A 64057-nucleotide genomic window follows, 5' to 3' on the forward strand; every position below is an offset into this window, starting at 1 on the left:
TTAAATGATTTATTTGTTTTATTTTACAATTATGTGTAAAATAAAACATTATATTTTAAAAATGAAAACATATTTACTATTTAAAAAATAGTTATTATTTAAATAAAATACTAAACTAATAAGTATTCCCAAAAATTAATAAAAATTGAAAATTATAATTATAAAATTGAAAGAATGATAATTATTGTACTATGTTTGAATGTTTTAGAGTAATATTTCTCTAGAACATTCAAACATAGTACAACCTATTGAAGTATGCATTTCTCATATATTTATATCTTATTCATAGATAATTCAGCTTTTGGTTTAATATTATTAATGAATTTATGTATTTTGTATGCATTTTACTAGTCTAGATACCTGGAATCCGGTTACACTTCTGAGCTCCAACTCCGCACAATTCAGTCTTCCTGAATCTAGCCCAGAATCACAGATAATATAAAGTCTTCTTTTTTTTGCGAGTTACTTGCTCAGTCGATTCAACATAAGGCTGGGCTCTGTCTTAGCCCAAGCTCCAGCCCTCATCCCAGGTTCTCAATTCAACTCCAGACTAGACCGAGCTACACTTGCCATTTTACTTATACCTCCAAGAGATTTCGTTGGTTGTGCTTGTGCAATGAGCACCAGTGATATTTTTACTTGCAAGAGTTTTCATCGATTTGCCTTCATAAAAAAAAAAAAAAAGTAACGTCAATAAATTTCTCCCAGTAAAGGAGGACACAAAATGGAACATACAAAGGAGGAAGGAGGATAAGTGGGGGCCCATTAGAACAGAAAATCTTCGCCAGCCTCACTGACGCTACCTAGCTTCAGAGTTGGAAAAGAGAGAAAAACATTAATTGAAACTCGGACGAGGACTCGTAGCTAGCTCACAAGAAGAAAAAAAAAATCAGGAAAAAGAACGATAGGGTAGTCATGGTTGCAGCAATCTCAGCAACGTGGTCTCAACTCCTTTTCTCAAGCTCTCGTTCTTCTATCTCTCGTCTCTCTCCTTTCCATTTATGTGTTTCCGATGCTAAGAAGCTCTTTGCATGTCCCGCCACCAGCAAAAGTCATGGCTGCACCGGAGGATCCACAACCGGAATCCGGTGCTCGACTGTTGGAACTGAACCTGCCACAGAGACAAAGAAGAAAGGCGGATACGAAATTCAAACATTAACCAGCTGGTTATTGAAACAGGAACAAACAGGGAACATAGACGCGGAACTCACGATTGTTATCTCTAGCATCTCCATGGCGTGTAAGCAAATAGCGGCGCTAGTGCAGAGGGCTAGCATTTCGAACTTGACAGGAGTCCAGGGTGCCGTTAACGTGCAAGGCGAAGACCAGAAGAAGCTCGACGTCGTCTCCAACGAGGTTCGTAACTCGTAGCTGTGATTTGTGAATGCGTAATCAGAAACCACAAGAAATTACTACCATAAGTAGAATTAACAAACCGTCCTTTGTATTCCATCTAAATGGCAAAACCAGACAAAGAATAACGCTGGAAGATTGATCGATAGGAGGATACGTACAGTCAGAACCAGTAGAGAAATAATCATCCTTAATTTGCAGTTGATTGGCCATTAATTTCCTGTTTTCCTTCTTTCTAAGATTATTCTGTTGCCAAAGTGTCAACGCGTCTTCTGTTCAATTATGAACATTTGTTTGGTCATTATCGGACAATGGCAAGGAGATTAGGAGTTCACTTTGGCTCCTTTTGAAAAGGGAGAAAATCCTCCGTTTCACGGTGATAGTAAAACCACATCACTGGTGTTACGATGAAATTTCTAAAATTCTTCTAAAACAAGGGAGACGTGGCTCTGTTATCCACCGTAAAAAAGAGGATTTCCTAGCAGAAGTTTTCTTACTAGAGACGATGCTGTATGGGGGACCCATTTACATCATTGACCATTCTCTGTTGTTTTTAATTATTCAGGTGTTCTCTAATTGCTTGAAATCAAGCGGGAGAACGGGGATTATAGCATCAGAGGAAGAGGACGTGCCGGTTGCGGTGGAAGAAAGTTTCTCCGGCAACTACATTGTCGTATTCGATCCTCTCGACGGATCCTCCAACATCGATGCCGCTGTTTCAACTGGTTCCATCTTCGGCATTTACAGCCCCAACGATGAATGCCTCGCCGACGCCGGTGATGACTCCACGGTTCATACATATCTCTCCGATATATCACTTGCTAATTTGTCTATATATATATATATATATATATATAATTTCAAATTAAATTCTCATTTTGACACGTGGCAACAATGCAGCTGGATATATATATAATTTCAAATTAAATTCTCATTTGACACGTGGCAACAATGCAGCTGGACCAAGTGGAGCAGAGGTGTGTGGTGAGTGTATGCCAACCTGGCAGCAACCTATTGGCAGCAGGGTACTGTATGTACTCGAGCTCGGTGATATTCGTGCTGTCGATCGGAAAGGGAGTGTTCGCGTTCACTCTGGACCCCATGTACGGGGAGTTCGTTCTAACCCAAGAGAACATCCAGATACCAAAATCGGGGAAGATCTACGCGTTCAACGAAGGGAACTACCAGCTGTGGGATGATAAACTGAAGAAGTATATCGATGACTTAAAGGATCCGGGTCCCACCGGCAAGCCCTACTCCGCCCGATACATCGGCAGCCTCGTCGGCGATTTCCACCGGACGCTTCTCTACGGTGGAATCTACGGATACCCAAGAGACAAGAAGAGCAAGAATGGGAAGCTAAGACTACTGTACGAGTGCGCACCCATGAGCTTTATAGTGGAACAAGCTGGTGGCAAAGGATCAGATGGTCACCAGAGAATACTCGATATTGAACCAGTCGAGGTAACCAACGAACTTAACTACCTAATTAACTAACATTTTGTTTTTGCATGTGCTTATCATTTTATCAATACAATCTCCTTCAAAGTTCAAGAAGATTGACTTGCAGGTCAAGTCAATTTGGTTATTGACCATATATAGTGTAACTTTGGTGAATTATATAGTTACCAAGATCAAATCATTTTTAATCCCGATGGTTTCTGGTTTGCTTTGGCAGATTCATCAGCGTGTTCCGCTTTACATTGGAAGCCTAGAAGAAGTTGAGAAGTTAGAGAAGTTTTTGGCTTGATTTGATAATGTCCTCAAAGCTTAAGACAGATAATCCTTATTTTGATCATGAAAAGGCTTATCAAGTTTTTAATTGGCTAGATAAGCTTAATAACTTGGAAGAGGCTTATCAAGTTATTATTTATTTATTTATTTTGTATGTATCATATCTCATCATGTAATCTCATATCCAATAAACTTCCTATAAATTTCCTCCAATTTATTATTCGGTCATGAAAAAAGAGTATAGATTTTAATTTTCCAAAATTTATTAACCACTTTCCTTCAATATGAATGATTTCAGATCAGTTACCCACACATAGGTGCCAACAGTCCCAACTAGCCATTGCTTTTCCAGGAGATATCCTCAATGTGTGGCTGCAGTGGCCTTTGTTGGGACTTGGGTGCTTGTTGGTAGCAGATCCCTACCGAATATGGACATGATATAATCCTTTATAATTGCAGAATTATTATAAGAATATCTCGAATAAGATGATTTCAACAGTCAGATGATTCAAAGGGTATGGTTTCTTCTCTCTGCATCGGATTCTCTCAATCAAAATAAATCGGCTAATTAAATCTTAAAAATCATAATATATTAATTGAAAAGCGTAACTAGAAAGCTGAAACATAGCCTTCATATCTGCGAAGAACAAGTTACATGAATCTAAAATCTCTGTTTAAATAATGAAAATTTAAAAGTGGAAGACTAACTCGAGTCTAAAGGAACACTCCATGGTGCTGATAATCTTAAGATTAATGATCAAAATTTTTGTGACAAAAACCAAAAGAAAAGAAAATGACAAGAAATTGAGAACGTGGCTTAACATTTTGCTTGGTTTTTAAAAATGACCCGGAGATTGAACCGGTCAGGGGTTCAGTTATCGGATCGAATGGTCTGAATGGTTGGTCTGTTCAAACAAAAAATATAAAAAATAAAAAACGGTCAAAACCGTTTGAATGATTAGCCATCCAGGCCAGTGGTTTGCTGATCAAAATCAATGGTTTTAGACAAATTTCTAATTTTGGGGAAAATCGAAACTAATCACCTGACTTTTTCCGATCCGACTGTCCAATCTGGTCGATTTTGAAAAGCATGGCATTTTATGTATACGTTCACAAAAGATCCTTGTGAAATTCACATCGAATACAGCCCTAACAAACAAAATCATCGAGTTAGGGTTTTCGAAATTTTTCATCGGAATACAGTTGAGAATACAAAAAGTAGATTAAATACCAAAAATTTCGATATGCAGACCGGAACTCACCCCTTTGCCGTTGTTTTAATGTTGATGAGAATTTTAAACCATCTCCTTTTCCTATGCAAAAAAAAAAAAATGTATCTGATAACAACAAAATGCTACCAATCCTATCCCAACAAACCACTGTAGCCTCACATTGGAAACATTTCTTTTATCATTCATGCCGAGATGTTTCCGATGGCCCGTTGGGACCCTGTTAGAATCTTCTATTGGTAGTTGATCTGAACTCCTACTTGTATTGTTTTAATTTTTACATTTCACTAAAAGCATTTTGGAACCAAAAACAAATAGGAGGTTGATTGTTCCGATTGGTTTGTATTGTTAATTGAGTTGGGATTTTCTGCCAATAAAATACATTATAATTCTCTATTAATTTTATCTAATACCACACATCTTATCATGAGACTGGGACTCGAATCAGGCTGATAGAGGGTTGGAACGTGTTTTGTTGACAAGTGATCGGCCTCTTGTTAATTTGCTTTAAATATGGGTAAATCATGGTTTTTAAAACTGAACTGGTGACCAAAACAGTTAGGGGTCCGGTTACCGGTTCAAACAGTCCAACCATTTGACCCGAATAGTCGGCCCGTTCTCACACAAAAAAATTTAAATTGAAAAACGGTCAAAATCGTTCAAATGGTTCGAATGGTTAATCGGCTGGTTCAGCGGTTTGCTGACCAAAATCAACGATTTTGGGGAAAAAAGCAGTTCTGGGGGAAAACGGAACCGGTCAGGTGACCGGTTCCCAGTTTTTCCGGTTCGGCCATCCAGTCCGGTCCAGTTTTGAAAACCATAGGGTAAATTACAAGGAACTACCCTGTATTTTAGGCAATGTTTTCAATACCGGACTAGACTGGAAGGCCAGATCGGAAAAACAAGAAACTGGTCACCTGATCTGTTCCATTTTACCCCAAAACCATCTTTTAGCCAAAAACTGTTGATTTAGTCAACAAACCGCTGATTCGAGTGTTCAAACGATTTATTCGATTCAAAAGTCGGACCGTTAGACCAAAAACTGGAACTTGAACGAATCATTGTCCGGTTCGATTTTAAAAAGCTTGATTTTGGGAGTGATGACACTTATGTCCTGAACTCTCACTTCCGACTCTCGACAACCTACCCAATACTTTTAGATTCCAACGCTCCGCTCCCTCTCTCTTAGCAGGTCTCATGGTAAGGTTAAATTTATCAAAATGCTCATTCAAAATATAGGGTACTCTGTATTTTACCTTTTTCCGTTTTTTTATCTAATAAAAACAAAAATAAGAAAAACACTCTGCAACCATTCCTATAAACCCCGAGGCCAAGACCAACCTGGTTTCTCCAAGGTTACAGTATTAGAAATTGAAAAGTCAGTTACAAGAGACCTCTGCCGCTGCACTAGTTATTGGCCCATTTGCTGATGTTTGCAAAAACTTTGTAGCTGATGTTGATTTAGGGGACCTGGGCCTCAATAGTTTTTGGAGAAAGGATGAGAATAAAGATGAGATATTGAGTAGATTACCCTTCTACGGCCATAGTACTAAAATATGTTTCTTTCCTAAGCTTTTGAAAAGGGAACTCTAAGTCCAAATTAGTTTTTTATTTCAATGAGTATTATTGGTACAGTGCTACCAGTATTGAGGAACTTCAGAGTCTATTGAAAACTGAAGATGGAAACCCGGTAAAACTTGCTGTTGGTAGGGAGCAAAGGAAAGGGGTAGGTTACTATAATAAGGAATTAAGGCTCAATTTGAAAAAAAATACAAATACAAATATATATGATGTAAATATATATAAAATATATGATTTTGCACTCTACATATTTGTATTTATACCCCTTCCAAACTGAGCATAAACCAATACCAAAGGTACATTGGGATAGGCCCTAAAAGTTGCTAATTAGGTCGCTGAAGTGAGCACTAGAGATGTGCACGTCACCTGTTTGAATAAAGACATTCTCTTAATGTTGTCTTCCCGTTCACCGGGTGAATATAAAAGACAAAAATGATTTAAAATTCTCATTTTGAATTATTCGAATTCCCCTTTCCCTATTTTTTCAATAGACTCTTAGCCCTAGCCCTAGAGCAAGAGGCCACCGGCGATTCCGAATACAACTGAACTCCGGCGTGGCAAGAATCAACTGGTGGTAATAAATAACCGGTGATGAGCATCTGTTCGTTTCAGAGGACGAAGAAATGGTGGTTAGTATTTGAATCTTCAAACTTTAAAGATTTTGCTTGCAAGTATCTTCTAAGAATAGTCTCCACCTCCACCATGGAATAACAGAATTAATTCTTTCTACACAAGGGGTAGAAACAAACTAATGATCCATTTTTCAGTAGGGGAAATGATGTATCTGATTCCATTAACAAGAAACAAAGAAACAACTTCTTGAAAATTGTACACAGAGACAAGTTGATTTTATTCTGCTGAAAGTTTTTAATTACATCATCAAATGATAAGGGCCATTATAAACAAACTGATAAACGCCAGTGGTTTCGGTTATTAATTTCTCAACTGCACGAAATCAAAATAATAAGAAAACCAATACATATTATTATTATTATTATTATTATTATTATGTAAGGAGCTGACAGCACATTGGGCAGATGATTAATACATTTTGTTGCATTATAATCAGTGGTTGGACCATCCATCATCAGTCCCTTCATCGGGAAGCACAGCACGAATCCCTGTGCAACCGTCACGTGGGCTACCAGAGTAATCGGCCAGGATTCCTTGCAAGAGCGGCTAAAGCTTCCCTTGCTCGTGCAAGCTCACCACATCTTACGCTCCTCCGATGTATTTCCCCCTTTCAAGAGCAGTCGGGTTGCAAGAGCGGTAAACAACGAACAGATGATTACCGCTGTTGATGCTTGGATTGGTCGAGTACAATATAATAAATTTGTTTTACTTCTTGAACGAGCTGGCTAGCCAAAGGACCCGAGGGGCACTGAGTCCGAGGGCCTAGAAGGATTCATGGATTATTGAGGCAGAGGGCTTGAGGAGCGCAGGATGTATTGCATACAAGGGTTGGTGAAGTCTGCCCGAAGTTGGCTGAGGTCGGAAGGGGCCGAGTACTTGCGAGGAAGGGAATATTAGAGGCCCCGGATGATAATCTGAGGCGGGAACTCTAACAGTTAAGTTAGTGAGGGTATAGCAAAGAGGACAAACAAGGCCCAAGGAGCTTGGACGAGATTGCCAAAAAGCTAGGGAGCAAGAGGGTTTGGAGAAAATGAAAAGTCTGGCCCCTTACCTTGGGAAAATCATGCCCTATTTATACTTAAGGTCAACTAAAGGTGGATGGATGCAAACAGTAAGAATGCGATCCGGCCCGGGGTGGGTGGTCATCCCAACCCACCATGCATAATCACACGATTGGTCCCGCGCTGGATGCTGACCTTTGCCCTAACAAATGCGCTGATTGGCTTTGCCCTTGACCACATGTCAATGTGTCAAAGACCTACTTAAAGCGCCTACATCAACCGCCAGTTATTTTTTGTCGCTGTCAGAGTTCAATTGTGCTCAGAACTTGCCGATGGTCTTTTGCTCTAGAGTTAGGGTTTGGTTGAAAAAAATGGGGTAAAGAGATTTTCAATGATTCAAAATAAGAGATTTTGTCTTTTTTTGACAGGGTGAACCGTATTCACCCGCTTAAGAGGAAAAGTAAACAACATTAACATTAACAGAAGTGGCTTCATTCAAATAGGTCACGTGCACGCCTACTGTTGGTGGGTATACGCTCACCCTAAAGCGATGGGTTCACTGGATTTGTTCTATCAATTTGGTGGTTGATGTTTAACCTTAACTTATTCGATAAGTTTGCTGGGAAGAACTTAAAAAAAAAACTTGAACAATCACTATACCAGAAATTGAAAATAGGGTGAAAAAGAGTTCAAATGGCGCGTGGGTCGGAGAAAGTAAGGCAAAATGGTGTGAATGGCTGTTGTACTTAGAAGATTGCAGAAATTTAGCAATGGACAAAAACGCAAAGGAATAGATGCGAAAGATAGATGGGACGTGAGAGGCATGAAATAGTTGAAGAGATAATCCAAATTACACTAGTGTAGAACAATAAAAAAAAAAAAAAGAAAGAAAGAAAGAAAGCAAACCAACTTGGAATCTTTAGGGAAGGATTTAATAGAATAATATTCAACAGAGAGCTCAACTAATCGCAGTAAACACAGATGGGTCCTAATGGAATCAACACCATTACTGATGAAGGAAGATTTGGCCCGACCTCTTAAATCATGGCACGTAGCAAAAAAGGCAAGCAATTCGGTATTCAAGACAACATACCAAGGGTACAAACGCCAAAGGGAAGGGACCAGCAGGCCAGAGCTCTCTACTTAGAGCTCGAACTCCCTAGCAAGAAGCCCGAGCTCCCTACTTAGTGCCCGAGCTCCCTACTTAGAGCTCGGACTCCCTAGCAAGAGGCCCGAGCTCCCTACTTAGTGCCCGAGCTCCCTACCTAGAGTTCGAACTCCCTAGCAAGAGGCCCGAACTCCCTACTTAGTGATCGGACTCCCTGTGAGGAGCCCAAACCCTCCCTTTTGACCCCGTCACACAAAGCAGAGACCCGAACGGGCCCGTCTTATGACAGTTCGGGGCCTCCCCTTCTCCGAACTCGAGACTTTGCCTTACGCACCACTCCAGGCACTTCGCTTCCGGAGCATTGAACTGGACGAACCACGCCGTACCTGACACCGAAGGAGTCCGTATCCAAGGGCAGCGCGCTTGACTGACTTGGGATCTGACGCTTGACGGCCGCATTTCCAACGGCCACCTGTCACCACTGCCTCCAGTTACAGAGACGGCTTCGACAAAAGGAGTAGTGACGGTTCTGCCCCAGTAGAGGCGATGACGCCCGGACTGGTAGAAGCACAGAAATACTCATTCCCGACCTGACAGGAGTCTAGGAGTGAGTGCGCGAGGTGGTTATAAAAGGCGCTCCACCCCCAAAGAGGAGGTATGCAAACTTTGCGCTATCTGGTTTATCTTGCCTTTGAAAGATTCTAACTTAAGCTTCGGAGCCTTTACACCGGGTTCTCCCCGGAGCTTCTTCATCTCCTCCGTTTCAGGTCCCCGCTACTCGATTCAGAGGCAAGGTCATTGACAGCTAAGACCAGCCGGATTGCGCATCATCAATTGGCGCCGTTTGTGGGAACGCTTCAAAAAGCCTCCCTCCAAACTCTCATACCCCCTTTGTGGGTTTCTTCTTCAAAAAACCCAACACTCATGGCCTCTTCTAGCAACGCTGGACGTGGCAGAGAGACAAACACCACCGGGGAACAGCTTCAAGTTCCCGTGGTGTGCGTTGGACAGTTCACCATCCCCCTTTCGGTGGATGGAATCCCCAGTTTGAATGCGCCACAAGCGGTGGCGCCTGTAAACCTTCCTGCCTCAAGCATCCCCTTCCCTGCCCCTATTGAGACAACCTTTACTGAACCGACTGTCATCCCTCTGGCAGCCAGCCAAAACCGGTTGGACGACCTAATGCAGTGCATGCGGGCAATGCAAGCCCAAATGCAACAGTTCCAGCAACACCAGCTTCACCAGCACCAAGTGCTGCACAACATCTCCCAGTATCATTATCAACAGCAGTTCCCCCAACTGCCACTGAACCAATCACTACTTCCACCTCACCACCCTGCTCCGAGGCCGGTCAAGGCCTCCCCGCAGGATGGGCGCCCCCACCAAGGAAAGGCCTCCGTGCCCCAGAACCCCCCTAACAGCCAGGCCTCGTCCAGAGGCCGAAGAGAGAAAAAAGTCATCCCCGCCTCGCAGCTTGCAGGCGGGTCGGGAACCTCACCCGCGAGGTCGGCACCTCGGCACTCCAAGCCCGAGTTCCCCCTTACGGAAAACCGATTCGGCGCACTGGCAGCAGCAGACTACCAGCATTCCGGGCCCATCGAGCTCGGCAACACGGAGGCCAGCAACGCCAGTACAAGGCCCACTCAACAGCGGAGGCGCCGGCAAAGTCGCCAAACCGCCACCCGTGTCCTATCAGAGCTCAGAGGCAAAGAAGAGACGAGCTCGGACGAGATAGGAGTTGCCCCGATTCTCTCAATTCCTTCCCCCCTCGCATCAGAACTCTTAGCGGTCCCCTTGCCTAGAGATTTCAAGCTCCCACCTCTGGACAAGTATGACGGGTCCTTCGACCCCAACGACCACGTTGACGCCTTCCAGTCCCAAATGCACCTCGCCAAAGCTAGCGAATCATGCATGTGCGTGGCCTTCACCACCACCCTCCGGGGGGTAGCCTGCACTTGGTACAGGAACCTAGCCCCCGGGTCGATAAAGTGTTGGGCTCAGTTCGTGCAGGTCTTCACCGCACACTTTGTCACCAGCAAACGGTGCCCCAGAGCAAAGGAAAGCATCTTCGGAGTAGTCCAAAGGGAAGGAGAATTCATACGGGGCTACATCAAGCGATTCAACGAAGCATGCTTGTAGATACCGCGGTTAGACCCCGCGGTGCAGCTCGCGGCGGCAAAAAGAGGGGTAACGCACAAAGAATTCAAATGGCACATGGTAGCTAACCAGCCCACAATCATGGCCGAATTCCTTAAGCTCGCGGACAAGTTCATGAGGACAGAGGAAGAAATCAACCAACGAACCGAGGGCGGAGACGAGAAAAGAAAGAGGGAAGGCGAGCCCTCTAACCCAGTCGACCGGAAAAACCCGGCCTGAGTGCCGAAGTCGAGCCAGTCGTTTCGAGCTCTCCTAGTAGTTCGGACGGATTACACGCCACTGAACACAAGGCAGACCGAGATCTTAATGACGATCAAGGACGTCCCATACGTGAAGTGGCCACCTCGCCTAAAGGGAAATCCGAACGAAAGAAATAAGAATTTGTATTGTAGTTTCCATAGAGACCACGGTCACAGTACCGAGCAGTGTAATAATCTCCGAGACGAGATAGAGGGGCTCATCCGTCGCGGATACTTGAGAAACTTTGTACAGCATAACAATAACAATAAGGCAGATCGGCCAGGGGAGCACAAAAAGGATGCCCCCGAATCTAGCAGCAGGCCTGCCGAACCATTGCAGCGACAGCCTTTGGTGGAGAGGCCAGTTCGGGGAACCATCCATGTAATTGTGGGGGGTTCGGTGGTAGCAGGGTGTACCTCGGCAGCAGCCCGGACTTCAGTTCGCGAAGCGGCCCTCGAGGAGCGGAACCCCCCAAAGAGACCAAAGACCGAAGAACCAATCTTCTTCACGGAGGACGACGCGTGAGGAGTCTGCTACCCCCACGATGACACGCTTGTCATTAAACTAAGGATCAGCGACTTCGAGGTCAGACACGTACTCGTAGATTCGGGCAGCTCGGCGGACATCCTCTTTAAATCAGCATTTGACCAGCTACAGCTATGGAGGAGCGAACTGAAGCCCGTGAACACTCCCCTGGTGGGTATCAGCGGAGAGGAAATCAGGCCCCTCGAAAAAATAACAGTACCTGTGGAAGTCGGCACATGGCCATGTGCGGTCAGACTCAACCATGACTTCCTGGTGGTCGCGACCCCCTCCCCATACAATGCCATAATAGGGCAGCCGATCACGCATATCCTACGGGTGGTGGTCACCACCTACTATTTGGCCATGAAGTTCCCTACGGACTTCGGCGTGGGGGTAGCGCGGGGCGACCAGCTCGAGTCCCGCAAGTGTTATGTTGTCGCCCAGAAGGGAAAAACCAAGGCAGCCGGCGACCTCGATCTGGAGCGGCCTGCGGAGCAAGGCGAGGAACGAGCTTCACCCACAGAAGAAACAGTCGCAATCCCGACTTCGCCTACGGACCCAGCTCGCACACTCCAGATCGGTGCTTCCGTCAAAGAACCCCTACGGACCGAACTGTCAGACCCGTTAGACAGAAGAAACGCAACTTAGCCCCAGAACGCTAGAGGGCGATCGATGAGGAGGTCGAGAAGCTCCTCGCAGCAGACTTCATAAGGGAAGTCCATTACTCGAGCTGGGTGGCCAACCCTGTGCTGGTAAAAAAGGCGAACGGCAAGTAGCGCATGTGCGTCAACTACACCGACCTGAACCGAGCTTGCCCGAAAGATTGCTTCCCCCTCCCCAGAATTGACCGCCTAGTAAACGCGACCTCGGGACATGAGTTGCTAAGCTTCCTGGACGCCTACTCAGGCTACAACCAAATCTGGATGGACCAGTCCGATGAGGAAAAAACTAGCTTCATAACTGTGTTCGGTCTGTACTGTTACAAGGTCATGCCCTTCGGATTAAAAAATGCCGGGGTGACCTTCCAAAGACTTGTAAATAGGCTGTTTCGGCCCCTGATTGGCACGAAGATAGAGTGTTATGTAGACGACATGGTCGTCAAGACACAATTTTCACAAGACTTAGATTCTGTCTTCCAAATCCTGCATCAGTTCAGCACGAAATTGAACCCCAACAAATGTGTTTTTGGCGTCACCTCGGGCAAATTCCTAGGCTACATTGTCAATCGGCGCGGTATTGAGGCCAACCCGGACAAGATAAAAGCCATCCTAGACATGAGACCACCTCGGAAAGTAAAAGAAGTTCAGAGGCTAAACGGCCGCATAGCCGCCCTAAGCCGCTTCATGTCCAAGTCAGCAGACCGCTGCCTACCTTTCTTCAAAGCAATCAAAGGCAAAGGGTTCGAGTGGACCCAAAACTGCCAGCTCGCATTTGACGAGCTAAAAGGTTACCTCGCCAGTGTGCCAACCTTAGCTCGGCTCGAGGAGGGCGAGGTCTTAGAACTGTACCTCTCGACAAGCGACGAGGTGGTCAGTTCGGTACTAATAAAGGAAACAGACCGGGTCCAGCGACCCATATATTATGTTAGTAAAATTTTGTAGGGAGCAGAGACAAGGTACCCGCAGATAGAAAAGCTAGCCTATGCACTGGTGATAGCAGCTCGGAAACTCCGCCCGTACTTCCAGGCTCACACCGTCATTGTCCTGACCGACAAACCTCTGAGACAAGTTTTACTCAAACCCGAGGTTTCCGGTCGACTGACAAAATGGGCCATCGAACTCAGCGAGTACGATCTCCAGTACAATCCAAGAACTGCCATTAAGGCCCAAGCCTTGGCTGATTTTATCGCATAATACACGTTTAGCCTCGAAGCCCCCGAGCCGGTCGAGCCCGAGATCCCCAGGTCGGGCGAGGTCGGAGCTCCCAAGCTAATCGAGTCAGAACCCCGTGAAGTAGCAACCAGTGTAGCATTCCTCCTGGTTAGACCAAGCGCGAACTAGGATGAGGAGCCCTGGTTCCTTCACGTAGATGGCTCCTCGAACCAGCAAGGCAGCGGGGCTGGAATAATGCTACGCGGCCCGAGCGGAACAAAGTTGGAATACGCACTACCAAGTGTTCTATGGGCTCACCGAACCACAGAAAAAACCGCCACAGGAGAGACCCCCTTTAACCTCACCTACGGCATCGAGGCGGTAATCCCGACGGAATCGAAGTACCTACGCTGCGACTAGAAGCATACGACGAACAGACAAACGAAGGCGAGTTACGCACCAACCTCGACCTACTGGACGAGGTGAGAGACTTCGCGCACATCCGAGCTGCGGCCTACCAGCAAACGTAGCTCGGTATTATAACGCGCGAGTAAAGAAGAGAAACTTCCGCGTCGGCAACCTGGTTCTCCGTAAGGTCATGGTGCCCGAACCCGGCGTAGGAAAACTTGGACCAAATTGGGAAGGACCCTACAGAATAAAGAAAGCACTCGGGGGGGCATACGAGCTCGAAACCCTAGAGGGAAAACAAGTACCCCGAGCATGGAACATTGTCAACCTAAGGCGATACTACCTATAGACCGCCAAGCGAAATGGGTAAAATCACCACCAAAGCCTACGAGCTAGGATGCCGAGCTAACGAAGGAATCTCGGCACAAGCAAAGAAAACAGTGCGCGCGAGTGCGGTAACCCGGGCAGAAAACAGACCGGACGTATAGTCAGTTCGGAAAATACATTTAGTTCGGCAAATATGCTCAGCTCGGGAAAGAACAACAAGCACTTAAACAAATCATTCCATTCCAAAAGTAGGGAAACACAAAAAAAAAATTTACAAGCCAGGAGCTATTTCATCATCGTCTGAAGGCACTTCGACAAAACCCGAAGGCCCCGCCTCGCCCTCGGAGTCTGGCTCGGCGTCAGCGGCATTAGCCATCTCCTGAGTTATGCGCGAGGTGGATATGGCGCTAACATCGAGCTCAGGGTACGTATTCAGGATCATCCACCAGCTTAGCTTAAAACCCCTCTTGAATGAATCCACCATCAGATCGTCAAAACCCGGCGAAGCGATGTACTCTTCGACGACCTTCTTCATGGCATCTTCGATACCTTGAGAGAAGATCTGCGTCCTCTCCCTGATGTCCTCCTGAAGATACTCGACCTGATGCTGCAAATCCAGCCTCAAGTCCGCCATGTGCTTCACCACCACTCCCATGGCCTCGGCATCTCTTTGAGACCTCGCCTGCCTAATCCGGGAAAAATGAGCAGTCTCTTCGGCAGCACGTGCAGTCTCTTTAGCAGCACGAGCAGTCTCTTCAGCAGCACGAGCGGCTTCCTTGGCCGCACGACGAGCCTCTTCGGCAACTCGCGCCTGCCTCGAGCTCCTCTCCACCTGAGCCACCAAGGCGTGAATGGAAGAATTTGCCTGTCGAAAAAGAGACCGAATGATCAAAAGAACCAACAAAACAAAAGCCAAAGAGCTAAAAAAGGAGAACACTTACCACCATAGCGTGGGTAACGGCACGGCAGGCCACTTGATGCAGAGGGAGATCAGTCCATGCCGCGAACTCCTCGGGGAAGATGGCCTCTTTACTCTTTTGAAGAGCGTAGGTCGGCGTCAACACGCTCCTGAAATCCCCCGGGGCCCCCAAGCCCGAGGGACCAGCTCGCGTATGAGCAGACCCGGAGTAAGCAGGAGCACCGGAGTATGTAGGAGCCCCTGTGTATGTAGTCTCAGCATAAGGGCCCCCCGCTGGCTCCTGCATCGGAGGGACCATCTCGGGCCCCCTGTGCGGATCTTCTGGATGGTACCCCAGCACCTCGGGCTCCGCATTCTGAGGCACTTCGGCGCGAGTTCGCTTGGCAACCCGCTTTCTCCTCTTCATACCTTGAAACAAGTGTCCACCTCGGGTCCCTTGCGAATCCATCACACCTGCGAAAAGTTCGCCATCAGTAAAAAGCAAGAAAGACAGCAAGATAAGAGTCTCTAAGTGAAGGACCTACCCGAGCTCAGGCTGGCCGCAATGAGCTTGGCCTCCGTCAGATACTGTTCACACTTCAGCCCAAGCCGCACCCATTGCCAGAGGCCCTTCGCCGTCTCCTTGTCAAGCGTAACCCCGGAGTCGGGAGCGGCCATTCCCTACCCGGTCTGAAAAGGCCACCCTAGCACACTTCGCACCCCAAAATAGTCCCGCTTCCATGCTGGGACCTTGTTGGGGAGCTCGTGTAAAAGCTTAAAACCCGGGCGAGGAGACAGGTAGTAAGCCCGCCTGCGCCCGGGGAGAGGACCCGCTTGCTTCTTGAGCATCAAGATTGAAGAAAAAATCTCCAAGTCCAACGGAAAGCTCTCGTCACAGAAAAGGGAGATTGTCCACACCAAGTTCCGAATAGAGTTCGGGTGAAGCTGGCCGACTGTCACGCCGAAGTGGTTCAAGACTTCGACGAAGAGGGTGTGGAAAGGCAATCGCAGCCCCGCGACGAGCTGCTCCCGGAATATTATGATCTCATCAGGACCATGTTCCCAAGGAAAGCTACCCGAAGGTATGAAATAAGCATACTCCTCGGGAAAGTTATAGTAAGTAATGAGGGATTGGAGCCCCTCGGGCGTCATGGTCGAAGGGCCGAACTTGTCTAACATCCGACCCCGGCGAGAGGTGGACGCCAAACTACCCGAAGCGCCACGGCCTACAGGCTCGAACTCTTCGTCGAGCTCTACCTCTGGCTCGCTAAGGCTATCGGGGGATGCAACTTGGTTCGTAGAACCTGCATCAGACCCGCTGAAATGACTATCTGAGCCATCCGAGCTAGACATTGGGAGTAGACCCAGGAAAGTACTCACCCGGACGAAAGCTGTAGACCACAGGTGCTCGGACGAATGGAAGACCTTGGACGCGAACTGGATGCGAGCTGAAACTCAGACGCGAGCTCGAGAGGAATACAAAAGCGACAACAAACCGAGGTCCCCCCCCCCGCTATTTATGCACATAGTGACCAAAAGGCAACGGCTCAGATCAAAGCCAATCCGACAGCCTACGACCGCCCTGACCGCACGTCGCCCGAAACTGAGACGTGATTGGCACACGTCTTTCTGAAACTGACAGTGACGGCGCGCATCTTTTCGAAACTGACGGAACGTCAGCGCACGTCTTAGAAAAAACGGCAGTGGCACGTCTTTTTCAAATTTGAAAAAGCGCCCGCTTTCACGCCCCCAAGTGGCGCGCCCCCCCTTTTTTGAAATTTCGAAGCAAAGCGCGTGCACCGCCACATCTAGCAACATTTAGACAGGCCAACACGCTTCCCGCATAAATGGACGCTCGAAGAAACCCAAGAAACACTGGCAAACGCACCTCGCGCCAGCAGAACCAAGGTTCAAAGTGCAAGACAAATCTACCTGACACCTTGGGAACTCCCCGCGCCAGGGCAAGACCTTAGCACGAGGAGTGGGGGGCAATTGATGAAGGAAGATTTGGCCCGACCTCGCAAATCATGGCATGTGGCAAAAAAGGCAAGCAGCTCGGCACTCAAGACAGCATACCGAGGGTACAAACGCCAAAGGGAAGGGACCAGCAGGCCCGAGCTCCCTACTTAGAGCTCGAACTCCCTAGCAAGAGGCCCAAGCTCCCTACTTAGTGCCCGAGCTCCCTACTTAGAACTCGAACTCCCTAGCAAGAGGCTCAAGCTCCGTACTTAGTGCCCGAGCTCCCTACTTAGAGCTCGGACTCCCTAGCAAGAAGCCCGAGCTCCCTACTTAGTGCCCGAGCTCCCTACCTAGAGTTCGAACTCCCTAGCAAGAGGCCCGAACTCCCTACTTAGTGATCGGACTCCCTGCGAGGAGCTCGAACCCTCCCTTTTGACCCCGTCACACAAAGCAGAGACCCGAACGGGCTCGTCTTATGACAGTTCGGGGCCTCCCCTTCTCCGAACTCGAGACTTTGCCTTACGCACCACTCCAGGCACTTCGCTTCCGAAGCATTGAACTGGATGAACCACGCCGTACCTGACACCGAAAGAGTCCGTATCCAGGGGCGGCGCACCTGATTGACTTGGGATCTGATGCTTGACGGCCGCATTTCCAACGGCCAACGGCCACCTGCCACCGTCACCTGTCACCACTGCCTCCAGTTACAGAGACGGCTCCGACAAAAGGAGCAGTGACAGTTCTGCCCCAGCAGAGGCGATGACGCCCGAACTGGCAGAAGCACGGAAATACTCATTCCCGACCTGACAGGAGTCTAGGAGTGAGTGCGCGAGGTGGTTATAAAAGGCGCTCCACCCCCAAAGAGGAGGTATGCAAACTTTGAGCTATCTGGTTTATCTTGCCTTTGAAAGATTCTAACTTAAGCTTCAGAGCCTTTACACCGGGTTCTCCCCGGAGTTTCTTCATCTCCTCCGTTTCAGGTCCCCGCTACTCGATTCAGAGGCAAGATCATTAACAGATAAGACCGACCGGATTGCGCATCATCAATTAGGTTCCTCTAAGAGTTGTCACTTATTATAGATGGAGTTAGCACCTTCATAAGTTGAAGTCACAAACTTTATTCAATTCATTCATCGTCTCAAAATAGTCTTAATTTACGAAAGTATACATTGATGAGTATTCAATTCTCTTTGTGATTTAAAATATAATTACCTTCATAAAAGGATGTAACTAAACCAGAAAAAAAAATTATAAGGTAAATTGCTGAAACTTCCCCTTAAGTTTCTGACTATTGCTGAAATCTCCCTTAAATTTTTTATTATAATTGTAAGTAGACCCTTTCTATTAGAATTTGAAAAAAAAAGCATGAAAATATCTAAAATACCTATGTGATTACTATTAAGGCTGGTTTCTATATAAAAAAACAATACATGAATAATAAACATTTTTGTTAAAAGTAACTGCATGGGTATTTTAGACATTTTTATGCCTCTTTTTAGAAGATGCTATCGGAAGGAATTTACTTACAACTATGTCAAAAAATTCAAGAGAAATGATTGCAATTATCAAACTTCAGGGAAGTTTCAACAATTTACCCTAATTTAATATATCTTTTCAATTTTTTACGGATATGATGATGTCAAATTAAATATTTAATTGATAGAATTCGCATGAACCTCAAATCTTTGATTGAGATCGAGAATTTATAGGGGCCCGATTTTAGTTGACCATAAGCCCATAACTGTTGAAATGGACCCAATGCACGGGCTTCGGCCCATAGTCTTGGGATTAGATCTTTTTCTTAGTCCGTTCCTTTTCTCCATCACATGTCCCCAGATTGAAAGAATTCCACTCTAGCGAGGCATTGCTCTTACAACTCTGGATTTTAATGTGTTGGAAATCCATGGAAATAACCTAAAGTTAAAAGTATCAATATAATATTCCCCATCATATTGGATGTATCATATCGTATTGTCAGGCTTCCGGTATTTGAAATAAGAGTTGTTTTCGGATTTCGGGGTGTTTCAGGAAGTAGACATGCATAAAACCAACTCCTGAAACAATTTTGAGGAAAAACTAAAAAAGTTCTTAATTGTTGAAACACCCATGAATATTTTAAACCTTAAATCCAAAGTACAATTAGAAATAAACTTGCCCCTTCCACTTAACAAGAAACTTCCGATAATTGCCATTCCGGCCTGCGGGTGGACACCAACCAATTGATAAAGAGAGCCAAAGCATAAACAAATGCTACAATTTAAAAGTTAAGGCAAATGCTACAAATGTAAAAACTGATTATGAAGCAAAAGCATAAACAAATGAAAACGTGAGACATCGCATGTGACATCTTTAATGTGATTGATGAATAAACCACATAAAATGTGAATAACTGAAATTATTAACTTTGAGCCCGATACTAAAAAGAGCCATAGCACTGTAGCTTAGCTGCATGGAGCGAGGCCGTGGCCCAAAATAGTTGAACGTGTTCACTCTTATCGTTTGGCATACCGCATAAGTTATCACGTGACAGGAGTATAATGACCGGTTTACAGTTCATGAGATGAGATTGACGTAAATATGCACGTAACACATTAGCATTAGACAAGCCGGCCCCATCCCAACGAAGCAAGAGAGAGAGAGAGAGACGTGGCTTCATTACCCACCGTCAAAAGGAGATAAAGTTTTCCAATAATGCATGTATCCCCAATTCCATTCCCCACGGAGCAAGAGAGAGAGAGACGATGGTTGCAGCAATCCCAACGACGGCGTCACGGCTTCTCTTCTCCGGTTCTCGCTCTTCTCTAAGCCGTTTTTCTCCTTCCCAACTGTGCGCCCTTCGTGCTAAGACTCTCATCTCATATTCATCAAACAACAACAAGATTCATGACGGCCCTGGTGCTGGTGGTGTCTCCGTTGAAGTCCGATGTTCGGCAAGGGCAACAACGACGAGGACTGCGTACGAGATTGAAACCCTAACTACCTGGCTATTGAAGGAAGAAATGGCTGGGAACATCGATTCTGAGCTAGCGATCGTTCTCTCTAGCATCTCATTGGCGTGCAAGCAGATAGCTTCGCTCCTGCAGAGATCCAGCATTACTAACCTCACAGGACTTCAGGGCACCGTCAATGTGCAAGGTGAAGACCAGAAGAAGCTCGACGTCGTCTCCAACGAGGTCCGTCATCCTTAACTCGCTGCAGCTAACCCAACTATGTCTGTTAGGTTGGTTGTTCCCGCGACCGAGTAGCAAATTACACACACATTCATCTGAGTCATTCGTTTGAACAATACGATTCCCCGGACTCAAAAACCAAACCGTTGATGGTCTGGATTCGGTTCAATTCGATCTGGCTTTAAATTAGGCCATGGCGAGCTCACATCTGCTGCAACTGCAAGCACACATTTGCTTTAAACTAAAATGTTATGGGCCCGAGCGTAGGATCGCGTTACGGGTCGTTCCACGGCAGGAATCCCTGATCTTCTCTTGCCTTTGGCCTTGCGCACAGACCCTATTTTGCCTATCTAGTGGGTGATTTGTCCAAGAGACCACCCGAACTCTCCTAAGAGGGTGTTTGTACAAAAGACCACCCAAACTCTCCTCACTCTTTTCTTGACCGGAAAACTGAATGCTCTATTTCAATTCGTAGCTCCTTAAATAGGAGATTACAGAAGGGAATTCCTAATTAAACTCAAACTCCAATTTGAACTCAAACTCCTAATTACCTATTCCTAATGATAACTCACTCTTACTTAAGACAAAGATAAAGATAAGGGATAAGATAAGGATAAGGTAAGCTGGTGGCGAGTTGGCATATTCAGATAAGGATGGGCCCACCCCTATGAGCTGTCGCATGGGCCCCGCCCTGCTGCTGCTACCGGGTGTATGTGCGCGGCTCATAGTGCCCTGCCGCGTGTGCGGGCGCGCAATGCTGCTGCAGCGTAGTGCGTGCGCGCGGCTCATGGTGTCGCTGCCTTGCGGCGCCGGCGTGTGTGCGGTGCGTGCTGCCGTGTAGTGCGCGCTGCTGCCTGGCGGTGCGTCGCGCGCCATTGTGTCGCTGCCGTGTGGTGTCGGGCGTGTGCGTGCAGCGCCCTATCGGGCGGTATGTGCCGCGTGCTGCCGGGCGGTGCGTGCCGCTAGGCGGCCCGCTGTGTGTGCTGCTGCCTATGGCTGTGCCGCCGTGCGTTGCCGGGTGGTGTGTCCATAACATAAAAAATTATAATACTGAGTAATCTGCTTCTCTGGTTTGATTGCTAGCGCGTCCATGCTGTCCTCTGTCCTCTGTCCTCACTCTAATGAAAGAAACAGTTAATTGGCAAATACGCAGGTGTTCTGTAACTGTCTAAGATCCAGTGGGCGGACAGGGATTATAGCTTCGGAGGAAGAGGATGTACCAGTTGCAGTGGAAGAAACTTATTCTGGGAACTACATTGTCGTCTTCGACCCAATTGATGGATCAGCCAACATAGACACTGCCTTAACCACCGGATCAATTTTTGGTATATACAGGCCTGACGACCAGTGCCTCGTTGACATTGACGATAATGAGTCAGTGGTAACTCTCTCCCTCTTTATAATCTTCATTGAGCTTTAGAGCTAGGGGTTCTCTTCAAAATTCAAATTTCTTTGAGTTGGTCTTATCCATTAAAGATCTCAATAAGATTCCACATAGCAATTGTGAATCTAAATTGACTCTGCAACTGTGAGCATTGCCCACTTTGTCGCGAGGTCAGCAGCAGTGCACCAGCGCTGAGCCACTGACTAAACTACCCTGCCGCCCAATGACATACAAAACAACTCTCCTCAATTTCATAGAGAAATGTATGTCCCTAAGCTGAGGGATTAAGAAAACTAATTCAGATGGATATAGATCGACAAATTTAATCATTCAACATTGGGCATGATGTGATGCAGCTTAACCAAGTGGAACAGAAGTGCATTGTTAATGTCTGTCAACCAGGAAGCAACCTATTGGGTGCCGGCTACTGCATGTACTCAAGCTCAGTGATCTTCGTTCTCTCCATAGGGAAAGGGGTATTTGCATTCACCTTGGATCCCTTATACGGGGAGTTTGTTTTGACACGAGAACATCAAGGTACCCAAGTCAGGTAAGATCTACTCCTTCAATGAAGGGAATTATGAGCTCTGGGACAGTAAGTTGAAGAAGTACATCGATGATCTTAGGGACCCAAACTCCAACAGAAAGCCCTACTCTGCCCGGTATATTGGTTGCCTTGTAGGTGAAATCCATCGCATGTTGTTTTATGGTGGGATCTATGGGAACCCAAAGAATAAGAACAGCAAGAATGGTAATCTCAGGCTCTTGTATGAATGTGCACCAATGAGTTATATAGTGGAACAAGCTGGCGGGAAAGCATCTGATGGGCATCAAAGAATCCTAGATATCCATCTTCCCATCCGGAAGAGGTAATCACACCATTTCCAGTTCAGCTGGATAATCTCTCCTTTTCTAAATGCATTTCAAAGTCTTAAGTTGATTTTTCATAGGTACTAACCAATTTGGCAACTACTAGGCACTTGAATTAAGAATAGAGTTTGATTGAGTTGCAGAGCCTTGTGCTTCTTGAAAACAAAAAATGAAAAATATCCATGTTTTAATATGTCTTTGCAGATACACCAGCGCACTCCACTTTTCATTGGAAGCCCAGAAGAAGTGGACAAGTTGGAGAAGTATTTGGCTTGATAAATCACAAGACTAAAGATCTCAGTTTTACAAAGATTGTAATGGCATTCCTGAAGATATATGAAAAATTTAAGTTCAAAGGTCTGAACCTGTAAGGGCCTAACATTTGGTCACTATTCCATTCTTGATCTTGATTGTTTTGCTTTCTACTTACTACATATGTGCTCATAAGCAATGAACAAGACGATATGGCATAACAGGATTTGTGTAATCAACCCCAACACCAAAAGCACAAGGTCCAATGAGTTTATACAATGTATACATGTGAATACATCCCTCCCAAGATTGGGTAATGGCCTTTTTATATTTGTAAATCGGTAATCCAATGGCACATCAAATCATTGGTTTGCAAACAACCACAAAATTCTATGATAGTTTAGACTAAATAAAAGTAACAAATAATTGTATTCTACAAATAAAATTTTCCATATTATAAGGCTTACAGAGCATTATGTATACACAGACCTTATTATAAGCATTGCTAAAATGTAAACAGGGGATGGCAGGAAACAGAAGCAGTGAGAAAGGGAAGAGGGTAGCGGGAGGGAAGCTGAAGTGGCTGACTTGAATGACTTATTGCTCTTGTTAAAACAGCGACAGAAAGGCAATACCTTCATTTGTTGAGATATGTATGGTATATGCCAGATCTAAGAGTTGGCTTAGTTGTTAAACGAGTCTACTTCACGTTGACAGATTCTGTTGCTTGAATTAAGAGCTGCTTCAACTTTTAGCTCCAGCTACAAAAATGAATAACCAATAGCAGCAATTCTAGATCCACCCATTAAGCACAGGGAGCAAGTGGTTTAAAGGAAAATGAAATAGAACCATTACTAGGATTTTAAGATTCTAACGCATTCAATTATTCGTATTGATGTTAAAGAATCTCGGCCTATTCATGGATTACCAGAAAATGAAATTTGCTTGATGGCATAACCAATTGAAAGAAGTCCTCCAGATCTGTTATGTCAAAAACAAAAAGGGGATATTATCTAAAACTTATCATGACTTTTTCACATTTCTCTTAAATTCACCATGACTGTTTATGGATTAACAGTAATTCACATTTCTGTTGGATTTCCATTATGTCATTGTTAGTGATTATTAACAGAAGTCAACAGAAGCATTTAAATATTTTATATGACCAAAATACCCCTGAATGGTCAATCAAGCTTATTAAAATATATATTTTAAATATGTGCCGGTTGGGCCTGGTGTGGCCCAGGCCTGGGTTAGGGGTAAGTTTGCCATAAAAATATTTAATAAGGACGAATGACCATTCAGGGGAAGTTTGGTCATGTAAAATACTTAAATGCTTATGTGGACAACTTTTATTAATGATCACTAGCTGGAATCTAGCAGAATGTAAGTTTTGGACAATCACTCTCAATGACAGGGTCTCTCTAGAGGTTTTGAAAAGCCATGGTGAGTTTAAGATAAATATGAAAAGTCCTGATGAGTTCTGGATAATATCTCCCAAAAAAAATCCATATGCCATAAAGAAGAAAAAAAAAAACTTGACACATAAGATGAAAGTTTAGAGTTCAGACAAAACTTTGTTCTTGTTGTGACTATGTATTTATGGAAAGAAACTTGAAAAAGAATTACAATTTATATTAGAAAAAGTGTTCACATATGCTCTTCCTTTCAACCCCCGATCAACTCAGACATGCCAGTAAAGGAAACAAAATTCAGAACATCTTGCAATCCTTTTTATTAATTTCCTTTACTAGCTTGCCCTGTTTAACTGGAGAAGTGAACTGCCATTTGGAGACAAATTAAAAAGGAGAACCATGGGACAAGAAAATAGTATCCTCAAACCAAGTCAGTAGATTGATCCAAGGCAGGCTGACAATGAAAGCCATTTCCCTCACAGTCGAGATCAATATCAACAATCCCAAAAAGGAGAAATCTGCACCAGCAATAGTAGTAGGTCTGCATTTGGAGACAAGTTAAAAAGGAGCACCATGAGACAAGAAAATAGTATCCTCAAACCAAGTCAGTAGATTGATCCAAGGCAGGCTGACAATGAAAGCCATTTCCCTCACAGTCGAGATCAATATCAACAATCCCAAAAAGGAGAAATCTGCACCAGCAATAGCAGTAGGTCTGCATTTGGAGACAAGTTAAAAAGGAGAACCATGAGACAAGAAAATAGTATCCTCAAACCAAGTCAGTATATTGATCCAAGGCAGGCTGACAATGAAAGCCATTTCCCTCACAGTCGAGATCAATATCAACAGTCCCAAAAAGTATAAACCTGTGCACCAGAAATACCAAAATTAAAGTTATCCATGTCAAAGATACTCTCCCTATTGGGTCCAAAGGTAGAAATTTTATCCGCCGTTGGTTTTAACTTTGAAGCAGATTGGCACATCAGAACCATCAAAATCTGTTCTTCCTTTTACATGATTCCTCTTGCCTGGCCTCTTCGGATTTGTTCTCATAGCAAGGAACCAAGGATTATGAAATGTAAAGGTTCCTATCCATTGAGTAGGCTATATTTTTGGAAGGGCTAACTTTAACTGTTCCAGACGAAACCATAAAGCATGTTGTCAGTGGAATTAGGAAGGTTAAAACTTTCCAATGGAATAACAGTTTTATGACTTTTATCACTGTGAGAGGACAGAGGTTGAGGAGGTGTGTTAAGACAATCCGATCGACTTGATTCTGCTCGAACAAGCTTTTTGCAACAGGGGGAAACAATGAACCATATCTGTTGGCCATTAGAAAACAAAAAAAAATGCAAAATAACATCATGAACAGAAAGCAACCATCCGTTTGGCTGCTTCACTGTGAATTCTATTTATCCGCATTTACCCATTAAATCAAAAGTTTCGAGCACCCATGTCCTTGCTGAATACATACGACATGATATATTCAAGCTATATTTTCTGGGAAGGGAAAAAGGGCCAGAAATCCAACTGAAATATTTCAGCTGTTACTTGTGAGGTAAAACTTTTTAGACTCAAATACTCCAATAATTATTTGGATAAAATACTTAAACATAATACCCTGAAAATTGACTTAGGTATACCTTGGGTTTTTTCAAGAGTACTTAAACATATCTTATGACTCTTTTGCCCTTTATTTCCTTTCAAATTTTCAAAAAGAACAAAACAAAAATCAAACCCATATGTACAATACTCTATTTTGCTTGCTAAACCAAAAGAGCAAAAAGAATCTCACAAAGGATACTTAAACATGACAATATAGGGTTTGGTCAAAATACAACTGTTAATTGGCAAATCAAAGTGAAACAGCTGTAGCCTCTTCTTGGTTAGGTACGGCTGAGTTTGGAAGGAGTAATGTATTTACGCTGCACATATTTGCATTTGTACTCTTTCCAAACTGAGCCTAGGAACGTCTTTGATCTACCCAAGGTTCAATCTTCCCATCCCAAATCAATTGAACATAAAAAGCTGAGCCTTTACCTCCAATATTCTTTTCTTCTTTGGCCAATAACAATGAGCGAAGGTTTTTGTGATCTTCAATTCTTGTATATTGTTTGCTCTTGAGTGTAGATTAAAATCATGAATTATACAACTCACCCACTCAGGCAATCAAACAAGGTACTAAAGTATTCCAATTCATACTTATTTTTTCTTATTTATTGTGATTTTTTGTTATATTATTTTTTATTATTGATGTAGAGATATTACTTTTCTAATAATTTTTAGCTTGAAGTCTGTGATTCAAGAAAGAGGCTTTCACCCAAAAACTATTTGAGTTATGAGTAGTACTACGATACTTTATTCATGTCATGTCTAATCTAAAACTACAATTTCAGAATTTCAAAGCAAGTCTTGTCTATTAAGGAGTATAGGAGGGTAAAATAGGATTTTAAAATTTTTTATGAGCACATGTGACGTCGCGGCAAATTTAAGTCCAGTGGGATCAGTTCATAATGTATATTTAATTCTTAGAGAATGTTTAAGTCTGTTGAAGTCTTTTATTCTAATTATTTCTGTCCCCATAAAAAACTTTTTCCACACCTGTTAAGGTCCATTTGGTTCACTGGAATAGGGTTTGGAATTAGAATTGGAATGATCCATTTTGATCCTAGCTGTTTGGTTGGAGTCGGGTAAAAAGGGATGCAATCAAGTTGAGCCAAGCCAAACTTTGGCATGTCTTGACTTGATTTGACTAAAATATTACTAGGTTCAAGTCCAAGCTGGAGTTCAATTCAAACTATATTTTTTGGCTCAAGCTTAGTTTGATTAAATATTCAATAAGCTCAAGTTTGACTTGAAAGCTCAAAAATAAATATTTTTGTATATTATATATAATTTTTTTATAATATATAGTATATTCTTATATCATATAGAATATAAAAATATATTTTATAATATATGTATGCATGTATTTATGTATGTATGTGTTAATCGAGTCAAGCTTGCAAGCTTTCAAGTAAAACTTTTTTATTAGTTGAGCTCGAGTTCAAATAATTAATCAATCTTACCCCAAGGTTCAAACTCGAATTGAGCCTAATCAAATTCGAACCTCAACTATTCGATTAGAGTTCAACTTGATTGCAACCATAGGTTGACTTGGATTTCAATTCCCACTCATGATGGACATTCTCCCATTTGAGGGAATTGCCATTCCAACCTCCCCCCGTTGGTAATGTGAATTTCATTCCAACCAACCAGCAAAAAAATGACAAATGACTTAAAACCACCAGAAATCCTATTTCTCTTTACCCAATGCCAACCCTCGCTGGGAGTCGTGCATATTTTATGAAATTTGATTCTGCTTCCTATTCAAACCAAATAAGAGAGAACAGGCGATTCTGATTTAATGAAATTTTGAGTCCAATTCCAACACAAACCAAACAAACCGTTGTTTTGATGTAAATAACAACGAAAAACATGGTTAAGGTAGAGAACAAATGCATAGTTATCTTTTTAAAAAAAATGGCAAAGATATATAGTCTGAAAATTTTCCTTCCACTTTATGCTGAAAAAAATGGGGTCCAAATAATCAAACAAAATTTTCCTATCCTTCCCAATGGGGCAGGTTTCTTTGTTTGAAGAATAAGTTTTAGGGTAGGGACGGGTTTTGGGATTCTATAGCTTGTAAAGGCTACAGATAAGTTATGGTATTAGACTAAATTAGACCCTCCATGACCCACATGTAGTTGGAAAGCATATAAACTTTATGTATTAGGTTTTGAATTTAATAATACTTTGAATTTTATATAAAGAATAATTAATAATTTATATATTTTTTATATACCTTAATCAAATAATTAAAAATTTTATTATTTATTTATATTATTTTACTTATTTATTACTTATATATAACAAAAAATAATAAAAAAAATAAATGCAAATACATTTTCATATAGCGAGAGGATTTGAACTTACAAAACCCGCCCCGTTGCCATTTCCTACCGATATCCTCATTTCATAATATTTAGTTTTTCAGAATGTGACACAGTATAAAAACCCTTCAGTGGTTGTGATGAAGGTAAAACATTAGTAAATAGTAAAAGCTGAGCAGATAGAGTAACAGGTCAACAAAAGGTAAGCAAAATAAACTTATAGACCTACTTGTGATTATTTTCCTGGTTCTTGTAAATTGTAATGCATTTCAAAAATTGTTTTTTTTTTTCTTTCTCCCGGTCCCGGCACTTCAAAATTCTGAACTTTGGCCATTATCCGAAAAGTCGGGTCCAATTATGTCCATCAGTTGTTCGTTTTAATCTGACTGCAACCAATTCATCTGCTCTTCTTTTAAGTTTTCGTGGTACTCTTGAGTCTTGACAGCTGAAGATGAAGCAAGGGCTTCTGCTATGGAGTCCTTGCCATCCCTTTCGCTCTTTGTGTTCCTTCCCCTCCCTGTCGTTTTCTCCTCCCTCCGTTCGCATTCAGATAAGAAAATGTTGTGCTGTGGTATCCGCAAATCTCGAGTCCGGTAACGGTGGACAGTTGACGGCGAGAGAGAGGAGGCAATTGAGGAACGAGCGGAGACAGAGCAAATCCACCAATTGGAGAGAAGAGGTTGAGGAGAGGCTGTTGAAGAAGCCCAAGAAGAGGTACGCTTCTTGGACCGAAGAGCTCAACCTCGACAACCTCGCTCTCTTGGGTCCTCAATGGTGGGTTGTTCGGGTTTCCAGGGTTACTGGTCAGGAGACTGCGGAAAGACTAGCTCGCTCCCTCGCCAGAAATTTTCCGGACATTGATTTCAAGGTAATTTAGCTTTTAATCTCTTCTCAGTTCTCATGGTCTTGGAGATCTTAAATTTTAGATCCTTTTTTTATTGGTTTTGACGCGAATTCTTTTGACAATGGTATGCGTGTGTGTATGTTGGTATTCATTATCAATTTTCAGCTAGGATTTGTTAAACTTGTGCTTATAAGCCTCTTGGTTGATGCGGATTGCATCATGGTTTTGCTTGTCGGAACTAGCTTTCTAATATCAACCTCAAATCAAGCGATTTATGTTGTCAGATTTAGCTGCAATTGCAATTACATAGATAGCTTCGCCATCTTCTCTTCCTAATCAGTAATTCTATTCATGGTTGTTTAGTTGGACCTTTCTTCTTAAAGCTTTCCTATCTGTTCATTTCCTCATCTTGGTTTTGTTCTTGGGAATTGCTTCTATATATTACTTGGTAGAAAACTATGATATTTAAACCTAAGTGACTATACTATAAGCATTTTTATGATTGATAGTATGCTTGTTTATGCTCAATGCACTTCAGAAGGTGAAGGATTGATTATTGGGAAATTTCTTGTATGCGTAGCAAAAGGTTCTTACCAAATCCTTTGCTGTCTCTTTTTAGGTATATGCTCCTTCAGTTAAGGTGAAAAGGAAGTTAAAGAATGGCTCCTACTCGGTCAAGCCAAAGCCCCTCTTTCCCGGTTGTGTCTTCTTAAGATGTGTACTGAACAAGGAGATACATGATTTCATCAGAGAGTGTGATGGAGTTGGTGGCTTTGTTGGATCAAAAGTTGGTAATACGTAAGGAACCACTGATTTTGCAACCTGAAAAATAGTGTTTGCTTTAAATTATCTCATAGTCTAACCATTAAGTTTTCGTTCTTATTGATCAAAAAAAAAAAAGTTTTCGTTCTAATAGATGTACTGCACTTACTTGACATTGAACTCTTACATTTAAAACAAAAAGAAAGAGTTTCTGCGCTTTGTGAGGCATTAAAAGTTAAAACCCTGAAACTCATCTTAAAAGTTATTGGAAATGAGAAAAGACATTAACTTTTCCCTTCTTCTGAACTGAAGATTAATGGCATAACCAAATCTCTTGGGAAAGGAGCAAATCAACAATAGGAATCTATTCAATTTGAAATGTATCTCGATGAGTTAGCATGGTGAAGATTTTATTTCATCATTTTACCATTTCTTGAAGTCCCTGCTAATCTCATTTTCATGTGCATTTTATATAATGGATATTTATTGCTCTAATGCGAGACCTTTTTTTATTGATAATGTGAAACCATTCTTCAAAACACAGAAAACGGCAGATCAATAGGCCCAAGCCAGTGTCAATGGATGACATGGAAGCAATCTTCCAACAAGCAAAAGAAGAGCAGGAAAAGACTGATCAAGCATTTGAAGAAGAACAACAAGGAGGAGTCTTCAATGAGGGAGATCTAAATATTCTCTCTCATTCAAATGGCAAAGATGCTATAGGATCCATGGAAGGTGTGAAGCCTAAAAGGCGGACAAAGAAAAGTTCAGAGCCTATTGCAAGTAGCTCATTGACAGTAGATAATGATAAGTTGATTACACCAGGTTCTCGTGTTCAAGTAGTGTCTGGGCCTTTTGCAGAGTTTACTGGAAGCCTTAAAATTTTGGACAGCGAAACAGGAAAGGTATGCCTTATTACATACTAAGGTCTTGTAATGAAGGGCTACTTTGAGAAAATGTTATTGCAAATTATATCTAAAATGATCTGCAGGTGCTTTAATAAACTTAACAACTTATGGTGTTATAATATTATCTTTTCAAGAGCCTGAGATTAAGAATGATGCATCATTGTATACTTGCAGGCAACTGTTGGGTTCATGCTGTTTGGAAAAGAAAGCTTGGTAGAATTAGATGTCAATCAGATTGTTGTAGCACAGACAACATAATGACAGAGTTTTTATGCCCCAAATATAATAATAAAATGGTGAGTTGCTCATTCCAGAAAATCCAATTCTTTCTTTTTCACAATACGTTCCAAAACATATGAGCCATTGAATGTATAGTGAATTATTATAAATCAATCAAAAATAAATGCATGCAAACCAAGTTACTATTGTTAGCAAAAAGACATCACTATGAATGTAGGACTCCATGCTCCATTTGGAATGTGGGAAATTTCACAATGAACAATTGAACACTTGTTTGTGAAAGACTCAAGCATACAATACAGAAAAGGAAAGTGGTAATGTTCTTTTCTCTTTTTTCTTCCTTTCATTTTTTGATAGGTTAGCCAGGAGGTTTCAGAAGCGGTTAGGCATTTATAGACTGATATTATCATCTGACAAATTCAAACTAGCATTTACTAACTTTTAAAACCTAATTAACAAGCTTAAACTCTTTCAAGAGTTATGAAATTTGAACCTTCAACCTGAATTTGATGTGACAAACTAGGTAAATATTGTTTAGATGCAAGAAGCTTCATCTGTTTATTTTGTTGAAATTGGTTATTACAGTTGGTGCAGACATTAGCCACTCAGTTGATATTAGAGAGCTAATAGTGAGACCTAAAATAGCAAATGGTATGGCCAGCTTGCCACATTTACCTATTCGACTTTGACTTCATGGAATTCAAGGAGGTCCAGGTCTGAGGGCCTTCTGTAGTACTTGAGCAAGAGTGAAGAACAGACAACACTTACTGAAGAAGCACCCATGGCAGCACCAGCAATCCATGGTGGCACACGGAATCCAGTAAAAGGGAAGAATGCCCCAGCAGCTAGGGGTATTGCCATGACATTGTAAGCCAGAGCCCACACATAGTTCAATTTGATCCTGTTGAATGTTTTTCTAGAAAGGTCAATAGCAGTAATCACACCTTCAAGGCTGCTTCTCATCAAAACAACATTAGCAGCCTCAATAGCAATGTCGGAACCTGCTCCAATAGCCACTCCTACATCTGCAACAGCCAATGCTGGCGAGTCATTGATCCCATCCCCCACCATTGCCACTATGAACCCTTCCTTCTACAAGAAAAGTAATTGGGAAACAAGTAAGGAGCAAAGTTGAAATGAAAACATCATATGTACTAACTATAGAGCGTTGCCATATAGATTGAGTTGGATGAATCATAAAATGGATGAGAGGTTTGTGCCACCATGCTGTAGGGACTATTTAGATGATCGTTTTTATTCCAAAGTAGTTTCATAATAAGATGGTTCATCAACATTTTTTTATTATAGATTGATTATATTTCTTGACTGATCAAATCAAACTATACTTGGCTTCCTATTGGTTCCTTATTCATGCATGTTGATCCCCTAGGTGGACCCGAAGAATGATCAGTCGTTCCACTTAGGGGGCATTTTTTTTTGAGATTTTGAGAGGGGGGAAAGTTGGTCAATAGGATTTTGGTTCCCATTGACCAAGATCCCCATGTTCTTTTTTCAGATTTATGTGGAGACCAGGGAAAGTTTACCCCACCCCCTAGGTGGGTAAATAACTTTCCCACCTAGAGGGAAAATTGCCAACACTTAAATGGGACAAAAATGCCCCTTTTAATATTTTAATAATGGATTACCATTGGGAAGCTAATCACGTTGTTGGAAAAACAACTCAAGACCCTTTTCCCAAAAAGGATTTACGTCCTTCCCTAGGCCCAAGCTGTTTTCAGTTTTCTTGGTGCTTTTCTATTATTTTTGTAGGTACAGAGATTATTAATAATCCCTTGAGATCTCATTAAGTCTTAAATCTAACCATAAATAAGGATTGATTGGTTTCAGCTCACCCTTAATTAGTGGGCATTCAGAGGATCAAGACCTAACATATATCAGAGATCAATTGACTCAAAATCAGTACATATAGCTGATCTCTAGTTTTTGGGTTTTGAAGAAAATAAAAGAGCTCATATCCAATGGTTTTGACTCAATATCATCTGATCATGCTGGTTTTTTGTCTTAAAAATCCTTGGCAACATAAATTCATATGCCAGTTCTGACCCATTGTGCATGAGACATGAATTCAAGTCTGTGTTTTCTTCCCATTAATCCGGGTTTTGTGCTTAATGATGGGTCTTCTATATAGTTTAAGTACTCAGCCTTGCCTAACATGCCAAGTATAAAATATTAGTATCTTCAAGACCAAGTTCAGTTTCTTCTCTGAGAAATCAAATATATTGTTTAATCAACCCAAGACTAGCTTAGATGATCTCCCCCATCTGTACAAAGAATCTAATGTCGACATGTCTTGCATGGAAGATTGAATATGAACGATCAGAGTAGTAAGAGGAGAAGAATGAAGGAAAGATTAGTTAAACACTCGGGTAAATGCACTTACCCGAGTAAATGTTTCCCAGCAAAAATTACCCAGGTAATTGCATTTACCTGGGTAAATAACTTAGTGAAAAGTTTTAACTTAGTTAAAACATCCACTGAAATTAGCCTTACCTGCAATTCTCCAACTTTCCTAGCTTTATCTTCGGGTTTTGCTTCAGCTACAACAAAATCAGTCTTCACCTCTTTAGCTACTGCATTTGCTGTCACCATGCTGTCTCCAGTGACCATCAGACTTTTCAAACCCATCCTCCTTAAGATGGAAATGATTCCAGACGCCTCCGGCTTCACTGGATCTGAGACTGCAATAACTCCCACAACATCTTTGTCGACAGATACGAGGACTGCAGTCTGGCCCAGTTTTTGAGATTCATCCATGTAATTGGAAGCTTCTCTTGGAATTTCGATGTTGCACTGTTGCATGAGACTATTGTTTCCAATGACAATACTTTTTTTGCAGACCATGGCCTTTACTCCATGACCCGTAATAGCCTCAAAGTCATGAGCCTCAGGCCAAAACTGGGTTTCTACAAGGGTCTTTGCATGCTCTACCATAGCCTTCCCTAGTGGGTGCTCACTGTTAACCTGTACCAGTAAAGTTTGAAAGGAATCATGTGCCTTAGATGCATACTGTCGTGGGTTTAGAATACAAGAATCTAATATTTACCTCTGTTGCAGCCACCAACTTATAAAAATCAGGAAGAGATATATCCATAAGCAGCTTTGTACCCACGACTGTTGGCTTTCCCATGGTTAATGTTCCTGTCTTGTCAAACACCACGCAATTGACCTGATAACAAACAATCTTTCTTTAAACAAATAAGAATGACTGTTTTCATTGAGAAATGCAGCTTTTGCCTTCCTAAGCATCAATTGGATGGGGGTTTGCTGCTGCTTGAATAAATTACTTCTCCACTAAGTTGCATTATCATTAAGACCTCACCACTAATCCCTACTTTTCTTTTGGGTAACCATAGGGAATAAAATACTCAAAGCTGAATGCCACCATTATTAGGTCTCTCTCTTCTCATCTCATTTAATGTATGAGATGTCACATTAACATACAGTTTGAATAGTCAGTTCAAGACCAAAAATGGTTAATAGAGATATGGAGGTGAATGGGTGTGCAGAGCACATGAAATTGCTGTCTTTATGAGGACGCACAGAAATTTTATGAGAGAGAATAGAGGAGGGGTGGAGTTGAGTACCTTGTGTGCGCTCTCCAGCGCTTGTCCACTCTTGAGAAGCACGCCATGAGAGGCACCAACGCCAGTTCCTACCATAACTGCCGTGGGCGTAGCCAACCCCAAGGCACACGGACAGGCTACCACCACAACTGAAATTCCAAACTGTAGGGCCATTTCAAACCTGTCCATGTAACCTGGCACCCAATTTCTTGGATACATTTCCAATATCCCAGCCACATACCAGCCCAACCAAGTTGCTATACCGCTACATATCACCTGCACAACATTAACCAATAACATGCATTTCCATCATCACCCCACAGGCCAGCCTTCTAGAAAAATATGTTGGTTCCACAGAAGCAGAGAAATTGGATACAAGATTTGGTGAACCTAACTGAGCTGGAACCTTAGGCACACAAAGACGCAAGGAAAGAATTCACTTTTGATACAACATGGTATTGGTGCAAGGCCAAAACTGTGAATCATAAGCCTTCGATGGATCATAGCAATACATCGAATGCTTTGATTTCAATTTCATGGATAAAAATGGGCCTATTAATAATGAGTTCAGACCTCATTGAAAACACCTTTCGTGTTTACATGTTCCCAATATATAGCTGTAGTGTCCTGTGGGTAGGTGTGTGTAGTAGGATTCTCGTGGGTAGGAGATCGAGATTCCTTAGTAAGTTATTAGCATTCCATATGTTTCTGTTCAAATGATTTATGATTGTGAAATGATAAGAAATAGGAATAAAATGTGAATCATGGGATCAACTATGATCGCACTTTCTACAAAGTGGATCCGACCATGAACCCCACATTCCACAATTGAGAGAGGCGATGATGATTAAAGGTAGCAAAAGCTGTTCATTCCTTGGCAGTAATTCTATCCCATTAAAAAGAGCATGCTGGTCTTTTCTCCTTTTTAAATAGAATAAGATCCCACAATACCCAGATTTAGAATTCCAACCCAACACATTGAGCTAACTCTAGCCTGAACTTCACTCACCTAAACGAGTTTGGATTACCTGCCAATAAAATACGTTTTAACACCCTCCCAATATCATCTGATACTACACATTTTATACATGGTGGGTCTCAGTGTCATCATAAGCTGTGTGATGTCAGATCATGTTGGAAGAGTGTTGGAATATGTTTTGCTGGCAGGAGATCCCCAACTCCTCGACACCACTGCTCCCTAAAGCTACCTAATTATTTTAGGATAAATAACTTAAATCACCCATGTAGTTTCTAGCAATTGTTTTAACCTACCCTGAAATTTGAATAGAAACCACCCTCCACATTTAGGATAAATTATACAAATTGACATCTTCCATAATTCCATTAGTTTGAGTAAACAAATGAGTGTTAAATTATAAAGTTACCATCATATCTCCATTGAATAATTTTATTATTATTATTATTATTATTTGTTGTTGTTGTTAACACCCTACGTCAACCATCCACATGAAGTGAGAGATTCAGTGAATGTGGGAACTGAACCGAATCAACCTATTGACCGGTTTTGTATCTTTGTTTTTTTTTATATATTTATAAATAAATATATAAACATATGATATATTATATATTATTTATATAATTGGTTTTTCCAATTCAGTTTGAATTTTGATTTTTCTGGTTTTTATGAGCATCCCTAGGACATATACACTTTGCAAAACCAGTTTTGCTATAAACGTGATTTTAACTCACCACAAAATCAAATCCGATGACATGTTGTGTCCGCACCTTGAATTAGATGAAGTGACATTATGGTGGGATTACAATTTAGTCCTCTGCTAAAATCATGTTGTAGCAGAGTGCTAGAGTCCCAGTCACCTGCCAATAAAATGCATTTTATTACCCTAGCAATAACATCTAACATTGCACATCTTATACATGGCAGGTTCCACTCTTATGGTGGACCCCAATTTTATAGCGAGATGTACCATATCAGATCAAGTTAGTAGGGGTGTTGGAACTTGTTTTGTTGGAAGGTGATGTTGGCAGCTATAAAGTAATTTTTACACTTTTTGGCTAATGTGGGGCATTGTTACAGGTAAAGCAATAAATGCATGAGACTAATCCATAATTTTCTCAATGTTTCAATATTCTTAACCCTAAGCTAAATTCAATTTTTTTTTTTTCACTCAAAAGTATGACATCATATTTTTCCCTTGACATCCAAACATCAAACTAACAACAGAAGAGATGAGGTTCGAAATGTGGAGGGAGAATGAAGGTTTTTGAAGAGGATAAAGTTCAAGAGAGATTAAATCACTTATTAGAAACCGTAGGGGAGGTTTTGCCCATTATTTTATCATGCCAATAGAAGATTCTTTTATTTTTTTTTCCTTTCCCCACACAATATTGAATATCGAATACTCAATCGTTCATTTCACGAAAAATTGACCACAACCAGTGTGCAAGCAAACACTATCTAGTCATCGATCTGAAGTCACTGATTTTGACTCGCACTATGTTATTTTTTTGTTGTTTTGCATTAGCCCGTTTGGGAGGAGGACTTTTGCGTTGATTGAGCCGCTTCTGAAAAAGCTACTTAAAATAACATAGCTTTACAGAGGAGTTGATTTTATGGCTCATGTAGTTCAATTTTAGGCTTTTCGATTCTTTTTATGAAAATATGGTTTCGCTGCTTTTGAATTGCTCAGCTCATGTAACGCCAAAAGCCGTTGCGTGAAAGCCCTTTCAAACGAGACCGGAACTGTTCCTCACCGAAAACGCCTCACACACGCCTTACAAGTACATCCTACCATGCATTGAGAGCATCTTCCGTACTTTTAAGTTATTAATTACGGGAGATGTTCCCAATGCACGGTGGATGTGCACGTGAGGCGCCCTAGTGTGAAGAGCAGATCCCGTCTCCTCTCAAACGGACACTATATATTACTGTACTACGTTTGTAACTCACCACTGGTACGAAATACTTCGAGATACGATCGGCCAGTTTTTGCACCGGCGCCTTTCCAATCTGAGCCCCTTCAACGAGCTGGATGATACGTGCCAACACAGTCTCCGACCCAATGCAAGTCACTCGCACATGCAGCACTCCGGAACCGTTCATCGTACCCCCGATTACCTCATCGCCGACCCTCTTCCGGACCCTCCTCGATTCTCCGGTGACCATACTTTCATCGACGTGGCTCTCTCCCATCACTACTGTCCCATCCACGCTAACCTTCTCACCGGGCAAGACCTTCACCACGTCTCCCTTCTCCACTAATCGCCGATCAATCGTCTCCTCCCCAATTACTCTCCCGCTGTCGTCGAAAACCGCCAACCTCGCCATCTCCGGCGTGAGCTTCACGAGCTTCGAAATTGCATCACTCGTCTTTCCCTTTGCCAGTGCCACCAAATACTTGCCGAGGAGGATTAACGAGATTAACATCGTCGCTGTTTCGAAGAAATCCTCGTTATCGAAACGCTTTGAGGTAGAGGATCGTACAATTACGTAGATGGAGTAGAAATACGAAGTGTTGGTACCCACTGCAACCAAACAGTCCATGTTGGTAGAACGTAGCTTCACAGCCTTGTATGCTCCGACGTAAAATCGCCAGCCGATGATAAATTGCACTGGGGTGGACAATGCACACCTCAAGACCTCTCCAACCGAGAGCATGTTAACTACCTTTTTGTCGAGGAATCCAGCTTTAAAGGATGGAATGTACATGAACACCATGGACAACAACAGCATTGGGATGGCGAAAACCAGACTCCAGAGGAAGCTACGGTAGTAGCTCCTCACATCGCTGTTCTTCAGTCGAGCTTCTTTCTCTCTCTCGTCGACGAGCGATGCTTTGAGTCCGCTGGATTCCACTGCCGAGATTATCTTTCTGGGACCTATGACATCAGGTGAGTAAGAAATAACCAAGGTGGTTTTGTCAGATTGGTCTATTTCTATGTCTTGGATTCCTTGTAACTTTCCAAGAATGGTTTGGAGAAGCTCTTTTTCAACCGGGCTTTCCAGTTTGAGGTGGAAGTTGGTGGTGTTTTCGCCGGTGGAGATAATTGAGGCTTCAAAACCCATGTCGTCGATGGCTTGGATTAGTTGGTTGAGGGCAACCATGTTGGCGTCGTACTCGATTTCGGCCACTTGGGTTGCTAAGCCAACGGCAGCGAATCGGACTCCGTTGATGTTCCGGAGGGAGGATTCGATGGTGGTGGAGCACGCAGTGCATGTCATTCCCTGAATGTGGACACGGCAGGATCGGACGTCGGAGGACTTATCCATGGCTTGCCTAGCTAGAGCTTTGATTCTTAATAATCAGCCGGAATTCGACCCCTCTAGCTTTAGTCTTTCCCTTCCCTCGAGGCACCAGTCAGTATCTGAATTAGCGATGCAACTGCGCTAAACTTGGATACTACTAACACACTTTAGTGAAAGCAACAGCGAACAAATAAAAAAGGCGCACTCCAATAACCTCCATGGTTGGCATTTGGCAAGCTAGCACCCAGTTAAGTTCTGTTATTTATGGGCATCTCCACATCACGAAGATCTTCTATTTATTCCATTCCTAGAGTCGGTTAATTATATATAATAGTTAAAAAGAAAACCAGAATGGAGATGATGACATGCGCCCAGTAACTGAGCTTTATCGGCGGATCTATATGCCATCAGAATTCAGAAAAAGATGAGAAAGTAATGCAGAGATTGGAAAGGATCGAGGAGCAAAGATGGACGGATTAAGGACTAGTTTCACCCAACCCATGCCCCCCCTCCCCCAAGGTTCGGTCGTATTTCATAGTGGCCATTTATTTTGGCTCTTTCTGTTCTCCCCATTTTAGTTCCTTAGTGCTTAGTCCCATAGAGACTATAGACCACACTTTTTTTCTGGTATTGATTTCTTAACACTTTAATTTAATTATTTAAGGGTGCTGCTGCTAATGGGTTGGAGTTGGACCATACCCATTGGCAGAAAATAGCGAGTAATAATAATGTAGGGACAGAGACGATTTGGTTGATGACATGGCAATTGATAGCAATACAATGGTGGAATTGCATTGGCGCAGTACGGTTGGGCCCTAATAGTCCTAGCCACTTCGAAGGGTTATTGGCTTTGTCCTGTGTATCGACGACCGCAGACTAATCTATGCTGCTGAGAAACTAGAGAACCAAATCTCTCTTCTCTGTTGATCACGAGACAGAAAAATCCCCTCGACCATCGACTAAAATAACAGATTCATTAGCTTTATGGTAGTCTTTGGTTTACCCTTAACAAGAAGCAAAATTTTGATTGATCCACTAAGCAGATTAAATGATTCTTAAAATAACTCCTCCACTTCAATTTGCTTTAGTGAATATAATATATTATTTTCCACCGAAATTGCCATATAGAAAATCCTGTGGAATAGGCTTAGAGGGATAAAAGTTCCTCCCTGCCTGGGTCTTTTGTGTCATTAAAGGCTTTCTTATCAACATCACGGGAGTGGTCGATCCTGTAGACCATAGATTAAAGTGGGCATACGTCTTCTGAGTTATCCTTAAAAAAGTGGGCATACGTCTTAAGGTTGAGTCTCAAGTATTTATCAGAAAGTCAATTTTATGAGGAATATTGGGATGCACTTTTTTTTGGTACACAAGGAGAAAAGCACCAATACAATCTTGGGGTAGTGTGACACTCTGAACCCCTTCTAAATCATCTAATCTAATCCTTTCACATGCACCTCTGAATGAATTCCTGGTAAGATCAGATAAATGATTGGCCTCTCTATACACATGTCTTGTGTATATTCTCCTTCCCTTGTCTTCAAGCACCTTCTTAATATCTAGGATGATAGTGTTTTGTGTGTCACGAGGAGTCAATGTTGCCGAAGATGCTTTCCACTCTCATCTTGGAGTCTTCCTCTAGATCAATATCAATTTACAATAAAATACAATCACAACATACAAGGAGCATTTTCCCTTTGCCGTAAGGCATGATTTTCCTCTACCCTAAGTTTAAGGTTTAAAGTATTAGAAACGCAAAGAGTATCAGAAAGTCAATGTTAAGAGGCATACAGTGATATATTAAGGATAATATATCAAGAAGATAAAATATGCATGGATAATATAGGCAAACATATCAAGGCACTCTGATTTACTCTTAGGAAAGTGGGCAGACATCTTAGTATACTCAGTGAACAATAAAATTCAATCACAAGTTACAAGGAGTATTTCCCCTATGTCGTAAGGCATGTTACTCCTCTCTCGTAACGTTATGTTAAATGGGCATTTTCAAATTCTTTTGACACTTGTCTCTTGAAATACTCTCAAGTTATCCTTAAAAAACATTAAACACAATTTTTAACAATTGTCAAAATATTTATAAACTGCTCACTGGATGTACTTCCTTAAGTTGTGCCTACTGAATGAATCCAGTCCCAATAAAACTAAATAACCGAGAGAATGGTCATTGAATTAGATCCACAGCAGGTGATTAATATTTTGAAGGGGTCCAGAGTGATGTTCCTTGGTCTTTCTCTCATGATCTTGGATGAAATCCATTTATGTAAAAAGTATTTTAAGCAATTAATATTTTGTTTTGTAAATAGGCAAGGTAGCTAATGGAGCAGCACGCTTGGTTGCTCATAAGTTAAAAAACATATATAGGAAGCAGACTAGTCTGGATCACCTGCCAATAGAATACATTTCAATAGCCTATCAACATCATCTCACACCGCATACTTCATACATGGCAGGTCCCACTTTTATGGTAGGTCCCAGTTTCATGGTGAGATGTATAGTGTTAGATCAAATTGATAGGGGGTTGGAACATGTTTTATTGACAAAAAATCCCAACTCAATGCAGACTCGGTTGTCTTTACTTAAACCTCGAGACTGGTTAAATAAGACTCAATGTTTAAAAATATGGTATACAAGATTTTGCATTGAATATATTTATATTTTCACTTTTTCCAAACTGAATCAATCATAATAATTTATTGAATTACCAAAAAAAAGCAATTATATAATTACATAAAACATGGCGTTTCATGGTGTGGTGGTGGGTTTAGAGAATTTAGTGAGAGTAAATGATACATGAAACTCCATTCCACCCGGGATACTTTAATTCCTGGTGCAGTTTTTGTCAAGATGCACAATGGATTAAGTCTGGGACACATTCCCACATAAATACAGCAACTAGTCTGTACTTAAGGCACCTTCCTTCGATAGGTAACCAATCCAGAGTGGCTTAATCAATCACCTGGCCAGCCCAGAAATTTGTGGGCCTGATGCAGTCCCAGGTCCAGGCTATGCATGAACACAAACCTGGCCCAAGTCTGGAACTTCCAGGATATGTATAATATTAGTACAAATTTATATATGCCTTTTTAGTTTATATTGTATGTTTTATATATATCAGCATCTGCGAATTTATATTTTATATTATATAATGTATAAAATAAATTTCAAATGCATATTATATATATTTAATGTATTTATAGATAAAAATTATAGGCCTAGAATCAGGCATGGGCCCAGAGTATAGCCCTTACGACAGGTGTAAAGCCTAGTCCATGATCACCCCTAATTGCTACCATAACTCCCCGTATTCTCTATATTCTACAAGGATTTAATTATGATACCAGAAAAACTTGCATTCAATCAACCGGTATCATAAAAGAGGTGATCAATCAGATGGTTTCCATCAAAACTCACAAGGTGCTTCGATTGGTCAAAGCTCTTCTAATACCATGTCTTTCCAGTACTATAGATTTTTCCATTCTAAAATCATGCATCACACTCCAACTTTCCCAATCACCTCTTGGAATAACCCAGTTCAAGTTAGGTAGTTGAAACACTCCATAAAGCATAATCAACTTCTCTAAATTATTCCCACAAACTCTGTATTTATATTCATAACAAATTTTGTTACTGAGAGAGCAAAGAAGAAATACATTAAATCATCTGCACCAAATCAATTGAGTATTGACAATGGATCATGGAAATGAAAAAAGAGAGACATCACAGGAGAAAGTGATACAAATATCACTGCATCAGAATAAAATTATAGCAAATGGTAATGCAAGATCACTTTGCCATGAGTCGTAGCCAAATTGAAATATGAGGGAACTAAAGAAGTGGAGTACTTGTCAGTTTCCATTCCAGGAATTAACATAAGTTTCTTTCCAGTCTCTAGTGAATTAAGAAATCTCCCCAGTGCGCTATGATTCGACAATGATCCACATCTTCTTTTACTAAAAAGAAAGTATTGCTTGCTCGTTTAGGAACAATCAATCTCATGGTTATCGGCATGTAATGGCACTTTATTATTATTTGTGCAATCGGCCAATCAGAGAGAAATCCTTCCCAGATGGAATCCTTTTATCCTGCCCATGGTCGTCAGTACTTGTAGTAGTGGAAGGGGATTTATGGGATGATGATTCAGAATCGATTGATTATATATATATATATATATATATATATATCTTCGTACATCATCTTGTGGCTGTGTGGATTTGTTATTTTGAATTAATGTTGTTTTCCAATCCTTTTCATCTAATCTAGCTAGAGAAGATTTCAAACATGGAACCCCCACACAACATGAGAAACAAAGATAAGAAGGTTTCTCCTAATAGAATGTTAAATGTACATGCTTTTATGCTTCAATGGAAAGCATTCAAAGGGTATATATAATTCATACACGAGATGTCAATATTAACGTCCAAACTTTTCAAAGGGGAATTTTGTTAATTATGATTTTTTTTCTTTTTGTTTTTAAAAATTAAAGTGCCACAGAAAACCATATTCTTTCTTGATGATGCACGAACTCGCTGAGTCCCCTGCTGGTTTTGACAGCTCGGGTGAAGATTGATGAGGTCGGCAAGCTGGTTCTACAAAGTAAGAATACATTAGAGGGTCCGGCAAGGGAGCTCCGGCAGTCCAGTTAGCACCACTCTAGTAAGCAGAGATTCAGAGTAGAGAGTGAGAGCAAGAGTGTGAGCATACCATTAGAGGGCGAGGAATCGCCCTTACATAGAATGTGGAGTCCGGTCAAAGCGCATCTGGCGTATTCTCGGAGGTGACAGATTTTATCCGTCTCATACTTGTGGGATACTCTTGCACAGTGTCATTAGAGGAGGCAATTGGGCGAGTTGGGTTCGGTTCGGTTTGGGTTGAGTTTCAACCCAATTCATCTAATTCGCCAACCTATTAATGACCCAAGTAGATAGAATTAAATGGGTTGGGTTCAACTCAAACCTACCTGAACCCAATCCAACCCATTTAGATAAAATAATGAAAATTACACAAAAATAATAAAAATTGCAGGAAATAAAATAGAAATTAAACAAAAACACAAAAATGCATAAAATTAATAGAAAATACATAAAATTTTGAAAAACAGAAAATTACAAAAAAAAAACTGAAATTACATAATTATATAATAAAAATTATAGAAAAACATAGAAAATGAAGAAAATAACAGAAATTACAAAAAACAAAGAAAAAACTAGAAATTGCAGAAAAAAAAAACAGAAATTCGAGAATGATATAAAAAATCATAGAAGAACATAAAGAGTGAAGAAATATAATGGAAATTGCAGACAATATAAATAGCTACTAGAAAAATTACAAAAATTTGTAGAAAAACCACCATTGAGCAAAATGCCTCTCATTGTATAAAAGGATACTTGTGGTTTAGATATCTAGCAAATAATAACAGTAGCCCCATTGCACACACACCTTAATACTATTGATTCTACATTCCAATGAACCTCTTCCCTCAAAAAAAAAAAAAAAAATAGTTGAATGGAGGCAATCCAAGAAAAAACCCTTACTCAAATAATAATGGTTTCTCTTCCTCCAACAGTCGATCTTCTTCCAAACTGATACTACTATCATTAGAGGTGTAAAACGGGTTGTGCTGCCTGTGGCTTGGCATGACGGTCTGTGGGCCGTGCTAGGCTTGGGGTTTTAGGTCCACGGGTCGGGCTGGCACGACCCGTATATATTATTTATATATATTTATATACTTATATAATATTATATAAATTAAAATTATATAATAATATATAGTATATAATATATTAATAAAATTAATATTTTTTTTAATTTTATTATACTAATTTATTTAATTATTATATATATAACCAATTTTATACACCAAAATTCATATGAAATTAAAATTTATAAGTTTTTTGTCAATTTTTTTAAATAAATAGCTTTGGCCCGATGCACGGCCCGACCTGGCCCAAGGCTCGGCCCACGGACCCGCATGGGCCTGGGCCGTGGGCCATGCCTAGCCGACCCCCCAAGTTACCCTTGCAGGGGTGGCACAGCCCGGGACGGCTCACGGGCCAGCACAGCACGGCCCGTTTTACACCTCTAACTACCATTAGATTAGGGTTCTAGTCTAGAGAGAGAGAGAGAAAGATTAGTAGAGGAGGAGACTTGTCGCCCTCAGATCTCAAATATGTAGAGGTGGAGACTTATCGCCCTCAGATCTGAAAGTTGTAGAGAAGGAAGAGACTTGTCACCCTCAGATTTCAAAGTTATAGAGGAGGCTTGCCTCTCGTAGAGGAAGAGAAATTTGTCAATCTCCAAGATATAAACAAATGATGAAAAACTAGAATCCTTAATTGATGGATATCCGTTGGACACCCATGACCCAACCCGCCCAACCCATTTAAAATTTTGTTATTGGGTTGACCCACCCACTAAGAACCCAGTATTAAAAGTTACAACCCAACCCGCTAATAAATGGGTGGGTTGGGCAGGTTGAGCAGGTTGGGTTACAAATTGCCGCCCCTAAGTGTCACATTGTCCCTTATTCAGTTCCCTAAGAAGCGGGAGGAACCGAACTCACTGTTACTAAATATATTATCAAATCAGTAAAGGAAATATAAAAACACAGCACAAACAAGAACTAGAAAGTGATCGTTGCTTTTTTGAAAATAGTGATGGGTGGAAGAGTATAAAGTTTTGCATCAATAAAATCGATGTAGTTTTTACATCGATAACTTTAGAGAGCTGATGAGGTTTCACATCGGCTATCAACGTAAAATTATACTCCATCCAAATATATGTAAAACTAAACCAAAATATAATTTTATGTCAATAATAATTACACCATCTTCCAAATGCATACAAAATCGAACCAATATAAATTTTACATCAATTCTTGATTTACATCGCATCAAATACAGCCTAATATATAATAATTTTCAGATCAGTATTTACAAAAACTCAACTTTTGGATCCTTAAATACAAAATGAAGCGATTCATGTTCAAGAGGACCCGCTCCCAAGTAGACCTGTTCATGGGCCGGGTAGCCCGACGGCCCGGCCCGGCCCGCACCCCGGCCGGGCTTGGTCATATAATTAGGCTCGCGGGCCTGACCTCGGGCTTAACACAGTAAGCCCGATTGTGTTTCGGGCCGGGCTCGGGATTTGTCAAAAAAGCCCGGCCCGGCCCGACTCAGTATTATATATTTTATAAAATATATAATATGTATTTTATATATTATATAAAATATATAAATAATATAATATTTATTAAAATATATATTTATAATTTAATATATATATATATATATTTTTTTATTCTTTTCTTTATAATTTCAATCTATCTCTCTCTTTATTCAGCTGCTTCAACATTAATAATAATAATAATAATATAGGCTAAATTTCGGGCCCGGGCCCAGGCTCGAGCTTCGGGCTTTTTATGAGGGCCGGGCTCGGGCCCAAATTGTAGGCCCGATGGTCGGGCCAGGCTCGGGCTCGAGCCTTAAAAAAATTTGTTAATATACAGTAAAAGCCCAGCCCAGCCCATGAACAGGTCTACTCCCAAGTGATCGGTGTCTACACCCATTTGGTGATAGGCATCACATTAATTACCCCATTCCCCAAAGTCGGTGGTTGTGCCAATCGAATCTGCATGTATGCTAGAACGAACCCCTTGGTTGGCGAAAATTGCCTTAATTATGCTGCAAGTCATAAATTTAGCTTTACAGTATCAACTTTATATCTTTTCTCTTTACTTGTATAACATATACCCTTAAACTATTGCATTCTAATTTGGCAATTACCAGCTAATGTCACCCCGAGAGCTACCAAAGGAATTAAGCTAAAAGCATATTCAGTTTTAAATTCCAAACTGCAGTGTGGATACAAAATTCCTGAAGAATTTTACCTCATCTTTTTTTATTTCTCTGTTATTTTATGTCAAACTAAACACGACCTAAGGTAATTGAAAGTTGAGTTCAAGATTCAAAATTTCGATATGTCTATTTACAGGTATTTCAAGAACCGGCCTCTATTTAATGAAAAATAAGATTAAAAATAGGCCCAAAATCAAATTTTGAAAAAAATAAAAATAAAAAAAAAAACATAAAAATGTATCATTTTGATTTTAAGTACCGATATACCACTGTCAATACACAAGAGTGTATTGACATTTTGAACCATGGTTGACTTGCATAATAAAGAAGCCAGGTCATCCATAGAGATAGTAAGGGCAATGTTTTTGAATCGTTGTTGATTTGGATGGTTGGATCGTTTGGCCCGGGAACTATTCAGACAACCGATTTCATTTTATCCCAAATAGTTGATTCGGGTGGTTAAACCGTCAATCCGTCAACGGTTTTTGACTATTTTTTATTCTTTTTTTAATTTTACTGTTAGAATGAACAGTCCATTTAAATCGAATTGTTAGACTATTGACCCAGAAATCAGAAATCAGTGATCGAAACGATTCCATTTTTAAATCGATTTTTAAAACGTTGAACAAGAGTTACTTAAAAGACAATAGTGACACCAAATGGGACAAATAAACCACAACAACAAGACGCTTATGGAGTTATGGTAGGTAGGTAAGGTAGGAGATAAATGTAAAAATGCTTTGAATAAAATAAAGGGAATCAAGTATTGTATGCCAATAACATGTATAGTGGAGCAATTATGCCTGAACTGGACCCCAGGACTGTCCTGGGATTTGTTTTCAACAACACCAGTGATCATATCATGAGGACCGAGGTACCACTCCTTTGAAATAATAATAATAATAATTATTATTATAATTATAATAAGAATAATTATTATTATTATTATTGTTTGACCACATTTACACATTATAAAGTGAAGCGAGCAAATAGTGTAGATGGAGGAGCTGCTGGCCTTCAACATGGTTTTAAAAAAGCAAAAACAAAGTTGTTTTCTGATATGAAAAAGCAAAATCATATACATCCGCAAACACCTCTTTACTTAATAACTGATAATATTTATTTATTTAACAGGATCTGTTATCCATACAACTTTGAACATGATATACAGCTGCAATGTCCGACTATATAGATAATGTTGGAAACTGTATGGACAGTACTTCGTAAGTAGCAGATTCGGAATCCAATAATCCATCTATAACTCAAAGTGGGCCCACTTCTCCGCAGAGAGACATGTTATGACTCGTCACTTTGGCAACAATTAACAAACTTACAAAACACACCTAGCTGCGCTACAGTGCTGTCCCAATGGAGATGGATGATTCAGATTCTATTTCTAGGTAAAAACACCATACCAGTCACCAGATAGTAGAACAAACTGAAAATAAATGTATAAAAAAAAATTAGGAACACATTATGATTTCTCTTTTCTAATCTTCTCAAGTCACAACACTTAACTTTTCTCCGTCCACGTCAGCTCTGCATTTCCTGAAGTAATGGAGCTTTTAATGGGTACTATTGTACAGTTCAAATTTTAGTGTAATACTGATTGTCGGAGGTTCCAATTTTTAATCGATAACATGGAAACATAAGATTTAATTTGATCACGTCATCAGAGTTTTGGAGTTAAAAGGCGAATATGTCCCTTTTGGGGTCAATCCTATCGCCAAGTGGAAGATTCCTGCATCACTAGACTTGTCCCAGTAACATAGGTTGTGTTTGGATAAATTTCAGCATTTATCTATACATTTAAAGCCCAAAAAAGTCACAATTTTGGGTTTTGTGCGTCGGGGCTTAAAATTACGGAGAGGTACGGACAGGTCTAATGCATATTTATGATTTCCACTGCATATTCAAAATGTCAAAAACCCTCATTCTATACACCTATACTTGCTCGTGAATTGGCATCAATTTCGAGCTGATACCTATTCCAAATGTACTTTGAACCTATAAATTCTGACCCTGGGCTGAATCGTCATTCTCCCTTAAAATTATTATGATTATATATAAAATAATAGTGGGGACCCCTGCACGGGCTTTGTTAAGTGAAAGTTAAACAATAGAACTATAAAGGAATATATAATTGTTTTATATTTTAACTTTTTAATAACCAATCAGATCAAACTCGATCAGAGTTGGCCAGTTTTCTAGTATTTCCAATCCACTTTGGTTTAGCAATTTTTCAACTCGACCGAGTTGGGTCAATTTCGATTTGGCCATTTGTAAACCGACCAAAACTAAACTAACCTGACCATAAATATATATTAATATATTTATATTTTAAATATAATTTTTTAATATGGGAAGTGATAAAATTCTCATATTTCATAGTCTAAAATATTTTATATCATAACTTTCATTTTTTTTTAATTTAATTTTTAATAATACCACTATAATTTATTAAATTTAAATTTAATTTTTAAGATTAAATCTTTTGAACAAACAAACCAAACTAAAAATAAACCCAAACTGGTACAAACCAAGTTGGCGGGGTTTCACTAATGGTCAATCGGTTTCGAGTGACAAACTCTCAACCTAATAAGGTCAATTTGGTTGGGGAAATAGCTTGCAACCGAACTGAACCAATCCTTGAACACTCTTAACTTCAACTAAATTAATAGTCCTAATCTCTAATAAATAACAATAGTTTAATCTCCAATAGTTATGGAAAATTTATAGCAAAAATACACAACTATTGAAAATAAATTTGTAATAAAAATACAATAAATGCTAAAAATATATTAAATTATTCAATAAATAGTGTAATCTCAAATAATAGTTTAATCTCTAATATATATTAATCAATAAATTATAAAAATACATAATTACTAAAAATAAGTTTATAACAAAAATACAATAAATACGATAAATTAAATTTCAAAAGTTAAATAATAGTTGTTTAATATCCAATAATTATTGATAATTTTCTGTTAAATAACAAAACAAAAATAGATTCATAAATAATTATTGAAAACATATTTATCAAAATATACAATAAATAATTACTAAAAATAAAATAAAAATTAATTTTAGTATATATAAATAAATCTATAATGAATATACATTATTATTGTAAAATTATTACTAATAAATAGTTTTTTGAAAGTTATTTTCTATAATTATTAATTGATATAAGTTATTTAGTTATGTTAAATATTTCGTTATTTAAATAATATGTAAAATATTTAAATTTTTTTATTATTTTAATTTTATTACATAATATTAAATATTTTGTTATATAATTATTTAGTTGTTTTTAATGTTTTGTTATTTAAGATATTTAGTTATTGAAATATTTAAATAATGTTTTATTTTTTAATGTTAATTTTTTATTGTTTTAATAATATTTAAATTGAATAGTTTGTAAAATTGTAATTTATATTGTTACTACATAATTTCCTGATGAATTTTGTAAAAATATAGAATTATTAATAATATGAATATTATTAAATCTATTATAATTAATTTTTGTGTTTTGAATAAATATTTCAAAATTAGTATATAATTTTGTTGTAATATTTAAATAATTCTGAAAAATTTTAATTGAAACTTTCTTTAGATAAATGTAGATAAAAAGTGGTTGAGAGGATAAATAGGAATTAGGGGGCGTTCTTTTTCTGGATTTTGAGAGGTGGGAAAGTTGGTCAATGGGATTTTGATTCCCATTGACCAAAAATCCCATGTTCTTTTTTCAGATTTATGTGGGGACCAGGGAAGGTTTATTTTCTTGGGTATCATTTACTCAGGTAAGTGATACCTATCTCCTAGGTGGGTAAATAACTTTCCCACCTTGGGGAAAAGTTGCCAACACTTGAGAGGGATAAAAAGAACATAGGTAAATGCACTTATCTAGGTAAATCTTTCATGGGAAACAATTACCTAGGTAAGTGTATTTACCTGGGTAAGTAACTTACCGAAATGTGAACGGGCCTTAGAGATAGTTTAGGTGGAAATCTCTTAAAATAAATAGGAGCTAGAGATAATTTAGGAGATAAATAGGAATTAGAGACAATTTAAGAGAAAGTGAGGAAAAGTGATGCCACTTGGCTAAACTTTAGAAAAGCATATCGCTATTTCTTTATGGTTATTAGAAATAGTTAATCCTATGTTATTTCTTTATTGGTTTAATGGGTAATTATGTGAAACTAAAAAATTAAAAAATTAGGAAGGAATTATATATTCATGCAAAGAAAGCCATTAAGCCATATCTAATAAAAAAATATGGGAAGCCAAAAAAAGCTTTAGTTTTTGTTTAATTTAAAGGAAAAAGTAGGAAAAGATAGGAAACCTTTAAACCAAACTATATTAATTAATTTCTCTGAATCGACCCAATCAGTGATTCAGTGCAGCTCAATCAATACAAAAGCCTTCAGAAATAGGGCCTTAATTCAAAAGCTTAATTATTCAATTGGAGCCTTAGCTAGATTTACGCTGACAGTCTTACCAAGAGAGTAGCATTAATGGGTGGCCCTTTTTCTATTGAAAATGGGCGGCATCTTGGGTCAGGCCCCTTTATGTTTTTAGTCCTTGTCTTTTTTTTTTTAATTTTCTTACAAAAAAAATTAAAAATAAAAAGTAAGAAAAAGTGAGTTGTTCATTACTCCCGGTCCCAGATGAGCTGATTGCAAAATTATATTTCTGACTATTTCTTCTGTGGTTGAGACTTGAGAGTTGGAATCACTTAAAACTCTCATCTGTCCTCCAAAATATTGGTTGACCTGGGCATTCCTATTTTCATAAAGCAATGATTATTTTAGAAGACAAAAATGCCCTTATGTATTGATTGCTAGATATGATAGTGTTGGCTACTTTTACATTTTTACTATGGTGTGCATGTGCCCCATTTTATCAATTATCAGTCCCACAAAAACAAATCCACTCTGGCCATATCTCTCGTCACTCAGTCGTCGTCAACAAACAAATTCGGGATCACACCACTTTTCTAAGTTTGTGTCATTGTGTGTGTATCTATCCTTTTCCTGCTCGTCATTAACCATGCAGGTCGTATGGGTTGGGCCTTGGATAATTGCACCAGGTCTCAACCCAATGTCATATGACGCATCTTTTGGTTCGCAGGAAAAGGGATGTAGAATTGAAATCAGAATGGGTTATTTCGATTCTAACTGTTTGGTTGGGTAGAATCAAAATTCTATTTTTATTTTTGTTAGAATGACATTCTCCCATTTAAGATTATGTTTGGCTTGAAGGAAAATGTAGGAAAAAAAAAAACTTTACAAATTTTGTATTAGTTTTTCTGTCTTTCCCTTCCTTTTCCTATCTTTTCCTTCAAACCAAACATAACCCAAGGGAATGGACATTCATTGCCTCTCTTTTAAGAAGGAAATCTCATTCTTACTGACTTTATTTTTCATTCTCATTTTTATCTGAATCAAACAGACTATAAGAATAGACAATTCTAATTCTGATTCCGATTTCAATTACAAACCAAATGGACCCTAAATTTGTTTACATACCCATGTTAAAAGTAACAAGCGTACGTGTGAGATGGCCAGTAACAAACTTACGTGTGAAATTTGGCCATTTGGTCATGAATAACGACAATTTCACAAAGAACTTGATTCCGAACCTGCCAAGTGCCAAATATAGCAACAAGCGACAACTTTTGATCAAGGTCCACCCGGGGTTTGGGTCTCTGACACTTTTTTCTCTCTTTCATTTGTGAGTTGTGACTAGTGTGAGGTAACCCAATGGACCGGCCCATTTTAAGACAGACTTGGACATGACTTTCGATTCACGGGCTTAGAATCGAGTCCAAAATATGAGGTCCAATCATTTTTCGAGTTGGATTCGAGTTTTCTTAAAACCGTTTAGCCCGATTCCAAATCCGACTTATAATATATATAATGTGTTTCTTTTTGTTCTTTTTCTTTTTTTTTAAGTAATAGTGAGATCTTTTATTATGTTTAGATTTTGAGGCATTTTAATATAAATAAAATAGTTTTTTTTATTGAATAAAAAAATCAAATTTCTAACCAGACTCGGGCTTGAGCCTGAGTTTCAGTCTTTATACAAGGGTTAAGCTAGGACTTAAGACCTAGGCCCCATAGCCAGGCTGTCCCAGGCTGAGACCTAAAAATGCATTCTATTAATACAGAGATAAAACCCAACCCATGAATAGGTCTAGGAGAGAACGGACTGCCATCTCCATGGATGACAAATATGATGTTGAGACAGTATTGGAAGCGTTTTATTGATAGTAATAGATTAGCCCGATACCCACTGATCAAGCCAAATACATGTCCATAAATAACAAATTTGGATCAGTTACCAATATATTATACCAATAATATCCCAACAGACCATACATTGAGAACATCTTCCAATGACAAGATTAATAGCAAATCCCTACCCATGTCCATTTGCTTAATTGTTAAGATTTCAAAGATGAGTCTGGATCTATTCCTTACAGAGCTTGCTTTACACTGACCTCACAGCATGTGGCCGTGAGGCGAGCAGATCCCAATTCCTCAACGATAGGTTGATTGTGTCCTTAAACAAAATTGTTGTCCCAAGTCCCAAACCGAGAGGGAGAGCACAAAAGCACGCGCATCTTTTTAGTGAAAAAGGCTTTTGTGCATATAAAGCAAGTAAACAAACGCCCGCCCCAAATGATAGTAATAAAAAGGACTGAATAATATCCGTTAGTTTAAGCCTTCCAAAGATTCTTTCACCCAATAAAAAATTAATATATCCATCTTCTAAAGATTCTCTGTATATTTTCTATTTCTCTACTTCTACGAGCGCGCCTACCACACAAGTAAATACACATATACACACAACTCGAGTCATGTCGGGAGGGGGAGTGGGGGACACAACACAAAAACAACCACGGGGTGCGCATCTAGATCGAGGGGCGCATCTACGCATGGTGCGTGAGTTAGATAACATTAGGGCCTCCCTCTGAATTTAATAATAGTAAACTACACCCGTTTTTTAGGTAAGAGCTTCCCCTTCTTTGGTCCATTCTCTTTTGTCAGCACTCAGCACTTCCCAGTTCCCACCCACTGGAGGCCACTACCATCTATCTCCCTCTCTCAGAAATCAGAATCAATATTCTCAGCCCAGCCAAGCAGCGAAACTGAGATTTTGCAGAAACCAGTAAATGTATTTAATTTTTCACGTCCTTCGAGCTAATACCACCCCCAGCTTCAACCTTCTTTTTCTTTTCTTTTTCCCTCTTCTCCCACCTCACAACCTAAAAGAATAAAAGAAATATCCCTCTGTTCCATCTCTCAAGAACCCTAGCTACAAGACATTAGCCCCCACCAGAACAGACAAGCAGGCCGAGCTCTCGCACTAGCTGTTAATGGAGAAAATTTCCATCCTCAGGTACCCTCTCTCCCTCGCTTTCTTTATCTTCTGTTTCGTGACAACTGCTGCCGAACAGATCTCATCTTTTTCGCTCAAGAAATTCGAGACAAACCCCATCTTCGGCTCACAAGTCGCTCTCTTCGGCGATGCCGAGGTTGTTAATGGTGGTTATTCCGTTAACGTTACTCGTTCGTCGATTCTGAGCGCTGGGCGCCTCATGTACAAGCAACCCATTAAGCTTGTTGAAGGGAACCCTAGAAAAGGAGTGTCCTTCTCTACATATTTCTCTTTCTCTATCTCCCCTGACAATGGCGATGGCATCGCTTTCGTGCTTCTTCCAAGTGGGTTTCCTTCCCAATTCTTAGACGGAACCTCCTTTGGGCTCTCCCCGGGATTGGGGAAGTTGGGCTCTCGAGTTCTGGCTGTTGAATTCGACACCTCCATGGACGCCAAGTTTGCTGATCCGAACGGAAACCATGTGGGGATCGACATAGATACCCTCGTCTCTGTCGCTGTGAGCAATGTGACCTCCCTGGGTTTGGTGCTCAACGGTGGTGACAAACTGCATACGTGGATTGATTACGACGCCAGCTCCAAATACTTGCAAGTTAGGTTGGGCAAATTAGGCAACGTGAGGCCATCTGATCCATTGATTTCTTATCCAATCGATCTGTCAGAAATGTGGAAGGAAGAAGAGGTGTTCGTGGGCTTGAGTTCATCTACCGGGAATTCTTCCCAGACCACAACCGTTCATTCATGGAGCTTTACGTTGAGACGGATTCCTAACTGGATGCATTCACAACCATTAGACCCTCGAGCTCATTCCGAGCCCAGTAAGCCTCTGACAGTAACAGTAGTCCACAAGAAGAAGGATTGTGTGATCAGAACACTTACTGGAGTTATTTTTGGGACTGCCTGCGGAGCATTGGTAACATTAATTGTGATGGCGTTGTGGAATTTCTTCACAAGCAGGCCTCCGGTGGCTCCGGTGGAGTATCCCGAGCACCCGGTGGAGTTGGGTTACGAAAAGATCAGAATAATTAGAGAAAAAGCTACCACAGATGATAAGAAATAGCTGTGTTCGTTTAGGAGGCACAGGGGATTGAATGTTCCATCTGTTGTAAATTCCTCTTCCTTTATTTTTCTTTTTCTTTTTTATTTGTAATTTTCAAGTGTCTTTTGTATGGTGCTTGATGGAAATTTAGTTGTTTTTCTGCTGAGTTTCATCTCAAATGATGACAAACATTTTATATGCAACTATTGATTGGGAAAATTGGAATTATTTTTGCATGTTAGAAGCTCTTATTTCTAACCAAGCTCCAAAATTCTTGCAGTAACCACTTTTAACACACAAAAACAGAGCTATTTCACTGACTTGATTACTGCAACCTAGTTGCCTGAGTACAAGAACTAAGAAGGACAATTCTAAGGAAAGTGCTTCAATTAGGATTCAGATTACCTCAAAACCCATCTGGGATGAATAATCCTAGGCTTGTGTACATGAACAGAAACTCCACTCAAACCCTTAATTAATTAATTTGTAGCTAACTGAACAACTGTACAAGGATTTCTAGTTGGAAATCAAGCAGGGGCTTTCAGAGGATTTCTAGTTGAAGCATTTTTTATTTTCTTAATGTAAGGCAGAAGAAGGTATGAGGAGCTTATATATCATTGTGTGTGAAACAAGAAACTTTCCCAAATTAATCAACATGTGAACTGTTTCTGTATGCATGTGTTGGCTTTGTTTACAATATCTGTGAAGTTCAGTAATAAAATCTCTGCGCCAATGCAAATTCTCAGTGTTCCGACTAAGAAGTTGGTTGCATTGGAATTTGGATGATGATGCTATCAAAAGATTGATCAGAGCATTTTCCTCATGAACCACTCACAATAAATCACTGCACAGAAAGCTTGAGACTTGAAATGCAAAGCATATTCATGCCCATGTAATGGTGAGAGTGGGGCTACTACCATGGCTGAGACTGACCTTGCTGTTTTACTTATTTTGATCCAAGCATTTGCCTCCCATGTTAGAAGTTAGCACATTAGAAGTGCCCTCACATGCTCCTAATGGTGCCAGTCTGCCAGATGAAACTTATACAAGATGTGGTGTGGATGCAAGAATGTTAGATGTATACTCCAATCTGACAATCGAGAATGGAAAAGCAGTAAAGCACTTAAGCACCCCTTGAGAGAGTGACAGAGGAATAAAGCCAGAGATAAATTAGAGAATAGAACAAAATTGGGCCATCTTCTTCTCCTTTGAAAAAATATTAAAATGGAAAAAGAAATCGGGTCCTCCCTTCTGCTAAGTGCTAACCTTCTGTTTGTCCTTTGTTTCAAGAATAGAGAGCCTACCGGTTGAACGATGGAAGTTTCTTCCTTCACCTTTCGGAGTTATCTCACCGCTATGGTGTGGTCTGGACCTCTGCGATTTGACCAGCTCTTAAATTTTCTCAGCATTAGAGTTGACCATTGACCGAATGTTAAATATTAACCATTGGATGTGCATTTTCCAAAAGTAGGATTAAAACTTCTGTCCTAAATGTGGTAATTGTTAACGTACGACAAAAAGTATTAAAGATACAACGACTCTTCAAGCGGATTTCTGGAGCAGTTCAATCTCCATGGATGGTAGACGTTAATGTGGGCTTGGATCCTCTAAATCGATCTGTCATGGCGTGAGGCAACTGTATGCATCTATCTCGTCAGTCGTCATTAAAGGAAGCACTGTGCTTGGACGCGGAATGCCTGAGCCCTGAAACAATTACAAAACAAGACGCTGTGCGTGGACGCGGAATGTTTGAAACAATCCAAAGAATCCGATTGTAAGTTTTCTTGTGTAAATGCTAGATTATCCCAACCAAGATTTTTTTTTTTTTTTTTTTGGGGGGGGGGGGGGGGGTAAGAACCGGAGAACTGCATGGCTTTCACTGAGAAAAAATAATGACAAGAGTATAAAGTTTCGTGGTTTTGATGGGAGAGAATGACAGCAGCAGTCGGCAGAGCAAAGAATATCCAACAGTAAATCCCTTTTAACGGGAAGAGGGGAAAATGGGTCAGTGATAACTGATAAGAAAGAGTCGATGGGCAACTCCAGAAAAACGACGACTGTGTGCAACTCGTAATAATTTTCATCTTTGCAGAGGAGAAGTAAGGTGAAAGTGGAAGCGGAAGTGGAACCCAATGCCAAATTGCCAAGGGGGCCAAGGCATTATCCACTCCCACTCTTTGCCCAGTATCGTGTCTTTTCTTGAGTCCCACAAAACAATGTCTGGGAAAAGAACACAAAGAGTTGCATATATTCTTCATGTTTTACTATAACATTCCTTCACACAAAAATCAAGAGAGAGAGACTGGCAGCTAGCTTATGGAAATCTCTGTTACTTTGCCCCCCCCCAAAGACAAAAACAAAAATTCAGGCGCCAAGAACGGGAAATTCCAATCTCTGATCATATCCTGCAGTCCATATTCTCCTTTCCACTTCCCACTGGTGACGAGAAGTGAAAAGTCCACTAAAACCCAGTTCAGAAAATGAGATTCCTACATCGCTACACGCTCATTTTGAACAAACAACTACGGCTGAAATACACTATATAATTGTCCAAGAAAAGGGTCATGTGGGATTTCAGAAAAAAAAATTTCCGATCCAACGGTTAATGGTTATGCTCCTACGGTGGATCCTAGGAACAACTTCAAAAATTGTTGGGCCCTTGGAGGCAATTCCTATTGGTTAGTGCAAATACATACAAAATAATACAAATTAGATGGTTTTACACTCATATTTGTATTTATACTTCTTCCAAACTGAACCTAAAAAAAATTAGGCTTTATTTTTTATTCTTTTTTTCCTTAATGTAGCTAATCCATCATAAAATCATTTTACACTTATAATAAAGGCTCTATTTGTTTGCAGAGTTCTGTTTAGATTTGAATCATTTGTTTGTAACTATAATTTGCATTTCTATCAGTTGATGCAAATTTTGTACTTTTTTGCCTAATTTGCACTCACTGATCCTACAAATTTTGCATCCCAAAAGTATGGTTTTTAAAAATGAATCAGTCAGGGGTTCGGTTATCGGTTTGAACAGTCCGATCGTTCAACCCGAACAGCAGGCCCGTTCTGACAAAAAAATAAAAATTTTAAAAATTTGAAAACGGTCAAAACCATTCAAACGGTTAACCAGTCGGTTCAGCGATTTATTAACCAAAATCAATGGTTTTGAAAGAAAAAACAGTTTTGAAGGAAAACGGAACCGGTCCAACCGATTCCTGGTTTTTCTAGTCCAACCGTCCAGTCCGGTCCAGTTTTGTGCCCAAAAGTGTGAAAACTACCTTCCAGATTTTTGTTAACCATTCAAAAGACTTGGTGCCTGATCTTTCACCACATGATCAGTTTGTTGGCCACATTGATTGATGGGTGACATTAACCCACCAACAAGACGCTCTGATTTTTCTTTTGAATTGAAAAGAAGGTAGATCCCTTAGTGGACATGAGTTTTGGTATTAACCTCACATATATTCAATAAAGCTTCAATTTCACATGATGTGGTTTTTAGCCACAAAGCATATTAGTATTGGGGTTCTCAAATTGGATTCAACCCAGCTTCACTTACAACCCAACCAGTTCACATCATAATATCAGAATGGTACAAAACAATGCAAAAACAGTTTGGTAAAGAACAAGCCTCGTCATGCCTAACCAAATTTAACATGATCAGCTACTTTATTTAGAAAGAACGTAACAAGTTTCTCTTTGAAAGTACCACCACCGATCCACTTCTGGTAGTGTTAAAGGCTCTCCAATACTGTCCTCAGGATGCACCACCCATCATCAGATCTCAATTTCACTTTTTATTCTCATTCTGTAAATCCAAGGAACTTACTTACTCCCACTATGTATATTGATGACTCTTTTAATTCAGCTACAGGAAGTACAGGACGAGGATTCATCATCAAGAATTCCACTGAAGGTCTACAAATTGCAGAAAGAAGTTCATGCTGGGTCATCAACAGTTACGGTGCCAAATACGGGCGCTTCTAATGGGCCTCAAAGCTGCAATTTCCAACAACATCAGGCATCTTCTAATATTTTCTGATAGTACAGAACTAATAGACCTTGTCAATACAAATCGGCCAGCTAAACATTGGGTGGAACAACTACATCGCAGCAGTATGAGACATCTTATTGCTGACTTTTATATATAAATTTTGTACATATTAACAGACATCACAATCAAACTGCCCACCTTTTTGCTTATATGTCATGCATGGGGCAGTTACGTATACAACATCACTCCAGACGATCTTCTCATGTAATTTTTTCTATGATCAATTGAAGAAAATTTCCTCTTTTTTGCCAAAAAAAAAAAAGGCAGATTAGTATTCTTTTAGAAAAAAAAAAATATACCGTTTAGTATTTGTCAAAAACCTGAGGAAGAATAGAGATTTTTCCCTAAATCGTCTATATGCAAAATCCAAGCCTTCAGAGTTTTTGACCCATTTCAGGCCTTAGACTGATATGTTCCTTCTAAAACATATGAGGGTGTATGGATATTTTGAACTCTGATAGGAGATAGATCCATATAAAATGATTTAAAAATTAACTGGTTATAAATAATCTGATTATACTAACTTTTTGTGTAATGTTTGGGTGGGACAAGTTGGTAATTACATCAATTAATTTATAATCAATTTAGCCGGTAACTAACCCCCACCCGAGTTCATATCATTTCCTTCCATTCAATTTCATGGCCAGATTTTATGAACTCCAGTCATGATTGCTACGCCAAGACTGATCTACTGCTGTTCAAAGAGTGGAAGAATTATAGATACAAGGTTCCAATAGTAGAATTCCTCTCTTTGCAATAGATAGGGAGGGAGTAAGTGGAGTTGCAAAACATTGATTAATCCGCATTTGGCATTACTTATTTTAAGGATTCATCTTCTTTTTATAATTAAAAACTTAGTATTCATAGGAATATTTTTACTATAAAAAGGGCGAATAACATTAGTGTTTAGTTACAAAACTCTTGCCATGGGCCACATTTTTTTTAGAATGAAAAAAAGTTTCATAGCACAAAAATTGAGTAGCCAAAATAATCATGCCCTATATTGCTCATTTTCATTCTTTGAGGAAACGTTGACTACAAAAACGCTACCATAGTCCATAGATGTTTACTTTTGTGAAAGCACTTATACAAAAGCACTTTTACAAAAACACTTTTTTAAAAGTATTTTTACATAAAAACACTTTTATAAAAGTAAATTTATGAAAAGTATTTTTGTGGAAGTAAAGTACTTTTATGAAAGCACTTTTACAAAAATACTTTTACATTAAAGCACTTTTATAAAAGTACTTTTACTAAAGTACATTTATAAAAGCACTTTTATAAAAGTACTTTTATAAAAGCACTTTTATGGTAGTACTTTTACAAAAGCACTTCTATAGAAGTACTTTTTTTATGAAAGTACTTTACGAAAATACATTTACAAAAGTACTTTTTGAAAACATTTATGCCAACAATTTTGGGGACCTAGGCTGCCGTTTATGAATACCGGTATAGTTTTTTTTCTCTAAAGAATGAAAATGAGCAACATGGTACACTTCTCAATGTGAAAAGAATTCATTTTAGGAAAAAAGTATTTGGTTCATAGCAATATTTTCTCATTCTGCCTATTTTTGCCCATTCTTGTCCATTTTAGAATTTCATCTTGGCTAAGAATAAGAATTGAACAAATGCAAATTTGTAAGGTATAATACAAATCACATCGATTCATGTAAAAACAAAAGATAGAGTGGGTCATCTCTATGATTGTACCATTGAGATGGGAGTTTTGAGTGTAAAATTGTCTCGGGGGACGAAGAAGTATAGTGATAAGGGGAGATGGAGATGAGACAATGAAGGGAGGAGCTAGAGTGTAAGAGAAGTTTCACCCATTACGGCAGAAATGAAGAGAGGAGCTAGAGTGTAAAAGGAGTTTCACACGTTACGGCAGAAGCGTTGGTGAATGGTGATAGCCACCAAATCAGAAGCCATCATCGATCGGAGTCTACACTCTTTGGCTTCTTCATCTCTTTAACGTCAACAAAATGAAAATCTCAGGACCGTGCAGCTCATTCACCTGTGCTAGCTCTTTAATTCTTAGAGAGCAGAAGTAGAATAAGCCCTTGCACCTGCTCGCTCCGCCCAGACGTTGCAGGGAAAGGTGTGGGTACTAAGGACATCAAGACAGGATAGTTGTGGGAAGCATTCCTGTTGTAGTAGAATCTCATTGGTGATGGTAGATGGACCTCCCAATTTCTTGGCTCGAATTTTGATTTTAGAGGTCGCCAATGGTAAACTAAAATGGGCAGATCAAACCATCGTTGCCTCTTTTAGGTGGAGTTTCACAAAAAGGTTGATGAGGAGAAGTGATAAAGGGATCAGGCCACTTTCCCTCGATCAATTAAAGAGAGAAAAGTTTGCTCTACCCTCAAAATCGGGAAAAACTATGACAAGATTACATATATGCACCAATTTCAGTCTCTCTACTTTGTTGAAAAACAGTAAGAGCAAAATGTACCCCTAGAGCACCTAATATTGCCACACATGCATGAATGTGCATGATTTGGTAATGTGTACCTACAATCGCCAATGGTATATAGTCAAGTTCTTAAAAATCATGTAATTCTTTGAAGAGAGAAGTAGAAAACAAGAGTTTTGGTGACAAAATAATGTTCAGAAAGCTATCTTTATATATGCAATATATAAAAGTGTAAATGCAATATGAAACTTTTTCAAGACTAAAATTACCCTCTATTTCTTTGTTTGGGAAAAGGTATAAAATCCATTTTATTATAGATTTAATGTCAATTTTTATAGCTACTAAAATGTCCATAATTATGTATTTAGTCCATCTCTAATGGTAAGGTTAAAAATATAACTTCAATTATTACTTCCCACCTCATTTAATCCCCTCTCATTAAGTTTTATACTTAAATTATTACTCCCATTACAATTATTTTCACACAAAAATATAAAAAAAATATGGAAAAAATTGAACACATCTATAATTCTATATTTACAATACTATTAAAAATATGAATAACATTTTGGAACTTTTTTTTACTAAAATACTTATTTTTTAAATTAGTCCCTATTTAATTATGAGGTTTAAATTGTAAATTGAACTACTACTTTTCACCTATTCAATTCCCTCTGTTTAAATATTACATTTTTTTTTGATAAATGAACAAAAAAGAAGATACACAAAAAAGATTAAATATTACAAAAAGAAGAATCTAGCCAAGTAAATAGGCCTATGAATGATACTTGAAACTTCACAACTCCATCCAATTATCAAATATTTAGATGAGGTGTTTATGTAATTAGATTTAGATTTTTAATCCGCATCCAATTAATAATAAAAATACATAAAATTTATACAAAAAATTGAATACGTTATTACTATCATTATCACCATCTATAATTACCACGTGCAAAGCATGTGCACACTTACTAGTAGAATGAAAAGCGAGAAATAATAATAAAAATATAAATATAATCATCAAAAGGTAGTTATCACCACTCTCAAAAAGACTAGTGGTAATTACCTCTACTAAAAGGGAAAAAAATCAAAAACTCATTTTAAATAATGCAAGATCTATAATGAGGGTTGTTATTTAGAAATAAAATTTGATTTAATCTCTTAAATTATATAACAAGTTTATATATAAAAACATCAAATAATATAATAACCTAAATTTACTACATAAAAAATGGATGTTAAACAAAATTTATCAAAATATATGAATAAAAGAATACTAGAATACTAACCTCGTACTTAATACAGGGTCAGTCTCTAGATTTTATTATAACATGATTCTATTGCAACCATACTAAACTATTGAAGCCTTGATCAAGTTGTACCACAACCATGGCTCCAGCACCTTATTAAGACCCCGAGGGATGTCAAAGGCTAGGATTGACCCAATAGAACCAAATCAAGCAACCTATATTTTAGGGAAATTTTCACTTTAGTACCTGAACTTTGGGGATAGTGTCAAGTTAGTACCCAAACTTTCAAACATGTCACTGCAGTACCTAAACTTTCAAAAATTGTCAAGTTGGTCCTTGCCATTAATTGACCGTCTGTTATCTATTGAAAATGTCAAAACTACCATTCAGAAAAAGACATTGTTCATTGTCTTTTAACTTGGGACTGACCTGGTTGAGGTGTTTGAGATTCTAGACTAATGAAGTCGTCTTTTCTACCTTTAGATCTAAAACACATTGTCTAATTATTTCTTTGCTTTCAATTATTGTTTCCCTCTATTATGTTTCATGTTTTTACATCTTTTTCTTTGAAGATAATCAGTTCAGTCTCAAGGTAGAAGACAATGAACAGTGTCTTCTTTTAAAGGGTAGTTTTAACATTGTCAACAGATAACTAACGGTCGATTAACGACATAGATAAACTAGACAGTTTTTGAAAGTTTAGGTACTGCAGTGACACATTTGAAAGTTCGGGTACTAACTTGACACTATCCCAAACTTTAGGATACTAAAGTGGAATTTTCCCTATATTTTATGCCGGTGTACTTTCTTCATTTTCTGCCCCTATTATAATAAGGTTAGTTTTAGGTTTTGATAATAAATGTTGATTATAATAGTTTTTCTTACAGATTTTTCATGCTCCAACCCAATCCAAGCCTTTCTACCTAAAGGGGAAAAAACAATTCAAACCCATATCACCTAAACACATGATACACAATACCCGGTTAGAAAGGTACCCAAACTTCCTACCAATCATTTTTACGACTTATTTGGGAAATTGTTGTACTAAGATCTCCAAGGCTGAGTTTGGAAGGAGTACAAATGCAAATATGTAGAGTGCAAAGCCTTATATTTTGTATTGTTTTGTATGTATTTACACCCTACATATTTGCATTTGTACTCTTTCCAAACTGAGCCCAAATTGAATAATTCTACAATGAAAAGTCCTAAGTTGTCTTTCTCTTTTCAAATCAATGTTTTAAGACTCAGACCGAATTGGATAGTCAAACAATTGAACCCAGGAACGTAAAGGCATTCCAGTTTTTCTAAACCCTACTTTTTATATTTTTGAAAAATCGAAAGAATCGTCCAAAAACCTGGCGGATCCATTGAAAACCAGCCAGGTTTCAATGATCCAATCGGTTTCACAACTTGTCGGGTCACTAAATCCACATAAACCTTAAAATGCAAATGGGAAGATTT

At 39.8% G+C, this 64057-nt stretch overlaps 4 protein-coding genes and 1 pseudogene across 5 annotated transcripts in view; 4 read left to right on the plus strand and 1 right to left on the minus strand.

The window, feature by feature from the left end:
- Window positions 1-3300, plus strand: part of LOC104597042 (fructose-1,6-bisphosphatase, chloroplastic-like) — a 4446-nt gene extending 1146 nt beyond the window's left edge. The window contains exons 2-5 of the mRNA XM_010258430.3: window positions 352-1356; window positions 1919-2143; window positions 2311-2817; window positions 3032-3300. Coding sequence (XP_010256732.1) covers window positions 916-1356; window positions 1919-2143; window positions 2311-2817; window positions 3032-3103 — 1245 coding nt within the window. The 5' untranslated portion in view covers window positions 352-915 and the 3' untranslated portion in view covers window positions 3104-3300. The remainder of the gene's footprint in view (window positions 1-351; window positions 1357-1918; window positions 2144-2310; window positions 2818-3031) is intronic.
- A 15756-nt stretch (window positions 3301-19056) lies between these two features.
- On the plus strand, window positions 19057-22860 carry LOC104597043 (fructose-1,6-bisphosphatase, chloroplastic-like; annotated as a pseudogene). Its single transcript, XR_016082061.1, has 4 exons — window positions 19057-20137; window positions 21288-21515; window positions 21875-22387; window positions 22593-22860. The product of XR_016082061.1 is annotated as a fructose-1,6-bisphosphatase, chloroplastic-like (transcript).
- Window positions 22861-28339: 5479 nt separating this feature from the next.
- Window positions 28340-32081, plus strand: PTAC13 (plastid transcriptionally active 13). Its single transcript, XM_010258427.3, has 5 exons — window positions 28340-28855; window positions 29451-29629; window positions 30138-30498; window positions 30676-30797; window positions 31327-32081. The coding sequence occupies exons 1-4, from the start codon at window positions 28439-28441 to the stop codon at window positions 30757-30759; spliced, it is 1041 nt and encodes a 346-aa protein (XP_010256729.1). The 5' UTR covers window positions 28340-28438; the 3' UTR covers window positions 30760-30797; window positions 31327-32081.
- LOC104597041 (putative copper-transporting ATPase HMA5) lies at window positions 31247-39063 on the minus strand. The gene is made up of 5 exons (XM_010258429.3): window positions 37255-39063; window positions 34347-34601; window positions 33806-33928; window positions 33253-33723; window positions 31247-31833 (listed from the first exon to the last, which is right to left on the minus strand). Exons 1-5 carry the CDS (start codon window positions 38572-38574, stop codon window positions 31417-31419), a joined length of 2586 nt encoding a protein of 861 aa, XP_010256731.1. The 5' UTR covers window positions 38575-39063; the 3' UTR covers window positions 31247-31416.
- Window positions 39064-53351: 14288 nt separating this feature from the next.
- On the plus strand, window positions 53352-55098 carry LOC104597039 (L-type lectin-domain containing receptor kinase VIII.2). Its single transcript, XM_010258426.3, has one exon. It carries the CDS (start codon window positions 53812-53814, stop codon window positions 54889-54891), a length of 1080 nt encoding a protein of 359 aa, XP_010256728.1. The 5' UTR covers window positions 53352-53811; the 3' UTR covers window positions 54892-55098.
- Window positions 55099-64057: the final 8959 nt, after the last annotated feature.

The sequence above is a fragment of the Nelumbo nucifera genome, chromosome 2 (assembly GCF_055504915.1).
Source record: "Nelumbo nucifera cultivar China Antique chromosome 2, China Antique-T2T, whole genome shotgun sequence".
Lineage (NCBI taxonomy): Eukaryota > Viridiplantae > Streptophyta > Magnoliopsida > Proteales > Nelumbonaceae > Nelumbo > Nelumbo nucifera.

Excerpts from the sequence above, each read along its gene's own strand:
- LOC104597041 (XM_010258429.3), bottom strand. The coding sequence starts at position 38,574 with ATGGATAAGTCCTCCGACGTCCGATCCTGCCGTGTCCACATTCAGGGA. Across the intron at positions 34,602-37,254 it reads CGAAGTATTTCGTACCAGTG|GTGATATGTAGCGGTATAGC; the intron begins GTGAGTTACAAA and ends AATGTTGTGCAG. Across the intron at positions 33,724-33,805 it reads AGTTGGTGGCTGCAACAGAG|GTTAACAGTGAGCACCCACT; the intron begins GTAAATATTAGA and ends TTACTGGTACAG.
- LOC104597039 (XM_010258426.3), top strand. The coding sequence starts at position 53,812 with ATGGAGAAAATTTCCATCCTCAGGTACCCTCTCTCCCTCGCTTTCTTT.
- PTAC13 (XM_010258427.3), top strand. The coding sequence starts at position 28,439 with ATGAAGCAAGGGCTTCTGCTATGGAGTCCTTGCCATCCCTTTCGCTCT. Across the intron at positions 28,856-29,450 it reads TTCCGGACATTGATTTCAAG|GTATATGCTCCTTCAGTTAA; the intron begins GTAATTTAGCTT and ends GTCTCTTTTTAG. Across the intron at positions 30,499-30,675 it reads TGGACAGCGAAACAGGAAAG|GCAACTGTTGGGTTCATGCT; the intron begins GTATGCCTTATT and ends GTATACTTGCAG.